This window comes from Dipteris shenzhenensis, chromosome 12 (assembly GCF_047967505.1).
Source record: "Dipteris shenzhenensis isolate YYH24624 ecotype China chromosome 12, Dip_SZ_1.0, whole genome shotgun sequence".
NCBI lineage: Eukaryota > Viridiplantae > Streptophyta > Polypodiopsida > Gleicheniales > Dipteridaceae > Dipteris > Dipteris shenzhenensis.
In genome coordinates, this window is record NC_141607.1 from 34244700 (window position 1) to 34316788 (window position 72089).

Sequence of the window (72089 nt, forward strand, 5' to 3'; positions counted from 1 at the left end):
CAATCCACCAGAGATGAAATCTGTGGATGTGGACAGTTTTTGAGAAAACACTTACAAGGAGAAAAGGATATGCATACCCAAGGATCCCAAGGGCCCCTAAGGGGAGGGATATGTGTGGGGGGGGGGGGGTGTTGGAGCGGGGGGGTGCATGCATGCATGTGTTGGTATGTGGGTGCGTGCATGCGTGCATGCACGTGTGTGTGTGTTTCTCACCGACCACATTCCTAGCAGTCCGACACACAATCCAAGTGAGGGTAGCAGTCCACCCATCACAATGGATTGGGGCGGACTACTACCCTATTTAAAGTTTCAATAATTATGAAAAAAAAGAATGATATACAATGAATCAAATTCACATCTAGCACGTATGAGGATGGAAATGAATGGGCCTCAGGAGTGCATATCCTGCTAAAGGAGAATTTCCTATAATGCCATAAAGATATCCTCCAATAACAACCCTTAATGAAATTTCTCATCAAAGTAATCCCCTCCAAAAAGGGGTGCCATCTAAAACCATTATCCAAGCTAATCTAATGTCTATGAAAGTCAAGAAGTAAGAATGAGACATTAGAAGCTAAAAATTATTCGAAGAGGCCCCTTTTAGTTTTATCCCATATAGTAGTAACAATCAAGGGATTCTATAGGGAAATGGTTAAAACCGAATTTCCATCTAAACTAAATTTCTAGAAAGCCAATGGCCGAAGATCTTCGTAAGCATAACACATTGTTTCATTAGGTGCTTGTGATATGCTATTCTCAAAACATTTCATCTTTGTCCATTTAGTAACAGGACAAGAGGGCCTAACCAATCTCACCATAGGAAAGAAAGTTAATAGGTAAGGGCCATCCAATAGATTAATACTAGTGATCATGTAGTTTTTCCACATAATACTCAAAAGTGAGACAATCTATACTCTACAACAGTAAAGTCCATTTTCCAAGTGATTTTGATCAAGCCCCTTATAAGTATCTCCATAATTCTCATAAGTGTGAAGAAATCTACCAAGTTAATGCCAAACCTTAAACTTAAAGGCCCCGTAAATCCTTGTCATAAAAATTCACAATGGTCAATTTGAAATCCTAGTAAAAGGTAATTATTCCAATACTTAACCTCAAACATATGTAGAGCCCTTGTTTCAAACATATACATTGTCTATCGAACAATCAAATCTTGGAAATTTCTCTCTATCAAAGGGAGTCTAGTGTTAGCATTCTTAAATTTTTAAATGGCCAAACCAAGGAATCATTAGACCTTGAAAATAGTGCCTTATATGGGATGATCTTTATAGTGCAGCAATTACTCCTCTCTCAAGTAGCAAATTATAAGTAAGTTCCTACATGAACAAGATTTTCTAGGAAGTGAAGTCAGGGGTTATGAAAAAGTCCAATAATTAGGTTTAGAAGAAGAACATCGGATCTCATTTCTTGCATTTTGTTTGTGGATTTTGGAAGAATGATTCAACTCAATTAGGAACATGGAAACTAGCATGTGTAGTTCCAACCTCATCATCCACATTAGCAGGAAATCCACCTATCACCCTCAAACTGGCTACCCTTGAAGTTGCATTCCTATCATGCAAGGTATCAACATTTCCATATGCAGTCCCATGTTCTAAGATTGTTGCCTTGCTATTTGCAAGTTCCTATCATGCAAGGTAGCAGCATTCCCATATGGATTCCCATGTTCTAAGATTGTTGCCTTGCTATTTGCAAGGTAGAGGGGATGAGTATATCAAACCATGTCCTCCATATCGCCGCTTCCTATCGTCCATACCACTCGTTTCCAAATTGGCATTCCCATTGTCCTCAATATCAGAATTCTCCTCACCCTAAATATCACCATCAATATAATGATCATTCCACCCTCACCCTCGATACATGGGCATGAGAGTGCTCTCAACGGAAGCAAGAACGGAAGAAGGAGAGAGAGAGAGAGAGAGGGAGACAGAGAGCCACACAAGTTTTGGTGGGTGCAGAACCACCCTAATCTTCTTTTTCATTCATTTATATATGTGTTTGAGTATTGTACATAACCGGGGTAAAGGCACAATGACCTTTATCCCCCACAACCTCCCACTTAAAGAACAATGTGCCTTTAAGGGAGAACAACTAGTGAGCATACTATCCAATGCCCATCAATACACGACAATACTCAAACCGCTGACTAGGTAGACTCTTCGTCAGCATATCTGCAGGGTTATCATCTGTATGAACCTTGACAAGCTCTATGCGCTTGTCCTCAAGTACCTCCCTAATGAAATGGTACCTGACCTCAATGTGTTTGGTCTTTGCATGAAAGACCGAATTCCGTGCTAGCTGAATAGCACTCATGGAATCACTATGCAATGTCGGTACACCTGTATGAATCCCCAAATCTCCCACTAGCCGATCAAGCCATATAGCCTCCTTGCAACCCTCTGTGGCTACAACACACACATACTCAGCCTCTGTGGTAGACAAAGCAACGCACTTCTGTGCATGAGACATCCACGACACTGCACCACCTGCAAAGGTGAACACATAACCAGAAGTGGATCTCCTACTATCCACATGCCTTGCATAGTCTGAATCTGTGTACCCAAGTACACGCATGTCTCCTTTACCAAAGCAGATGCACATCTCCTTGGTACCCTTCATGTACCTCATGATGCACTTAACTGCCTCCCAATGCCTCTTTCCTGGATTAGCCATATACTGGCTAACAACTCCCACTGCAAATGCAATAATGTCTGGTCTAGTAGCTATCATAGCATACATAAGACTCCCAACTGCTGATGCATAAGGAACCTTGGCCATCATGGCCCTTTCCTCATCTGATTTGGGACTATTTGTATGACTCAGTTTCACATATGGAGGCAATGGAGTACTCACTGCCTTCCCCCCCTCCATATTGAAACGCTGCAATACTTTTGTAACATACTCTTTTTGTGAAAGCCAAAGGAGTTTCCTACTCCGATCACGCGTGATGCGCATACCAAGAATATGACTTGCAAATCCCAAATCCTTCATATCAAAGGCCTCATGCAACTTGGCCTTTAATGCATCTAGCTCATAAGTATTCTTGCTAGCCAATAGCATATCATCCACATATAGTGCCAGGATTATCAGGCTACTATCCTTAGCCCTTTTAGTGTAGAGGCAGTGATCAATTTCACTCCTTCTAAAACCCTGGGACCGAATGAAAGCATCAAACTTCTGATACCATTCTCTAGGTGCTTGCTTAAGACCATAGAGACTCTTCTTCAGCTTGCAAACTAAATGCTCTTTGCCCTTTTCTTCAAAGCCTTCCAGCTGCACCATGTAAATTTCCTCATGCAAATCCCCATGCAAGAAAGCTGTCTTGACATCCATCTACATAAGCTCCATATCCTCTGATGCCACTAGTCCAAGCATGCATCTAAGTGTGGTTATCTTCACAACCAGAGAGAATATCTCATCAAAGTCCACACCCTTCTCTTGCTTGAACCCTTTAGCAACCAAACGGGCCTTGTACCTAGGCACATCATCACCTGTGACCTTCATTTTGTAGACCCATTTACATGGCAATGCTTTCTTTCCATGTGGCAAAGAAACCAAGTCCCAAGTCTTATTCTTCATAAGTGAACTCATCTATGATTGCATAGCATACTCCCACTTGCGTTGATCCTCATGCATCATAGCCTCTCTGTAGTAAGAAGGCTCCCCGCAATCAGTAAGCATCACATAGTCTACCCCTGAAACAAACCTATCAGGCGGTCTAGATACTCTAGATGATCTTCTCAAGGGCATTTCAGCTTGCTGTCCCATTTGCATATCAGCCACATTTGGCTCATTATTTCCACCAATAGATGATTCATCATCTACCCTTGATTGTATACCTGTGGGAGTACTTGGTGGTACCATTTCTTGCACATTTGGTGCATGGACAGCTTGCTGTCTATCAACATATGCAGGTGGATTCACATCCTAGAAAGTGATTCTCCTCATTTCCACATCCCTCATGGGTGCCTTATGCATCTCCTTCTCATTGAAGACCACATCATGGCTGCGTATGATCTTCTTTGCTTCTGGATCCCAGAGACGATAGCCCATCTCTCCACTTTCACCATAACCCAGAAAGATGCATTTCCTAGACTTAGGATCTAGCTTCTTTCGAAGCTCTTTTGGCACATGTGCATATGCCTCACACCCAAATATACGCAAATGAGAGTAAGAGGGCTTCTTGCCACTCCATGCCTCTTCAGGAATACCACCATCCAAACTCTTACTAGGTGATCTATTGATCACATGCACTGCAGTCTTCATTGCCTCAGCCCAAAAACCACCAGAAAGACTTGCATTGGAAAGCATGCATTGCAACTTTCTTGAATGGTACGGTTCATCTTTTCTGCAACTGGATTTTGCTCTAGAGTACGAGGGGATGTGAGCTCCCTCTTAATCCCACGTGTATCACAGAAATGCTGAAAGTCATGAGAGAGATACTCTCCACCATTGTCAGTCCGTAGGCATTTAAGCGTTCTACCTGACTGATTCTCAACCAAGGCCAGCCATTTCTGAAATACCTGGAACACATCACTCTTCTGAGCTATAGCATAAGCCCACACTTTCCTAGTTGCATCATCAATGAATGTCACATAGTATTCAGCCCTGCCTAATGACCGTGTAGGCATGGGACCACATACGTCTGAATGCACTAAATCAAGCATTTCAAACTCTTTCTTTCCCCTTCTTTTATGGGCTGATTTAGTCTGCTTCCCATAGAGAAAATGCTCACAAAATTCAAAATCAGAGAAACTCAAATGCGGTACATAAGCCAAACGACATAAGAGTTTCATTCCATTCTGGCTCATGTGCCCCAACCTACAATGCCACAAAGAAGTGCTTGGTTGCTTGGTTATTGCAACAACATGATCAAATACCCCTGATACATGTAAGGGATACAAAGTCCCACACTTGGCACCCCTGGCCAAAAGCATAGAGCCCTTTTGAATTTTCCAACTCTGAAAGCCAAAAGTGGTGTGAAAACCAGCATCATCTAGCTGACCCACTGAAATAAGACTCTTGGTCAGCTTAGGCACATGTCTCACATGTTTCAAAACAAATGCAGACCCATTTGCAAAAGAAAACTTTATGTCACCTGCTCCCACTATGTCACATGCATAGTCATTTCCAAGATGCACACAACCTGTCTTTCCACTGTCATAAGTGGAGAACCATTCCCTATAGGAAGTAACATGGAATGAAGCACCAGAATCCAAAATCCAATCCCGGGAATATGCATCATCTGAAGTGGTAAGCAACTCTGCAGATAAACTAGACATGAAGAGAATGTCATTGTCACCATCATGTGTGACTGCATTGATCTCCTCGATCTTCACTTTTCCTTTGTCCTCCCTTGGACTCTCTTCCTTTTGATTTGCACCCCAATTTGCATTCTTTTTCTTATCCTTTTTCTCTCTTTTCAGCTTGTAGCAATCCTTTTTCATATGGCCCTTCTTGCCACAACGGTAACACTCAATGTTCCGTGCCCTGGATTTGCTACGAGACTTCCCTCTTTCTTGGGACTTCCCATGAACTGTGATCTGCCCCTTTGTACATTTAAGGCTGCATCCTGCTTGTTGCCATCCATAGACTTCCGTCTAATCTCCTCGGCCAACAAGCTACCCACAACATCATTAAATTTCAGTACTCCACCAGGTGCAGAGTTACTGACAGCTATACGGAAGGTATCCCATGAGGATGGCAATGAACATAAGAGAAATATTGCCTTAGTCTCCGCATCAAAATTCATTTTCTGAGCCTGAAGCTGGCTGAAAATAATATTGAATTCATTCAAATGAGAAGCAATGGAGACCCCTTCCTTCATTTGCAGCTCAAACAACCTCTTCATGAGGTAAACTTTATTAGAGGCAGTTTCCTTCTCATAAGTGGCACACAGTTTCTTCCACAAATCTTCCGTAGTCTGCTCATTTACTACTGTGAAATAAACTGACTCTGCAAGATGAAGTCTAATAGTAGACTTTGCTAATGCATCCAACTCATTCCAATCATCCTCAGACATATTTGCAGGCTTAGTTTCAATCCCTGCCAAGGATTTAATCTGCTTCTTTTAAATAAGCACATCCCTTATTTGTTCTTTCCACAAAGAAAAGTTTGTCCCATCAAACTTTTTAATGCTAAAAAACTCCTTTTCAGACATGGAAGAGGATGCCATGATGCAAATAAAACAAAATCCCAAATGCTAGTGCCTGCAAGAGAGAATCACACCAAATACCAGGTGCACCCAAATGTGTATGCCACAATAGAGTGAAATATCACCAAAACTCAAAGCTCAAAGCATCAAAAGATGCATCTGACTCATGTGCATATACTATGCATCCATATGAGCAAATCTGGCCCAAAAGAAAATGCCAATAAGTGCCAAATGACTCAAGCATAAACACCATCCACTGGCATATGCATCAATAATATCTCATCCAAGAGAGCATAGCACTATCAGTGCATCACCTGCAATGTGTCAAAGCTGTCCCTCAGCTTAAAATAGCATCCATGTGCAAAGCGTCCATAAAAATAGCATCCCACAAGACAATTTGGGCCTATCAGTGCATCCAATAAGGATCGTAATGCATCCAAATGGCCTATAAATCATCCACCACTGCAATCCAATGCACACCACGAATGAGCACACACTGCTCAAACTGCAACCAGAGTGATCTGCATAAGGTATGCTCAAGAAATCATAGTCCCACGGTAATGACCACTACTAAAAATAAAACCTGAGATGCCTTAAAACATGGGCGCCATTGCATAATCGGACTCAGCAAGAAAATCTGCAAATATCTCTCTTCTGCCAGAACTCCAAAATCCCAACCGATGAGTGAGAAATGGGAGTCAACATTTATCCACTGCCATGTGGCATAAATCTAAGGTTTCAAAACCTTAGAATGAAAAATGCATAACAGAGAGATGAAATCGAATACACAGAGATCTATAACTCTGAAAATCCTCCACCGAATTGTGCAAGAACTGATAGGTAGGGGTTTTTGGGCGTCCGAAACATAATGGGACAGACGGTTTTGGAAACCGTGGCCTCAATCACTGGGTCCAACACACGGACTGAAAAACGTTTTTGGAAACAGAGCTGTTTGTAAACTCCACCGGAGTGCAAATGATGAGCAACATAGATGTTTTAGAACCTCCTGAGTCCACCGGAACTGACAAATTTGCAAATGGTTGCTCCAAACTTGAGTTCCAACACCCGGGCAAAAAACGCAGAAACTGACACAGTGAGTCAGAAATCCAATGAAATGATCCCAGATTCAAGAATGACGGTGTTTCCAAGCTCCTGAAGTGAAGTGGACACCAAAAGCAAGCAATAGTTACCTCTAGAAGTCAATATGGAGTCTCTGTCATCGAACAGAACAGGGAAAAGCTCAAAAAACGACTTTTTCTTTGAAAACACTTAACAGGCTCTCAAAACCACTTCGTAAAGCCAAAGTGACTTTTCCAAAGGTTCCTCCAAGGTCTCTGCACACTCGGATGCAAGTAAAGTCTCCCACAATGCTTCCCACAGAGCTTCTTCTTCCTCCCACAGAGCTGCTGAGCTTCAAGCATTCACGCACGCTCAGCCAGATCACTCGGGCTCTGATACTAGTTGAGAGTTCTCTCAACGGAAGCAAGAAAGAACGGAAGAAGGAGAGAGAGAGAGAGAGGGAGACAGAGAGCCATACAAGTTTTGGTGGGTGCAGAACCACCCTAATCTTCTTTTTCATTCATTTATATGTGTGTTTGAGTATTGTACATAACCGGGGTAAAGGCACAATGACCTTTAACCCCCACAGGGCATTGACAAATGGGTCCATAATTGATTCCACTGCATCCTCACCCTCTACTAACTCCCACATGGATTCTTATAAAAGGATGCATTCTCAAATTCGCATTCCTAATTCATGGAGCACCATAATGCTCCTCACCTCCACCAACTAACATGGAAAAAGTAGCATCATCTACATGTACATTATAAGTTAATTGAGGGTGTTAAAGCTTGTCCACCTACTCCTTGGAGGCTCATTTCCAATAGCCTATGTTTCACAACTCAAGGTGATGATTCTTGGGAATTGAAGAAGAACTAAATATTACATTCCATCACACCCCTTTGATGGGAATGTCCTTCCTCTGCGTCAAACCAAGAGCTTGTTGATGCTTCTTGAAAAGCTTTTTGCCAAAGGGTTTGATAAAGATGTCTACAATATTCTCTTTTGCTATCACAATGTTGCAATGTGATGTCACCAAAAGTAACACTCTTTCTCTAATGAAGTGCTCTCTGACATCAATGTGCTTTGTCTTGGAGTGATATATGGATGTATACAATAGACATAAGTGCATGATGAGACACTAAATCTCCCCAAGTTGCGCTATGGCTCAACCTGATGATGTTGACTACATTGGGGCAGAACTCGTCGCACTGATGCATAAGTATCCTCATGCTAAGGAATGATCTGCTAATCGAAAGAGGTGGTGGTGATAACTGGATCTAAGAGTGGTGCAATGTGGCACAATTGAGCCGAGTTGGAATGTCCTAAAGATTGATCTACTGATTTGTATTGCTCGTGGAAACTGTGTCCAAGGAGATGATGTGCTCCATATCAAAGGTGAAAGCATCAGGGATCGATGCTGAAATGAAATCACTTGAAGATCTAAATGCGCTGTGGCATTGGATTCTTGGCTAATGCTTGAACTGATTAATTATCATAGTATATTGTTGTTGGCTCTGATGAGCCAAAGTAATCTATTTCTGACAATAATCTTCTAAGCCATATAGCCTCACATGCACCTATTGTGAGTGCCCTATATTCTGCCTCAATTGAAGACAAAGAAATAGATGGCTATTTGTTTGACAACCCTGATATAGCACCTTAACCAAGAAAAAATGCATATCCCTGTGTTGATCTCTTGGTCTCATGATCTCCTGCATAGTCACTGTCACAATGTCCATGCCACCTTGGATGACTTCCTCTGTATTCTATTCCAAACTGTCTTGTATCTCTAATGTTTCTCAAGAATCTTTTTGACTGCATTCTAGTGAGATTGTTTTGGATTTGCTATAAACTGTGTAAGTGAACCAACTGCATAACAAATATCTGGTCTTACGATAGTCACATATAAAAGTGATCTGATGAGTTGTCGATAGTATTTGTCATTGACTATAGGCTTTTCTAGATCTTTTAAAAGTTTCAAACTCTGTTCTATGGGATTGCTTGCAATCTTACAATCTACGATATGAAACTTCTTCAAAAGACTGTCCACATATTTCTACTGGCTCATGAAGGTGCTATCAAAGTCTCTCTAGAACTCAATTCCAAGGTAGTAGTGCATAAGTCCAAGACCTTTCATGTCGAACTCTGCAGAGAAGTCTTGTTTTAGCTTGCTAATGAAGCTATCATTACTTCCTATCATAACCAGATCATCTACATATTAAAGTGCAATAGTAATGTCTTTCCCTTGAACTTTGTAGTAGAGAGTATGATCTACATTTGACTTCATGTATCCCAGATTAGCAAAATGTCAATTCTACTAGACTAACTTCTTGGTACTTGCTTTAAGCAGTAGAGACTTTTCTTGAGATGGAAAACTTAATGCTCTTTCCCTGGTTTAACATACCCTGTTGGTTGTTCCATGTAGACTTCCTCATCTAGGTAACCATTAAGAAAAGCATTTTTGATATCTAGCTGGTATACATTCCATTTGCTGAGTGTCGTTAATGATATCAAAAATCTTATGGAGTCCATGTTCGCTACTGGAGAATAAGTCTCATCATAGTCTTGACCATATTATTGTGCAAAACCTTTTGCAACTATTCTAGCTTTGTAGCTTTCAATACTTCCATCTAGATTATACTTCACTTTGTAAACCCATTTATTTATTATAGCCCTCTTTCCTGGTGGAAGGTTTCATAATTTTCAAGTATTGTTTTTGCACAAAGCTACCATTTCTTCATTCATAGCAATTTGTCATCCTGGCTTGTCAACTCCATCTTCAAAGTACACTGGCTCTTCTGTGGCCATGATGGTAGTCATAAGAGCATAATTGGTGCTTTCAATCTGAATTGCTTTGCCTTTCTGAGCAAATGGCAATCTGGCTAGTGGTCTTCTTTCTCTAGTAGACTGTTTGAGTTGTTGCTCTTCTCGAGTTGTCTCTAGCAATTCTTGCTCTTCTTCACCATCAACTTTTTCTTTAGGTGACTGAGTAATCGGTGTGTCTATCTCTCTTGTGTATTTGATGTTTTCTATTCTAATTCTTCCTCATAGAAAATTACCTCTCTGCAGATTATGACCTTTCAGTTGATGGGATCATACAACTTGTATGCTTTGCTTTCTTCACTATAGCCAACCATGATGCATTTACATGACTTCACATCCAACTTTCTGCCATGGTCATCATGTATGTGGGCATATGCAATGCAACCAAATATACGGAGATGCCCAATTCGTGGCATGTATCCAGTGAATGCTTCATAAGGTATTATGATTTTGATTTTTCTGCTTGTCTGGTTCTCAACCAATTCTTGAAGTCTAGAAAAGACTTCAAATTTCTCTTTCAAAAAGTAGACCCAATAATATCAACTATAGTCATCGGTGAAAGTCAAGTAGTACAGTGAACCATTGATGCTGTGAGTCTCTGCATAACCCCATACATCTGTATGTATCAAATCAAGAATACCTCTCGCTCTAGAGGTGCTTCTACCAAAGTTGGTTCTCTTTTGTTTACCGAAGCAACATGGAGGGAATGTCCCTTAGCGTAATCTGTGCACCTACCCTTTGGCTGAGCTGAAGTGTCACTCGCTCTAGGTCCCAATTATGCCTAGGGCCTGTAGGGGGGGAGTTTCTGTGGTCCGACTGAAAGAACTCAGTGATCATGCTCTGAGAAGAGTCTACGAAGGTACACTCCTCTAGTCTCTGAGCTCGGAGTAGGTGCTTACTATGTCTGACTGCCTTGTGAATGAACACAGCCAAGCATCTATGATCTCAAAAAGAGAGAGATCAAAATAACATCCCGTAGCTATCTCTGTAATACAATCACCCTCTAATCTCATAGTATACTAGGCATCTGATGATGAAATGGACCTCCGACTCAACCTCCTGTAGACAAAGTGCATATGCATCCCTCCCTTGATAGACCCTTTGCCCCACCACTCTCAATACAGAGTCTATGTAAAGACACCCGAAACTACCTAAGAGAGATCCTCAATGAGTGGGATAAATGAATTCGTGTATATCTTGGGTCAATAGACACCTCATTCAAGATATGTAGGCAATGATCTATATAGGTGAGCTTCACTGAGAGCTCATTCGATTCCAACCAAGCCTGGAATGTGTGTACTGCAGAAGATCCTCACGTATGACCTAGTTAACCTCATGGTATCGAAGTGGGGAAAACAGATAACTCGTAAGTAGGTGTATGATAAGACAATATCGACTGACGACTCGTCAAAAATAATATGTTCCTAATGCATCACAACCCGAGAGAAGATCAGAACCTTGGTTTTACCAAGGTGCACCTTCAAGTCATGCGACTGACAGAAAGACTACAGTGCATCTAAGTGCCTCTGAAGGCCCTCTACTGAGGACGAGAGAGGTACCACATCATCTGTGTAAAGTAATAGCTAAATCAAAGTGCCAACAAGAGAGCATCCAATCCCCCCTAGTGTCTGCATGATTGACTCCAACTTATCGATGTAGAGACCTAACAAGGTGGGTGAAAGAGAAAAACCCTAATTTGACCCTAATCGAACTGGAAATCTCATCTGTCCATCCAAATCCTATTCGAACTCTGCCTTAATACAGTCTCATAAAGTGCCATGACAACCCAAATAATTTCATGATCATAATCCAAGTCTTGCAAACGCCTAATAAGAGGCTATCAAAGACTTATCCACAAAGCAAATATAAACCCTCTACCTCTATGTCCTCGCCTCCTCAATAATATACATCTGAGTGTGAGGATGTGACCTATGGTCCCGTGATCATGTTTGAATCCTGCCTATCCATATGCTCTAAGGCCCCACATATCTACGAATCAATTGACCTCAACATCAAGCACTGATGCATAACCTTAGGCATGGCATGCCAATCATAACGATCCTGTAATTCCTCGGGTTCATGGGATCCCCTGTCTTGTGAATGGGGGAGAGCATATACTCAAGCGAGCAAAACTAAAATAGAGCGTAGTTAATATAGGCATGGGTGTGTCCAAAATGTATTGGGAGGACAATTTTTTGCAAAAGTCTCAATAGAGCGCTACCTTGCAAGCAGTGCTAACTAGACTCTAAGTAACAAGAAATCAATATAAACAATCATTGTATGCTATCAATGTTGATGCCTGGTAGCAACTGCTAGGTAGTTGTGGATTATTACTTGGCCAATGGCAAAGCTACACTACAACAGGATCAAGATTGCTCCTATACTGCTACAAGATGAGCAATCCTATTATAATGGTGCTTTCTGTTGTAGACAACGATTACAATAGCTAAAAGCACTGTAACACCACTATTTTATAGTAGAATTACTAACTACATGCATGGCACTGCTAGAGTACTAAAAGCTGCTAGGTAGCAACATAGCTATTCTATGGCTTTGGTTGATGTTGGCACCGCTCTACCATGGAACAGTATAGTAGTTAGCAGTAGTATAGCAAAGGTAGTACCCCAATGCTAGTACCTACTTTCGCGAACATCAATACACTAATAGCATCTTTTTCTTTTTTTGTGTTCTATCAAGGGACAGGGTGGAGTTTTTCAGAATTGGGTGGGTGTTATTGTTGTACCATATTATTGGGCTCGTTGCTTCAAATAATTATGATCTGCAGCTCTAGTTCTATGTGTGAATGTGTGGATAATAGGGAGAATTAATTAAAACAATAAAAAACATGAATTTTCAAAAATCGCCATCCAAATGTCCCCTATAGCACTCTTTCTATCGAGGGAGTGCCTACGTAAAGATGTAAGGTGGGAAGGATGGGGGAACAACCACTGGTTTTGTGGGTTGGGGAGACTAACTGGTTGTTGTATCCATGTATTGTGTAAATGGGTATTGTTGTTGACATACTTTACGTGAAGTTTGTTCTATATATTACGGTTATTTTTGCTTAGAGTGTTTCCTGTCTTGAAATTATCTGACCTTCAAGACGTGTTTCATTTAGTCAGAGACCATCAATCCACGAAAACTTCCCTTTTCTCTAGTTTTTAAGGAAAGCACAAGGGGAATACTTTTTTTCAATGGACGGCGTCCATTAAGTTTTATTGCTTTAAGTATGCAGCTACCATTTTTGAGTAGAAAGTGTCACCCTTTTGCAGTGCAATGGAAGGATTCAGGAACAAAGCCAAAAGCAGAGCAACGTCCCAGTATTATTCACAAAAATATTGAGCTCACCCTAAAATGTAAGACCAGTGTTGTGCAAGTATATGTAGATACCATGCGGAAGGTCACTGGATTTGTGGAAGCATATATATCAAACTCTCATATCAGCTGAAAGTGTCGAACTCATTCCAGGCTGCCATCTCTTTACAGACGAGTTCTCTTGAGACATAGAAGGATTAGCTTTGAGTATGTACATATATGCCAAGAGGCATTTCAATCCTTGCTGAAAGAAATTGAGTTTTACCTTCAAGATGCAACAGGCACCTCCAAAGGAATGCCTGGTGTAGGTTCCAATACTTGCACATCTGGCAAATCCTTTCGTAATAATTCCTGTTCATGAAAGTATGACCATCAGTATCAGACAAGGGCCTTTAATTTATGAACCATGTGCAAGCCATCAGTAAGCAAAACAAAGCGTTCACTTACAAAGTCTTCTGCTGACAGACATTGGCTGGCGTTAGTTCTATCTCTACACGTGCAGGTGTGGCTGTGATATACGTTCCTACAGAGGTTTATATGTGTGTATACATACATACAACATATGTGCATGCTAGTGCCTGTGCACATACGGGTGCAAGCATGCTTGCATGTGGGCATTTGTGCATGTATGTGTGTGTGTGTGTGTGTGGGGTGGGTGCGTGGGGAGCAGGAGCGTGGGGGGGAAGTGAGAGAGAGAGAGAGAGAGAGAGAGAGGGGGGGGGGGGGGGGGGGGGATAATGCTGAGCCTTTTTCACATCATTGGCGTTCTTAAATCCATCAACAGGGTATTAAGCCCACACTTTTATCCAATTGCACTGAACTAATCAGTCTGCCCAGATGAGGGATGGCACAGAGAAAGAAAAGACTACGAAACACCAAAGGGCCTATATGAGAGAGAGAGAGAGAGAGAGAGAGAGAAATGTCAACTGGGGAAAAGCAGAAAACATCACCAGAATGCAAAGCAAATAAAGGAAAGCAATATGAGTCTAATCTAAACTGTTGCTTGTCAACATTTCTTTCTTCATGCAACCGATCAGGATTTGTACCCACCTTGAATTCCTCTACTGAGCCAACTGAAGAGACGAGCTTTGTTAAAAGCCCCTTACTTTCTAGATCTCCATTCTTCATGGACACGACATACCTATACCCAAAAGAGAAGCATTAATAAAATGGCATGTACATTCTGGTGAACGAAATTCCCTGAAAAAGAAGCACTGAATCAGAAATTCGTTTTGGTAATGTAGGAATTTGTTGCACCACAGAATACTCTGGCATGAAACTACTTACTTTGCTTTTAACAGCTTAGCAAGCTCCACTGCATCCTCTTGCCCAGAGACCAACGTGAAAAGGGGCAAAACTTGTTTAATAACAGGGGTTACAACAACATCACTTCTCTCCCGTTCCAGCAAGGAGCAATTGTAAACACAGTGTGGTTCATAATAGATGCTGAATTGGGGGTCCTTGACCTCGACAAAATACCTGTGGGATTTGGCAAACTTTCTTTCACCGTTTGTCTATGTCATTAATTCTCTGATATCACCATATAGCAATCCTCAGATATGCCACCTTCTTTGTTTAGAATCCAACATGGGGGAAAAAACAGATGGCACAAGGTTAACAACCTCATCCGCCAACTTACCCATTTTCAGGGCGCTGCCAAGGAGGGCCGAGTATAGGACCAGCTGATGCACGTACAGTAATCTGGGAGCCATTTCTTGCAGTAAACCTGGTGCTATGGCCTGGCTCTAAGTAGATAACCTACCGATCACAAGCCAGGACAACATTAGCAACTTAACTAGTACAATGAAAATAAACAAGAATGTAATGACAATGCTGCCAAAGGAACCACCATTGCCACATACCCTCTGAAAGAGTTTACTCAACATGGGCTTCGCATTAGGGGTGGAGATGACTTGCAGATCTGGAAACATATCTGACAATGGTTCTAAGGTGTTTTTATGACAATGATCATCGAAGTTTTGGGTGATAAGCAATAAATCTAGCTCGGGTAAATCTTCTAACTGTCAAAAGACCCCCAAAAAGCAATTAATACAAGAGAATACAATAAGATTAACAAAGAAAACCACCCACAAACTAGGGCATCAAAAGCACAAAAATGAAGAGAAATCTGCCGACTAAGATGGAAACATGCATCTATATGGACACAAACCAAGACGCTACAGATGCTAACAAATTGATAACATAATTTGCTCTGTGAATAACCAGCTCTCTCACCCTCACTCACATTTTCCACAACTGACCCTAAAAGGAAAACTACGGTTAGAAAAAGAATGAGATGCAGTCGAAGATATTTCATGAAAGAACATGGCCCTAAAATTCATGAAAATGCATATTAAAATAGATCTCACTCCATCTCAAAATTGCCCTCTGGTCCAATTTGTAATCACTGACCTAAATTCCTCATGCAAATCTGTACTCAAACCAAATTGTTATATCATGTTCTCATGCAACGGAAAATATATGAACACACAGTACAGGAAAAAAAGATTACGCAAAGCCCTATTTTAAATAATTCAATCCTCTAATAACAATGTACATTAAGAATGACTGAATTCCTGCATGTCTTTATAGGAGACAACGGTTTTGGTTGGTGGGCATCCTTTAGTGCTGAGTCATGACTTTCAGTGAAACATGTCATACTAATCGATACAATTCTGAGTGCTCTCTGGTGTATATTTACGGCCTCCTAATTTCTCAGGTTTGCTATCTGGCAAGAAGTGGTTCCTCTGAGAGGAGGAACATTTTTGAATTCTGATTAAATTTTAATGCTATCCAGTGAAGGCATGTTGTATCGCCATTGTTTCACTGGTGGCCTGCAATTTCTCATTTTCAGGTTCTCTAGTCATCTTTGAAAGAAGAGCAGAAGCTCTTTGAAGAGGCTATGCAGATCCTAGAGTAGTGTATGGTATTTGTCTTTTATACTCCTTGCTTGGCACATGTTGCATAACTCCTCTTTTGAGATGTTTTCTAACTACCAAACCCATAGGTTTAAATAGACTTATCTCAACTTGGATATTATATTTTAAGCCTCTAAGAAAGTAAGATAACTTCAGGAGACCAGGGGGGGGGGGGGGGGGGGGGGGGGGGGGGCGGGAACCATGTAATTCCAGGTGCCTCTAAAGAAATCTTATCTTTTGTTTCCGCGCATGCGCGCACACAACAAAAAATGAACACATCTTGCATGAATCTCATCACCTCTCAGACCTACTCCAAAGACTAGAATATATCCATCATACAAATTTAAATTTCTTGTTGTTCTAAAGTCATATCAAATAATTGAGAATTTTTAGATGTTAGGGCTTCTGCACCCGCGTAAGATAATTTGATGTAGTTGAACAGCTGATAACCACTTGGATGAAAATTCAATGAATTTGCATCCGCTAAGGGGATGGTAAAATATACCTTTGTAAGACTAGAAAATATATCCAATTGTACAAATGTAGATTTTTTGTCGTCCTAAAGTCATATTAAATAATTGAGAATTTTTAGGTGCTGGGGCTTCCGCACCCGCGTAAGATAATTGGATGTAGTTCAACAGTTGATCACCACTTGGACGAAAATTCAAAGAATTTGCATGGCCGCTAAGGTGATAATAAACTATACCTTTGTAAGGATAGAATATATCCAATCGTACAAATTTAGATTTTTTGTTGTTCTAAAGTCATATTCAATAATCGAGAGTTCTTAGCTATTGGCGATTCTACAACCGCATAGTAGTTGAACAGTTGATCACCACTTGGACGAAAATTCAAAGAATTTGCATGGCCGCTAAGGTGATAGTAAACTATACCTTTGTAAGGATAGAATATATCCAATCGTACAAATTTAGATTTTTTGTTGTTCTAAAGTCATATTCAATAATCGAGAGTTCTTAGCTACTGGGGATTCTACACCCGCGTAATATAATTCGATGTAGTTGAACAATTGATCACCACTTGGACGAAAATTTAAAGAATTTGCATGTCTGCAACCCACAACACTTGGCAGCACTCACTGCTTTCTACACATAGGTGTTCACCTATCGGGATCAGCTTCTTAGCCCGAGTTAGGCTAGGTCAAGGCCATTGGTCTCCAACCTACACTGTATATCTAACTATACTCCAACTCCACTTCTATCTACAACATAGAAACATGGATTGAGTATCAGTACACCATTACGCCATACTTAATCACTTTTCATGCTTTTGCTATTGCTTTTGCATTCATGAGCAGATCCCATATGCCATATTTTGGTCTCCAACGGAAGATAATAGAATACATCTATTTATCTACCTATCATATACCATGCATAACCAACACAGGATTCCTTGCCACCACTAAGTTTTACTGTCTCAATCTTAGCAATAGAGATTATTTCCAAATTGCCAGTTAGGTGTCGGACCTCTCCCGATTCCCTAGTAATCTAATATTATTGGTGAAGTAAAGAGAATAAAGAGACTATAATGGTAGTAGAAGAAATAACTTTATTGAATTAGAATGTTTGAGAATGAGTGGCCCGCACTGAAGTTGATTTGAAGCTAGCACCTTGGCGTTCCATGCCTTTTGGAATACGTAAGGTGCTTCCATCAGGCACTTTTTTTCTAAACCCTAAAAAGTTACATGGTGCTGGCAAAACTTCTACATGGTTTTCAATGTCTCCTTCTACGCCTCAAACCACTCTCAATCCTCTCACCACTCTCCTTCTACGCCTCAAACTACTCCCAGTCCTCTAACCACTTTTCACCACCTTCCCTTCTCTTAGCCCTCTCTCAAGGCCCATGCCCTCTTAACCATCTCCCAATCCCTTGCCCTCTTTCAGCCCTCTCTCACTCCTTGCCCTCTTTCAGCCCTCTCTCACTCCTTGCCCTCTTTTAGCCTTCTCTCAATCTCTCAGCCCTCTCTCAGTGTCCTTTCAGAACCCCCCCGCCCCTCTTTCATTCTCAGCCCCCCATTATAAGATTCTCTCATGGTTTCTTTGCGCTTCATGGCCATTTCTGTGGATGCTGCATTCCCAAGCTCCCACCTTAAATTTTCAATAATAAAATTCTTCTAACGCTCACACCTAATACACTTTGAATGCCACGCACCTAAAGACTTGTACAACCATGATCCATACAATGAGAGCTCTCTTGTATCAAAGAGCAAGAGACACACTTGAAAGGTTACATGCATGAAGAGGTTCTTACCCCTTATGAAGATGTGACCATTGATAAGAGGGTTTACATCACAATGCTACAAGCACAAGTATCCTTCTCCATTCATGACCTGTGTTGGCCGAGACGGTGAACATGGTAGACGGATTGGAGGATGATGAGGAGAAAGCCTTTCTCAAAGCAAATCCAGAGTTAGTTCTTATCTTCACCATCGATGTGGAAGGCATTACGGAAAGTTACATGCATCAAAGTTTTCTAGCGGGTGTGGCCAGCACACTTCCGGAGGAAGTGACTAAGCCCCAGCAAGTAGCAACGGATTTGGATCTACGGGATCTCCTGCACCAGGAGAAAGAATTCAAAGAACGGATGAGCCGAGTCACGCGAGTTCAGGAAGATGCTCTACATACGGTTTATCTAGGAGAAGATGGAGCATCTAAACCAGTCAAAATCAGCACATTGTTGACGGCTGAATTCCGCAGTGAATTGATTGCCCTCTTGCAGGAATTTTCCGATGTGTTCACCTGGGATTATGCAGATATGAAGGGTCTGGATCTGAAATTTTACCAGCATCGGGTCAACCTCAAGCCAGATGTGACGCCGACAAAGATACAGAGGTATCGTATGAATCCGCACGTGGCCAAGCAAATGCGTGAAGAACTGAAGCGTCTACTACAGGTGGGATTCATCGCACCGATTGAGAATCCAAAGTGGATTTCCCCGATTGTCATTGTGCCAAAGAAAAATAAGAAATTGCGGATTTGTGTCGACTACCGCAAGCTAAATGTGGCCACTGTACCTGATCCATTTCCCTTACCGTACATGGATTCTATGCTCGACGAAGTGGCGGGGCATGAGGTGTACTCTTTCTTGGATGGATATAGCAGGTACCACCAAATCCGAATGGCTCCGGAGGACCAGCCCAAAACAGTGTTCATCACATCATGGGGGTCTATGTCTGCTCAGTCATGTGGTTCCGATTGCGGAATGCTCCCTCAACTTTTCAGCGAGCAATGCAGGAGATTTTCGAATCCTATTTGACAGATTTCATGCGGATTTTCCTGGATGACCTCAGTGTGGTCGGCACACTCGCTGAGCACCTGGAGCATTTGCGGAAGTGTTTCCAACGACGCAGGGAAGTCTCCTTCAGTCTGAATCCTATGAAATGCGCATTCGCAGTCCGCAGCGGCCGACTCCTGGGACATGTGATCTCCGCTTTTGAAAACGGCCTCTAATCACTCAAAGGGCAGTGGAACTAAACCTTTAATCACTTCAGCACTTATTTACAGCTCATAAAACATATATCACAACCATTAACCATTGCATGATCACCATTTGGCATTTACCCATTTGTTCACAAACAAAACCACTAAAAAAGGAATGGAGGCTAGAATGCCCCTGCTCAACAAACATAGACAAGTGCACCCGATTGGCCCCAAACACCGTGGCGCCCCTTTCGGTATTTCTTTATATTTCACAGTGAAATGATTACAAGTTGCAACTAGGAGACCTTCCCTGCAACTGAGCACGCAGCCCCAATTCACTGAGCCTTCGCAAGGCTTTCAACCATAGAACACCATCACATAAGTGCACTTAACCCATAGGCTTAATCCAAAGGCATTCTCTTTTTCGAGTGCAATTCCATTGGCTGTCCAGATGCAATCACACTGCACCCCAGCTGCACTCTCTTTGAGTGGTTTCCAAATGGCATTCACAAAGCTTTTCAAAGCTCCAAAATAAAATCAGCAAAGTACCCAACCAAAGAATGACTCATGTAGCACTGCCTGGGCACCTGTGAACCAAGAAAGAGGCGGCACACGAGGCCAACCAATAGCTTATGGCAAAAAGAAATTGCAGCAGCAAAATCACAACTCACCAAGCCCTGAAAACTCAAACCAAGTCCTCAATCGCCAAGAGGACATAGTAGCCAATGCCCAATTGCATTCTCAGCCAAAGAGGAGTGCAAAGGCATGAAGAAAGAGCATTTACAAGAGCCGACCAGCAAGAACTCCACTGAAAAATGTGAAAAGAAGCACTTCTATCGCAAAGAAGTGGGAGTTCTTGGGCTCAAAGAGAGGAATGCATTGAGAAGGTTTTGGAGAAGTTTCATCGCCGGAAAGTCCTCCAAAACTGAGAAAAACCAGTCAACCAGCGCGTGGGACCACTCGAAATTCAACAGAAAGCTGTAGCTTTGCAAGAGGAGAGGCCCAGGAGGCGGTAGAAGCAAAAAGGTCCAGAAAAAGCCACTTTTGCAAATTCGACCAGCAAAAGAAGTGCTCAGCTCTGCCCGTTCTACCAAACGCATGGAGGGAAAAGCATATCACTACGAAGGGGAGGCAGAACGGAAGTCGAGGAATCCAAACGGGTAAGGAGTAATAAAGAAAAACGGAATTCAGCTGAAGGAGGCTGAAAAACCAGTCCAAAATCTCAACAAAGGGAGAAGATGAGAGAGAAAACCACACATGTGAAGTTTAGAAGGCCCAGGAAGGTCCAGGAATGGCAAAGGAGCATGTAGAAGGCACTAGAGCCACCTGGAACTCTACAGGGGCCACTGAAGGTACATGGCCCTCTAGGGGGCCCATTAAAAATGCCACATCATCATTTCCCAACAACCACTCTTTTAATTCCTTGGAATGCCTTTGGGCCTAGGGATTAATACATTAAAGTACTTAGAATTTCACGCCCCCGTGACAGCTTTTACTTGACTTTTGCTTGCCGTAACCAAGGCCTATCCAAAAGAACGCTATACTCTGGTGTTGCGGCTTCCATGTTGAGCACCACGAATGATATGCCTACCACCTCCAGAACCATGGCCCGTAAGATTTCGAATAGTCGAACCCAACGTTGATCAACCATGCGGACTAAGTCTTGGCAGGTCTTCAAAGTGACGATATTGACCCCTGAACCGCCATCTACCAACACCCAAGCAAAAGTCCGTCCTTGTGCCTTTGCGGATATAACCGAAATTCTCATGTCGGTCAAAGGAACAGCCGAAACTGGTCATGAATCAACTTGACATAGCTCCACCTCTTCTGGTTCAGACTCTGTGTGCAGGGAATGCAACAATTGCCAGTGGAATCACGGAACCATGTTAAGCAATCTTCCCAATGAAATCTGGATCGGTGCTTCCAAAATGCACTCCAATCCCGGCTCCCTTTGTGGAGAATTTGTCGCCTCTTGGCTTGGTTTGCGACCAACTACAGAGTTGCTTCACCCGCCTTCGGACCATTCCTTGGTAAATGTAGCTTGAACTTGGCTTGAGTCTCCGCCTCTGATTGGACAACCAGTTCCACGAACTGCACCTTACGTGCTTCACTGGGCATCGTTGCGGACTCTGCCAGTACATCAATGGTTGCTCCTTCGTCACCAACTCACAGACTTGGCATCGGACGTGTTCCTAGGCTGACCAATCCAGCAGCTTGTCACCGCTCTTGGGAGTCGATCCTTGTAGCTTGGTACCAGCACGGGTGATTATACTAATCTCCGGGCACACCAACGGATCATCATCAACAATGTGTACCATCGAAGTGCTAGGGATTTTCCCAGACATCTTTTGCCGCTCCGCGCGTTGCCAATCCCATTCCTGAGCCTCCAGGCATTCGTTTCGCCAATGGCCTTCGCCCAAGCAAAACAGACACGTTTTCGATTGATTTTGACCATGACTCCCGCGTCCGCGGCCACTGCCGCCTACGCCTCATTGGAACATCTCTTGTTACAGCTGAAACGCTTGCTGCTGCAGCTCTTCTTGCACAAAAGATGCAACCGCATCTTGCTGCTCACCAACCGCTCTTTGACCGCGCCCATTATAGTGGCATCCGACTGTGTTGTGTGTATTAGTCAAGCAAATCGCGCACCAATTCGCACTAAGAGCACACTCAAGCACATCTATGGGATTATATTTTGGAAAATCTTGCATATATAGTATTAAATATTGCGTGTATTTTATGAGAGTGATATTTAAGCCCAAGTTAATACTTATTTATAGTAATTTAAATTCTTTAGAAACATGTCCATAAATATCTTGTTATTTATGCTATAAAAGCACTAGAAAGATATTGCCATATGATATAAATGTGTTTAATAAGTAATTATATATGTATACTATTATTACATTGAGAAAGAAAGAAATTTTATTACAGTCTTCGGAAGACCAATGTGTCTATGAGACTGAAAGAAAACCTGATACAAATCACAGTAAGGGTGGAGCTACTGAAACGAGCATCATCACCCGTGTTGAATCCTAAGTCTGATCATACATAATCAAATACATCTAGATGTAACAATGAAAAGAAAAGGACTGGAGCGGAGCGGAATCCTCTGTATGTCATGTCCCCCTAGCTAGTGCATAGCCGGTGATGGGACGCTGGTGCCCGTCAAGGGGTGCCGTGCGTCTCGGTCTCCTAGACGAGGCTCGACGCAAGACCAGAGCCACCATGACTTCCGTGGGACGTATCCCGGGTCTAAACAATGACGAGAATCCCCCCAGAGTGATCTGTGTGTATCGTCGGGTCGGGGTCTCTGTCACGTCGGCGGCTAGAGACTAGACGATCGATGTCACTCGATGGGAAGAACTCTGTGATCCTACTCTGAGAGGTGTCTGATGATGTGGCCAAGCCCCGTCGCCTGAGTAAGTACTCTCTATGTTGGACTCCCTTGTGAATGAAGGCCGCGAGGCATCTCTAATCTGGGTAGGCGAGGAATCTGAAAAGGAGCCAAGGCCGTCTCTGAAGAGGCAGTGGTAGCGACCTCGGATCTTCGTAGAGCTGAAAGTCGTGCCTGAGTGTCATAGAACTGCTAGAAGCATTTGGAGCCGGATTCTGCAAAGTGTCCTCTGAGCAGTGAAGGGCAATATGGCATCAAATACATCAGAGGCTTCAACTGATGGCTAAGTGAATCTAGTGAAAGCATCCACAAAAATGGAGAATTATAAGTCCCTCCCAAGTGATGTCCATGTGGGCCCTCATACACCACTATGCACGAGATGCAACTTCTTGGATGCACCAACGGCCCCATCTGTGGGAAATGAGAACTGATGCATTTTCAATCATAAGCAGCCCTCGCAAACATGCTTGGTAAGTGCATGCATGGGTAGGAGGTCTACCATCATATCCTTTGAAAATTTCACCAGACTTTTGTAATTCAAATGCCCCAATCTCTCATGCCACAAATGTGAATCTGAAATGATAGATTCAAAGACCAAGTTTGCTTCAATAGCTGGCTGTTTTTCATAGGCATCAAGATGGTACAGCCCAAACTTCACGATATTGCGGGCACTGGAGAAATTGGCACCTATCCAAGCTATCTTTCCTAGGTTCTCAATCAAAAGATCAAGTCAATGTGAGGCACATGATGTCCACACAATCTTTGGGAACTCATCTTCCAACATCTCACCCATAGCCACACAATTACCGCCATTATTTGTCACTACTTAAACCGCATTCTCCGCACCTATCTCCAAGATGGTTGCACGCATGTGGTTTCAAATATACAATCCTATAATCACTATACTGTGACAAAGGCATCTATGGCTCTGAAGAACATGGTCCCCTTGCAAGAAGACACAAAAATCTTGTACACTCATCTTGCGTACATCCGACCATCCATCACATAAGACTGTGCACCCATACTTTACCCAAGCCTCTTTCAAGGGCTGCATTTGTGCTTCCACACGTGCCCTCTCTCTTCTTAGCTCTCGTATCCTCAAGGCTTACCCTTCCCATTCATACCCGATGCGACTAACAGCCTTGTCCATCGCAAAGTCTTTGCCACATGAATGGGTATTGCACATTGTATAAAGAGCTTCGTGAACTCACTACTAGCCTCCTTGACTGCCTGCTTCTGCATGCGTGCTTGAATGCTAGACCTTTGTAATGAGCCTCTTTTTCCCGCACTAGCATCCACACTACCTAAGTGGCAAGGGTGTCCTCCTAGCATTAGGACCCATGCTCCATGTTGCAGATGCCCCTCTACTTTCTCTTTGAACCCAATGTGCTAGCCATAGCATCATGCAATGGCTCCGTGGCCTCGGATCTCTTCTTCGTCTTGATTTTTTGCAGCCATGCGCTTACGCTTCCCTTCTTCAAGGCCCAAGAGGCACAAACTTTCAAACATATATTCTGAGTTAATTGTTCTTTTTCTACTGAATTCAGCACGTGACGGGGGAATTCTCTACAAAAACATCATCTCTGCTGTCAAAGATTATATGCTTATATTAAAACCGATGGTATCCCTTACTACAACTATTGTAACCTACAAATATGCATTTGACAGCCTTGTCATATAATTTGCCTCTCATCTATGAAGGTACATGAACATAAGCAAGGCTACCAAAAGCCCTAAGATAGTCAACCTTAGGCATTGTATCATATCAAGTCTCAAATGGAGCGATGGTCTTCAAAACCTCTGTAAGGAAAAATTCATGAGACAGATGTTTTCCCTTTACCATGCATCTTGCCATCTCCATCAAGATTGAAAAACTCTCCGACCAAATTCTTATACTGCGCTGATCTCAAACATTCATTTCCAGCAAACAATCTCTCTCATTCTCTCTCTCTGCAAACGCACTAGGGCATAGGACAACAGTCGGGCTAGACCCCCCCCCCCCCCCCCGAAGGTCTTTATTGCTTCAGAAAAATTCAGAGTATATAAGTTCAGCGTGCAAGCTGTGTTACCAAATCCAAAACGTGAAGAGATTACAAGAGCTCTCGGGCTCATTCTTTTGGCAACATGCCAAGTGTCAAATTTTAATCTACTTTCCTAATTACATGCCACCTAAGGGAAACACTTAGAGTCTTCGAAACACTTGGTCATGCGAGGGATCTCCTAAGCGCTCGCTTAGCTCCATATTGCTTGGGTCTTCAATCCCTCTTAGTACCTGCAACCATTAACTAAAGCGCACTACCATGGCACCCATTAATGGTTAGCGCTTGCATGCAAATAATAATCTGTGAACTAATCCTATTCAATGTAGGCGTCCCCACCAAGCAAACATGTGCACATAACATAGAATAAATTCTTTGGTGGACCTAGGTCAAACCCTCTTGGTCGTAATTAAGGGGGTTGACCATCAGTCGAAGCGCCTTAATCATGGCCAAGTCTCTCCAACTGAGGTTGGCACATCTTGGTTATATACCTAGATGAATCCAGGAACATTCCCAAACTCATCCTCTAAAAACACAACATAGTGCAGTTTCAATCTCACGAGAGTCACTCATAAGATTGAGAACCATGAACTCCATCATGCATAGCAGGGACTAGCTACTATGACATCCCCACTGACCTCATCAGCGCCCAACAGTGGGTGTAGACCATAGTATAAACGTATGCTCTCACACATACAAATCCACACCCCCACACATACTTGAGCATCCATTTATACAAAGTCTTCGTACTGAGTTTCTGTCAGCACTCCGGAGGTGAAGGGAAAACTCAGCCATGACGAAGGCTAGCACTAAAGGAGAAGGCTAATCAAAAAGTAGTCCAAATCTCTTCATTAAAGCTACAACTGCTTGTGAAGTCTAAACGATTTCATTTTAGTCTCTCCCAAACGAGCATCTAAATCTAAATCTAGCTGGTAGGTCAACGCACCATTTAAGATAGAAAGAATTATCGCAATACCAACAGGCCGCAACTTGGACGAAAACTTCACAAGGTGAAATTTGCATGTCCGCTAATACGGCAGAAGCATATACCTAGATGAATCCAGGAACATTCCCAAACTCATCCTCTAAAAACACAACATAGTGCAGTTTCAATCTCACAAGAGTCACTCATAAGATTGAGAACCATAAACTCCATCATGCATAGCAAGGACTAGCTACTATGACATCCCCACTGACATCATCAACGCCCAACAGTGGATGTAGACCATAGTATAAAAGTATGCTCTCACACATACAAATCCACACACCCACACATCCACAGTGAACACATCTTGGTTAGCTGAAGTTAACCCTCTTGGGGTAAGCCAAGTCTTGTTGATCGAAGTCAACACTCTCTGACCGAAGTCAGTGCTTTGGTTCTTTGGTTAACCATCTTGGCCGAAACCAAGTCTTCCTATCCGGGGTTAGGCTTACTTAATCGAGGTTAAGTATCTTTGACCGAAGTCAATACTTTGACCAAATAAATATAACTTTTTGAACATAATTAAATAAATGAAGAACTCGTTAATTGATCAATAAATGGTCAATTGGAACTTTGACTTTGGAGTATTTACAGCTTGGAGACATAGTTCCTACTCCTTTTAGGAACACTATTCATCTGTGGTTTGTATGGCATGGTACACTGATGCTTTATCCCCTTTTCTGCCACGTATGCTGTGAATGCATCTGACATATATTATTTGTACCAGAGGGTCTGCACCTTGCAACCTAATTCATTTTCAGCCATTGCAACAGAACGCTGAAAACACTTGGATACTTCAGACTAGCAACATTTGGCTGCCATGATTTGCATGCCCAAACATGGCATGCCATAACTCTGTCTCATGCATGGCAAGTGTAGATGCTGTAGCACACTTGCATCATGTCTCCTCTTCTCAAAAGAGTCCAAATGACAGAAGTGACTATCATGTCCCTCACTCTGATTTGTTATCCTCAAAGTTTATAACATGACCCCATTTTGCAAAAGAAATGGATAACAGATTTTGCTTTTTAGCTGGCACAAATAACATATCTTGAGATGTACAAGTCTGTACCAGCAGCAGTAGTAAGAGTTATTTCACACACACATTTGTGAACCTCCTAACATAACTAGGTTTATGAAAATTCAAGGAATTCAAAGCTATGGTTACAGATCGACTAGAAGAAATTTTCATTGTTGTCAATGGATACCTTAACAAAGACGTTTACATGCATCAACCACAGGGATATGTTGCAAAAGGCAAAGAGAAAAGGGTTTGTTCTATAAAGAAAAGCTTGCATGAGCATGCACCTGGAAGTTCGTAATAGAAGATTCACGAGTATTTTGCTATTTCAGATATACAAAGTCCCACGCAAAGCTATTTCAGATATACAATCTACTACAAAGCTCAAGAGAAATGTATTACGTTTACACGATTCTATGTAGATAATCTTACAGTGACAGGAAGTAATGAAGCTGTCATCATGAAATTCAAAAGGGACTTATTTACAGATTTGATATGAAAGACTAGGGACTTATCCATTATGGCCTTGATATTGGATTCTTGAGGGATGCGACAACCTTCATGAGTTAGCACAAGTATATCAACAACCACTACAGAGATTTCATATTCAAGATTGCAAGATTGTCACTACATCAAAAGACAAAATATCAGATGACAAAACACACACACACAGACTTTTTTTTTTGGGACACACACGCACACATTGGAAAATGCTAGCTATCCTACATAGTACAAGCTGTTTCATTTCGATCCCAACTTCATGCCTAGGGTACCCATAATTGACATTCAAAACATGTCCTTACGTATCCACACTCCATCTTCATTATGCAATGTCATTGGGTCATTGGTTATTTCTTTACATGTCTAGTACATGGTTTGCAATGTAGAAGACATGCAATGCAAAAACATAAGCAAATAAAAATTCTTGTATAGAAGCGGCAAATCTCATATCAAAACTATTGGAAACTTTTATGTTCATCAAATGCCAAACTTATTCCTACGCTTAGAGCTCACTGTCTAAGAGAGATTGGAAAGGGGTAAAAACTATAACAGAAAACTATTTTCACAAATGCCGACATCTATCTCGAAGATTAGGCATCATAGGAAAAAGCACAACATGCTCCTTACATCACAAAGTGATCATGTCGATTCAAGATTTTCTTTAAGAAAACATAACTAAATGATAGACATCTGGTAAATGAACAATCAAAATGACATAAATACCTGAAATTCCTTCAACTGCTTCTTGCTAGCATCATAAAGCCATGGGATGCCAAAGTCAAGATTCCCAACCAAAACTGGATCGATTAGCACTTGTATCCCTATCACCTCCCAAAGCCAAGTATTCCCCTGTAAATCATTGAACAAACACTTCATGAACCCTTCCTGCAAGATCCAATTGTCAAAGAAACCACTGATAGGTCAAAAAATGTAGTAAGCTCTTGTGCACTGTACATAATGAGGGGTAGGCACATAGATATGCACTTTTATGTTTTGGTATGGGTTCTGGGATACCAGAGACTACTTCTAGAACTATGATGAATGGTTGTATATATTTCAAGATAAATAAAAATATGTTTTTTTGCAGGGGCACATGGAAAATGATGAGAAGCGGTGTGGGTACACCAGTATCCAGAGCATTTGTGATATCCAATGTGTGACGGAGTTTTTTGTGTGTGACTTGATATATGTTCTTTTATTACCTTGTGTCTTGGGTTTCCTTTGTTATGAGTGGTTTCCATTTGTTGGGGCTCATATTAGTTTCACGTGTTTCAACGATGGGTTCATTATATGTGATAGCTTGTGGGTAAGTGCTGGCTTGAAGGGAATGTGCATTAAATGTGAATGTGGGGCATTTTCTGCCTCGGTGTATGTTTTCTAGGAAAGGGAAAAAGAGTGGTTTAATGCATGTGGTGAGGTGGCCAGCAAATGTGGGAGTTCTGCATGGATGTTGCAAAAAAATGGATACGTGGTCAAACAATCAGAGACAGAGAGGAGTTGCCATGGTACGTGGGAGAAGAGAGTTCGAGTTTCCAAATGGAACTGATATTCGTGGCTGTTTTTTGATGGACGGGCATGCAAACGAAGGGGGGCTGAGTTCTGAATTGAGAGAGGAGAAGAGGTGCAAAGGGAGAACGAAGAAGGGTGGTAGCAAAGAAACGCAGTTCAGTGTGACGTTTTTTTATTCTTCTACGATGGAGTCCTAAGGGAGCTGGACTCATCATGAGAGTAGTGAAAGGCTGGTTGCTGATTGTAATTTGTTCTAAGGGAGCTGGACGACTTCTTTGCAATACGTTCTTGTTGTGATCATTTGCTGATTTGATCGTGGGACATTTCCTAAGAAGAAGGCTTGATTGACGGGCTAGTTCACAATGGTTTCACGATCGTAGGAAAATGTTGTTGCTGTTGAATTGTAAGGTGCTCCTACATCATTCTCTGGTTGACTCTGGGAACACATCATTCTCTGGTTGACTCTGATTTTCTGACAGTAAGAGATAAGAAAGCTTTGCTGCTGGTGTCTTTTGTCCGTTGGTGTGGTATGAGGAAGATCAGTATGCCAATTGATTGATCGAATTGCGTTGAGACAAGAGATTGTCAGTTTGCTGGCTGGTTTTCTAGATTCGAGAGTTCATTTGAGTTTCTCCTTGGCTGCTCTTATGAAGTGACTGTATGGCGATAAGGCAGAGGCAGTTTAATATCTGCGCTGATTTGTCTATGGATCTACCTATGACCACGTGATTGGTGGGTTGCTGATTTGACAAGGAAGCTGGGTCGCTGACTATTAAAAGAGTTTTGCTGGTTCCATGTGCAACTTGGCCTGAGACAAAAAGACTTCTATGAAGCAATACGTGGTTGGTTCCTAATGCAGATATAGAGAAACTTTTCCCAGTGAGCTGTGGGTTCATTTCTTATAATTTGTTGTTCCTTGCTATGTCAGAAGGTGCTTGTGGGTGTTATATTATCCTGAGATTGCTATTTTGTTTTGGGCTTGGTGGATCGTTGTTACACTCAAGTTAAGGTGACATGACCTCGAAAGGGTCAGTCAACATTTTCCTTTAAAGGATCAATGTTTGTATTATGTTTGTTTGGGCTTCACGTAAATGATCAAAAAGGAATCAAGGTCAAGGTCCTTGGTGAAGGTGACATGGCACTAGACTAGGTGGATCTAAGGCTAAAGGGTCTAAATGCATTAAATGCGCCAAAGGGCAAATGATTTCATTGATATCCCAAGAGAGGGGTAAATGATGCATTTAGGAGGTACCCTAGAATGAAGACATGTGGCATACTAGATCCATCTAGGGAATTGGGGCTTGGTGGATTTGGCAAGCAAAAGCTTTCATCTAAGAGTTGATTCTGTGAGTTTGCTACCACTGAGGTTAGCTGGGAGGATAATCTATGTGCCTATGCCCGTGATTGGTGTGAAAATTAGGCGTGAAGAGTTTTGGTCATATCACTTTGGTATCAGAGCCCTGGTCGCAAGATTGTATCGGGCTGTGGGAGTTTGGAGCGACACTTCGCTCAGAGTGCAAAGAAGAAATGCACACAAAGTTATACGGGATCGGAGTCAAAGACAAAAGCTGTACGTGGGCTTTGTGACGGGAATCTAACGAGCTGTTGACGATTTGAAGCAAGAGTTCACGACTGCAAGCAGAGGGTTATTGTGTCGTTACGGGACTTACATGTGCTACTTGAAGGGCGCCTGGAGTTCAATACCAAGGTCCATTTGTTTGGTGGAAAGGAGCTGCGTTGGATATTAGAGTGGCGCACGCGCAAGTTTACAGGTGGTTACCTTCAGGGCTCCTTGGCATCGCGGGGACTAGCTGTCGTTATATTTTGGTATTTTTCGTCGTTGATTTGAAGGCGTGGAAGACGAGATTATAGGAGCCTGTGAGCACAGGTTAGATTTGCAATTACTTATATCGTGATTCCGTTGGTAGTCGGGGCTAGTGCTTACGTATGGCTATTTGATGGTAAGCGATGCGCTGACGATTCTTGCCCTTGTACGGTGGTGAGAGAGTCCGTGAGCGGTTCATATATTTCTCTCTGGTAATTCAATAGCTCTGCAAAGTTCGTGCGTTACGATGGACAAATGGTTATGTTAGTCGTGACAATTCTGCTCAAGGCTCGACTAATGGATCTGGTAGCCTGCTGAGATACGTGCATTTTGCTGTGAACGAATATTGAGAAGCTTGGTTACATTTAGTCATATCAAAAGATTAAAGATTGTGTTCACGAAGACCTACCTGGTCAGCAGTAGCCAAATCGATGTCACATATTGAAACAAGAGAAGAAAATTGGGTTCCAAGACAATCGCATTCAAGAAGTCGATTTTGAGTTACAGATCGAATGGTGGTTAGCAAGAAGAAATTACCAGGGAGCATCTTACTCTGCTTTTCTTGAATTTTGGTATTTCTAGTGCTATTTCAGATTTTATTTGTCTTTAGTTCGGAGTTCTTGCTCGTTGTATTGGGTTCCAGATTTGGGAGGCATATTGGATTGATGCAAATATTCGGTTATATGCCTGTTATGCATGGGATATTTGCAGTTTAGGTGCAGGAGTTTCCCTGGTATAGGGAAAAGTGGTTTTGGTTGCAGTTGATATATGCCTGGTTAGCTGTAAATTTGGGAGTTGGGCTTCCGATTCTGGATACAATTTAGGTGTGTTTTAAATATTTTTATTTTTATTTTTTTTAAACACCCATCGACCTAAATGAAAGTAGAAGAAGAAGCTTCTAGGGTGGATCCCATAGAGTCGAGAGTCCGACCGACCCCGCAGGTGTCACGCCCAGCAAGCCATACACTATCTGGTAGAATTGCCTTATTGCAGGATGCCTTGCAACAGATTTTAGCGCAACAGTTACAAGCAAATGCAGGGCAATCCGAGCTCAGGAAAATGGTTCATAGTATGTCTGTAAGACCATCTCGTGAAGAGAAAGGTAAATCTCCAATGGAACCTGAAACCAGTGTTCATACGGTCAAGCCTAGGAGGGCTAAGGTGCCTAATATTGCCAATTATTGGCCAGAAAAGTATTCTCGTCGGATGTCTGACCGTAGTTCCGATATCATAGAGACCTGGTTACACAAATGGAAAGAGGCTTTCGCCATTTATGAGATCAAGAATGATATGAAGAAAATCCGCTAGGCCACCCATATGTTTAATGAGGCAGTGGATAGGTGGTGGATAAAACAGCAGAAAGATGCAGTGGCATCCACTACTTGGGAAGGGTTTAAAAAAGAATTTAAAAAACACTTCTTACCTCCTGAGGAAGCATCCCGAGCTTGGATCGGTATCGAAACCTTCGTCAGAGAAATTTATCAGTGGCAGAATATACTGATAAGTTCAGAGAAAGTGTAATGAAAGAAGTTTATGAACCTCTACCTCAGTCAATCTAGGTAAAAGATTTTATCTTTGGATTGAATGATCGGATCAAAATGAAAGTTCGGGCTAAGTATGCGAACACGCTAGATGAAGCAATTGCCATAGCCCTGAATTATGAGGATGCCAAAGGAAACAAACCAAGTGGGTTTGTGCAGGTTGGAACTCGCTATGAGTACCCAAGAAAAACTGAGTTTAAGAAGAAGTGGATTAGCAAAGGGAGTGCCTCACAGCCTAGTGGTCAAGCGAAGCAGGCGAAGGCAATTGAGACGCCTAAATCAAGTACCACCATTGGAATGAAAAAAAAAGTAACACTAATGGCAGCTCGGGCTTGGTCAAAGTCTTCTTTGAGCCCAGAGCAAAGAGAAAAAGCGAGGAGAGAAGGCTTGTGTTTTGTATGCCTTCAGCCTCATTAGTGGAAAGATTGTCCACGAAATAAGGATCGTCGGATGGCTGAGATGGTGATCTCAGAATGCGACGTGGAAATGAAGGGAAGTCCCAGAGTAGAACAGATGCAGATTCAGCTAGCGGAATCTTCTTAAAGGTCAGTACCTGTTTTGTTATGTGTGTCTGTTGCTAAGCTAGTAACTAGAGCACCTGATAATGTCCTGTCAAAGCCCGCAGCAACGGGGTATACAGCCTTTAACGATATGGAGTTAATTAAGATGAAAGGGCAAGTAGCCAATCATGAGGTCATTGTGTTGTTTGACTCAGCGTCAACGCACAATGTAATTAACTCAAGCTTGTAAAAAGGTTGAAATTAAAGACGAGCCCATCTGACTATGCATATACAGTCAGAATGGCAGACGGAAGTTCAATTGAAGTATGGGACCAAAGGGTTACCCAGTTGGAACTTCGAATTCAGGGCTATGCTGAGAAACTTGATTTTGAAATGACAAAGCTTGCTCATGCAGACATAGCCCTGGGTAAGGCTTGGCATTCTAGGAAGAATCCAACCATAGATTGGAAGAAGCACATTTATCAATTCAAGATGAATGATGTGCTGTATGTCTTACGAGGTGAAAAAGATATACCTCAAGGACCGTTGGTTTCCGTAATGGAAGTTCGAAAAGCTCAAGAAGAGTTTTTGTTTCTTTGAACAGCATCGGTAGAGCCGATTGATGGTCCTTTGGCTAGCACTGATGTTACCCGAAATGGAGAGATGGCCAAGTTGGCTGATCAAATAGCAGAGGAGTTCTCTGATTGTTTTAGGGATGAGTTACCTTATGGGTTACCTCCAGAGCGGAATGTTCAGCATAAGATTGAACTAATCCTGGGGACAAAACTTGTAAATAGACCTCCCTGTAGGTTAAGTTTTATCGAAGAAGCAGAGGTACAAAGACAACTGGAAGAATACCTCAAGCTGGGGCAGATTCAACCCAGTTTCTCACCTTTTGCTTCACCAGTGATATTTAAAAAAAAGAAAGATGATACTTTTCACCTCTGTATAGATTACAGAGCATTTAATAATATCACTATTAAGCACATGTATCCGATGGCTCAAATCGATAATTTGCTAGATGCGTTACATGGGGCCATAATTTTCATTAAGATAGATCTTAAATGTGGCTACCATCAGATCCGTATTAGAGCCGAGGATGTGCATAAAACCGCTTTTAGAAGCAGGTTTGGACATTATGAGTTCATGGTAATGCCGTTTGGACTTACCAATGCTCCAGCTATATTCGTCATGTATATGAACGATTTACTACGTCCGTATATCGGGAAGTTTGTAGTACATTTTATTGACGATATTCTTGTGTTCAGCAAAAGTATTGCTGAGCATCATTAACACTTAAGAATAGTGTTCAATACTTTGAGAAAAGCCAGTCTTTATGTAAATAAAAAGAAAACTATACTGTGTATGGTAAGACTTGAATATTTAGGATTCATTATTACTCCTGAGGAGGTAGAAATGGATCCAAAGAAAGTGGCTGCAATACTGACTTGGCCAATCCCTCAAAGTTTGACCGATTTGCAATCATTCTTAGGATTTGTCCAATTTTATCGAAGGCATATCAAAGGATATTTCGAAATAGTATCGCCATTGACCGATCTGACCTCAGATAAAGTACCTTTTATATGGAGACAGAATCAACAGGAAGAATCAACAGGAGAGTTTTAACACCATAAAACAAGCTGTGGTCTCAAGACCGGTGTTAAAAACAGTTGATCCCTAGAAACCGTTTTCCCTTAAAACCGATGCAAGTGGCATTGCGGTAGGAGCAGTTCTCCTCCAAGAAGGAAGGCCAGTAGCCTTTGAAAGCAAGAAGCTTTCTCCCTCTCAACGAAATTGGCCAACTCATAAATTAGAGTTGTGTGCTGTTGTCCATGCTCTAAAAACATGGAGACATTATTTGTATGGGTCACAGTTTTATGTTGATGTTGATCATGATACTCTGAAAACATTTTTGTGAACCACCTGACTTGAATGGCCGCCAAGCTAGGTGGGCAGAACTCATGCAGGAGTTTAACTTGACGATTCGGTACCAAAGAGAATAGGCAAGGTAGCCTATAAATTAGAATTACCACAGGGTTGTAAGGTACACCCAATGTTTCATGTTTCTCGTTTAAAGAAATTTTTGCATACAGGTGACTCACTAATCGAGGGTGTTGTTTTGTTTCAGGAGATAGAGGATGATGCAAGACGCAAACCAACAAGAATCTTGGACCGAGGAACAATGCAAGTACGCAATTGGAAGATACCCACGGTGTTGGTTGCATGGCATGGTTTATCTCTATCAGAAGCTACCTGGGAATCCGTATACCAGTTACGGAGAGTGTTCCCAGACTTTATCATCGAGGACGCTGATGCTTGAAGAGGGAAGGAATGTTACGCTCAAGTTGAGGTGACATGACCTCGAAAGGGTCAATTGACATTTTCCTTTAAAGGATCAATGTTTGTATTATATTTGTTTGGGCTTCATGTAAATGATCAAAAAGGAATCAAGGTCAAGGTCCTTGGTGAGGGTGACATGGCACTAGACTAGGTGGATCTAAGGCTAAAGGGTCTAAATGCATTAGATGTGCCAAGGGGCAAATGATTTCATTGATATCCCAAGAGAGGGGTAAATGATGCATTTAGGAGGTACCCTAGAATGAAGACATGTGGCATACTAGATCCATCTAGGGAATTGGGGCTTGGTAGATCTCGCAAGCAGCAGCTTTCACGTAAGAGTTGATTCTGTGAGTTTGCTACCACCGAGGTTGGCTGGGAGGATAATTTGTGTGCCTATGCCCGTGATTGGTGTGAAAATTAGGCGTGAAGAGTTTTGGTCATATCAATCGTGGGCCTTCTTTTTTGTTTCTGGGAATGATTGCAATGAGCTTGTGTATGACACGATTCCTGTATTTTGGATCCATGCTCTCAATGGTGTGCTAGGCCACTATCTCTTGGAGCCAGTCCACTCTGCAGTTCTGATTCCATGCTTGCCCCGGCCTCAATGTCTTCGAGTCTAAAGGTTATCTGTTGTTTTTTTAGCCGTGTTCCTCTTTTGTTTTATCACCGCCAAACTCACAAAAGTTTGGATTCCTGTATTTTGGATCCATGCTCTCAATGGTGTGCTAGGCCACTATCTCTTGGAGCCAGTCCACTCTGCAGTTCTGATTCCATGCTTGCCCCGGCCTCAATGTCTTGGAGTCTGAAGGTTATCTGTTGTTTTTTTAGCCGTCTTCCTCTTTTGTTTTATCACCGCCAAACTCACAGAAGTTTGCCAACATGATGGCACACTCTTTTCTCTCGACTTTCATCCTTATCCTTGAGACAAGGGTCATGTAAGCCAGCATAATCTAGAATTTTAAACTTCTACGCTAGAGGGTGAGGCTATTAGCCTAAGAACTAAGGTTAAAGAGAACCATTTGGAATTGAAGTCTAAGGAATAAAGAGCATTCAAGCTACGTTTAGCCGCAACCTAAGGCTATATACTTGTACAAGAGCTTAGTCACTGATCTTGTGAAGGGCTCTTTTGTGGTATGGGATGCAGATGTCTATTGAGCTAGAGTCACACCATGGACATTACCATGACCTCTATATGTTGGAATTGGGTGGTAAGTTTCAAATGTGATTTGTCTCAGACTCATCTCAAAAACATATAAGAATATATTCTCATGAATCCCTCATAGAATGCTCCACAATGAAACAAGAAAGATGATGCAAAAATATCTCCAAAAACTACTATTTTTTCATTTTATTGCAAAAGAGAAGATAAATATGTCACAAAAGAGGCAGTATCAAGCAAGAACTCGTTAATTCACTTCTTGATGCTCTAGAGATCTAGTGACATGTAACAAAACTGGTAATGCCACCCAATGACTCTTCTGTTATCTCTAGATACTCTTGTCACAGGCATCCACAAGCCCGTGGCCATGCTAGCCGATGCCAACGCATTCAACTACCACACAAGCATCTGTACAGCAATGGAAGCAGCCTTGCGCAGTCAGCAATCAGCACACAGTCAACAGACAGTCAACGCCATGTCATCGCATGTCAAAAAACAAAGAGTTGACTTTTTGGTCGGCTTGGTCGCTGGTCGTGTTGACCAGCCAACCAAAGTCAACGGTCAGCATTGACCAAGTCGGCCAGGCTGACCTAACAGCTATAAAAGGACAGCCTTTGGCCCTCATTGGGCATCACAACCTCAGAATAGCAGCAACAAGGCCTCCCTACAGAAGACCAGCGGGGTTAGCCTCAGCCTCTTCAAGGATCTAGTGAGGATTCACCTCCTTCACATAGTCTAGCCTTTCCAGTTTTGCAGTGAGGGTTTCAACCCCTTCATACAGTTGCATTCAGCCCTTTGATTCATTGCTCAGTTGTATCTATTTCCTCTTCGGAGGTGCACTGCATTCTCTCCCTCCACCCGTAAGAACAAAAACTTATGTAGCTACCCAAGAAATGCAATCAAGCTTCTCCTATTGTCACAGAAACGTACTTATCCCATGAAATAAAGAGAACTATTTTGTTACGACTCTGGTCAAAGAGAGTTGACTTTAGTCAACCAGAGAAAGTTTCTATTTTATTGTGCTATTTGTTTATATGCATAGTAGGGATGCCCATAGAGAGCTAATATTAGTCCAGGGACATAGAATGCGTGCATTAGCTAACCATTAATGGGTGAAATGTGTTGCTTATTGTTGTGTTTTGTGACAGGGCCTCATGCTAAAATCCCTCCCTTTTAAGGATAAAAGAATATGTGCAAAATGGCGACCGGCTCTGAAGGAGGGCCCATCGGAGTTAAGCAATTGGATGGCCCAAGAAAGCTCAGCTTTCTAGGAAAAGCTGGCCTATTCTAGCTAAAAGCAGGTGCCAGCTTTTGGACAGCACCCGTTTTCTGGCTGCCTGCCAAGTTTATGAATGCCAAATCTATCATGCTCTCTTGTAGAATCGAGTCCTATCAATCGTCTGGCTCCCTTGCGAGCCAGCTGTAGCAGTTTTCTATTGAAATAAAAACCCCTTCAAGTAGGGCCAGCCTTTATTTCTGGCTCCTAGCGTGTTTTTGCTCCTCTCTCTCACTCCTCTCATAATTCAATTGATTTCCTAGCCAGATCGTTGAGTTTTCCTTCATGCATATAAGTTCCAGGCTTCATTGTTTGCCTTGGACCAAATACTCAAAGCATTTGTGTTGCTGAATTTGATATAGATCTGAGAGTTTTGCAAGGCGGCTGAGTTTAACACACAAACAACAGCCTTTAGACTCCACTGCTTTCCCCCCCCTTAATGGACGGTGGACACCCTTGATAGGCAAGTCAAAGACTTGGGACTTGTCCAGCCATGAAACAAATAGTAGGTAGAGCCACACATTGTATTCCAGACAAACAGACTATGTCTGCTTGAATTTGTGGAAAAGAGACTGAAGGTATAACATTTACGAACTATTGGAATAACCAAACTAAGTGAATGCTGTGGATGATACACAACAAACCCCCCCCCCCCCTTCTTTTTACTAAAAAGGATAAAAGACTACCAAGACTGTTTTCATCTTTGAAAAGGGGTAATTAAAAAGATGTAGCTGCTTTGAGCTTTGAAAGGCTGCAGCAAAGAGGGTATGTTGTATTGGAACTGAAACATAAACAAACACAAACTGTATCATGTGGGTAAAGCTTTGGCATGAAGCATTTAAAACTTGTAGACTCATAGGCTGAGTTTAGATGGGTGGAAAAGCCTGAAATTTTGGGCCAAAGTGAGTGTCAAGGTATGAATTTTAATAAGAATATTAAAGAAGTCGGAGAGAATGGAGCTTGTATTTCCTTCTTCCACAGGTTCTTAAAAAGATTCCAGACTCACTTTCCCGTACGTCAGTTCCATCTCATCTATTTCCTTGAATAGAATCTTCACATCCCTTCTTCTAGACCTTGGAAGCAAGTATCTTACATTGCTGCTACAGAAATTCAACAAGAGTAATTGATTTCTTACAAAACTTTGTTGATCTTTATCAGAAATCAATAAACCTATTTTAATTCTTTGAATACGACTCGTTGGACATAACTGGGCCAAACCTTTTACAAGATGAAAAAACAGACATCTAAGAGTAGCCAAAACTGCCAACTTCTCTGCTTTGCCAGGACACATGAACAAGAGGGGTAGTACGTTATCACCAGTACCCACAAATATACAGGAAAAAACTCAAAATTTATGCTGGGCTGAGCATACACCCACCTATATTGGTTCATCCTGCAAACACTAACATGTATCCCTACTGGTTCTTGACAGTTGTTACAGCACCTTGAGGCACAAAAACAAGACGTTTGCTTTCCAGTAGCAATAGTGTTAGCATCACCAAACTGCTCTCTGTAAGCATCCACGAAGGCTGATGTCCCAAGCATATTGCTGCAATGGTCACCTTGTTAGAAAACAGAAGGAAAGAATCACTCTAACCTCCAGCCAAGACCTCTCCCACTCTAGCAACACTCAACTCAGATAACTGATCACAGATACAATACTCACTCAGAGAAAACTTAGGCAGAGAGAGAATATATTCATCCACTGGATGGTGGGCAGAAAACTGGCTCCAGGAGAGCAATACAAAACTCAGCCAAGTGCTGAGACAAACTGCAGAAATTCTCTCTGTCAGAAAATGCCAAGTCTGAGTGCACAGCACAGCCCAAATCAGAGGCTTTCTGTCCTGCACTGGATGGCTGAAATGAAGGGAAGTGAGGGCCTTTTATAGGCACTGCCCAGGCCTGTTGGTCTGACCGACCAGCAGGGTCGGTTCCCTAACTGGGGACCGACCAGGTCGGTCAGTAAAACCGACCAGGGTCGGCCCTGGTCGGTGGCCCTGGTTGGACCGACTGGTCCTGCAACAGGGCCCTATAAAAGGGCGCCCTGTGCAGCCAGTCCTTTGCCTCTAGGTAGGCATGGAGCCCCCCCAGAATGCTGCTGTTTGCTGAGTCTCTCTTTTCCCATCCCATCTTACCCTCACTGCCCCTTGTCCCCACAAAACGGGGGCTCACAGGTGGGAACAGTGAGTCTCTAAACCCCCCCTCATATTCACAACTGTGGGCCAATCCCCATGCGTTTGATGAGGTGCTCCATCTGTTCTCGAGGGAGTGCCTTCGTGAAAAGGTCGGACAAATTGTCGGCGGTCAGGCAGTAGATAAGCTCGATCACGTCGTCGATGATGAGCTCTCGAACAAAATGATAATGAACTTCGATGTGTTTGGTCTGCGCATGGTACACTGGATTCTTTGCAATAGCTATGCAACTCTGATTGTCGCACATCAGCACTGTCGCATCCTCCTGACACACATCCATATCCTCCAGAATCCACCGCAACCACAATGTCTCACAAGCGGCTGTACACGCGGCTCTGTACTCTGCCTCTGTAGATGAAAGGGATACTGTGGGTTGCTTCTTACTTAGCCAAGAGATGGCTCCAAATGCAAGTAAGAAACAATATCCTGTCGTCGACCTTCTGGTGTCCACGTCACCTGCCCAATCACTGTCACAGAACCCGCCTAGTTCAATGCCTTTGGTGTAGCTGATCCCAAAGGTGCAAGTACCCTTCAAATACCTCAGCACACGTAAACCTGCATTCCAATGATTCTTCCTGGGAGAAGCAGAAAACTGACATAATAATCCAACTGCATAGCAAATATCCCGGCGCGTATTGGTAAGGTAAAGCAAACTTCCTACCAATCGTCGATACAAAAGAGTATCAACCAGCTGAGATGTGTCGTGAACACTTAGCTTCAGCCCGACCTCCATGGGAGTTAAAGCTGTTCTGCAATCCTCCATCTGAAATCTCTTCAGAATCTCTCTGCAGTATTTCTCCTGAGAAATGAAAATCCTGTCTTTAGCCTGCTTTACTTCAATCCCAAGGAAGTAATGTAATAATCCAAGGTCAGTCATCTCAAACTCAGACATGAGTAGCTCCTTGACCTGTGAAATCTTCTTGACATGATCACCTGTCAAGATAAGATCATCAACATAGAGAATGAGTACCAATCGCAATCCCTTCTCAATGAACAAGTAAAGGTTTGCCTCAAAAGGACTCCGACTGAGCCCAATCTTCTGAAAGAATATATCAATCCTTTGGTACCAAGCTCTGGGGGCCTGTTTCAGCCCGTATAACGCCTTCTTCAACCTGCAGACCTTTAATGGGGACACTAGATCCTGAAAGCCCGGTGGCTGCTCCACATATACCTCCTCCTCCAGGGTTCCATTAAGGAATGCGGACTTCACATCCATTTGAAAAATAGGCCACTGGAAATGGGCAGCAAGGGCAATCACTGTCCGGATAGTAACCATGCGGGCTGTGGGAGCAAAAGTTTCATCAAAATCCATGCCTTCAGTCTGAGCAAAACCTTTCACAACCAACCTGGCTTTATACTTATCCAAGCTGCCGTCAGATTTGTATTTGAGTTTGTATACCCACTTAGTGCCGATGACTTTCCGTCGAAGGGGCCTGGCCACTAAGTCCCATGTATGGTTCTTCATAATAGCATCCATCTCTGCCTGCATGGCAACCTGCCATTCGGGATTGTCTTTCGCCTCCGCGAAGGTTCTTGGCTCAACAATCTGAGCCACCAAAGCAACATTCACGGATGGGGTCTTTTGAAGACATTGAGACCGACGCAATCCGGAACTGCTACTCTCAGGTAAAGAGGTGACACGAGACTCTTCCAATGTCCGGAGGTACCATTGGGGCAACTTTTTCTGCTTCTCTGTGGGAGGAGGAACAGGAACCTCTGCGGGAACATCCTGCTCTTCCTGTGTATCGGGTGGAATATTAGCTTTTGATTGGGTAACCTCTTGAATGGTCAATCTGGGACGGGGTGGGATCGGGGGTTGAACAATCTCCTCCTCCTCAATCTGAGGCTCCTCCTGGGGTTCAGGTTCTTTTTCCGCGAAGACAACATCACGACTGATGAGTATTTGCTTCTTTACTGGATCGAAGAGGCGGTAGGCCTTGGATTCTTCACTATACCCAACAAAGATACATGGTCTGCTTCGGGAATCAAGCTTGGTCCTATCTTCCTTGGGCACATGCACCCACGCGTTAGAACCAAAAATGCGGAGATGAGAAATAGAGGGCTTCTTACCATAAAATGCCTCATATGGAGTCTTGTCCTTGACGGCCTTTGTCTTGGTCCGGTTGAGAATGTGTACCGCTGTATTGATAGCTTCACTCCAATAGGCTTTAGAAAGATTTCTCCCTCGGAGCATAGCAAGCCCTGTCTCAGTGGTGGTTCTATGCTTTCTCTCGGCTACCCCGTTTTGCTGAGAAGTATGTGCCGTGGTGAGTTGTCGCTTGATCCCATGCTTGCGACAAAATGTATTAAACTCACTTGAGGTGAATTCTCCCCCCCTGTCTGTGCGAAATGTCTTGACATCTTCCCCTGTCTCCTTTTCAACTCTAGCTTTCCAGTCTTTGAATTTCTCAAAAGCCTGAGACTTTTTAGCCAAACAATATACCCAAGTCATTCTACTGAAATCATCCACAAAGAGAAGGGAATACCTGGATCCTGCCCATGATGCAATAGACATTGGACCACAAATGTCGGCGTGAACCAACTCAAGTGGTTTGCTGGCCCGAAACGAAGCTTCTTGTGGGAACTTATCCCTGTGCTGCTTGCCTTCAAGACAAGCCCTACAGACATCATCCTTGCCTGTAATTGGTGGAAGTCCATCCACCATCTTTGACTTTGACATTTCAGCCAAGATTCCATAGCTGACATGACCGAAGCGCTCATGCCAAAGTTTGGACTTTCCGTGATCATCATGAACCAACATTGCACTGAGACGGTACAGTCCATTCTCTTCAACACCCTGTGCTACCACTTGCCCACTCCCTTTGGATGTCACGGTGACCTTGCCATCTTGGAAAAGAACTGCCATGTTGTTTTTGTCCATCTGACTTACAGATAGTAAATTCTTGCAAAGGTCGGGTACATAAAGTACTCCAGAGATATCCTTCTCCTCACCCGCCGTGGTAATGAAAGGAATGCTACCTATGCCCTTCACAGGACATGTCCGGCTATCCCCAACAAAAACTTTGGAATCCGGGTGTGTACTGTCCATGGTTTTGAACCACGTCCTTCTGTTGGACATGTGCTTAGAAGCACCACTGTCAACATACCAACCTTCTTTTCCTTCACTAACTGCATAAGCTGAACAATGTTCACTGAGTAAGAATAACTGACCAGTTGTCACATTGGCAGAATCACTCTTAGGCTCTTCTTTGTTTTTGGCTTCTCTTTTCCGCTTTTGATCCGCCTTCTTCTTCCGGCATTCTTTGGCAGAGTGGCCAAGCTTTTCACAGTAAAAGCACTTCATTTTCTTCTTACGTTCAGCGTCCTCTGATTTCTTGGAATCCTTTGACTTGCCTTTGCCAGTCTTGTCTTTGGCAACCAATGCCTTTTCGTCGTCGTGCGTAAAGAGTTTCTCTCGGGCCTCCTCCTGAAGTAGGAGTGGACAAAGCTCCTCAAAGTTGATTGGCTTTGTCCGTTGACCCGCAGTGACCGTAGTCACAAAACTTTTGAAACTCCGTGGCAACTTGTGGAGTGTGAGTAATGCTAATTGACTCGAGTCCACCTTCTGACCAACCGCTGCGAGCTGGTCCCGCACAACTTTCACCTTCGTCAGATGATCATGAACACTGTCACCCTCATTCATATCAAGGTTATAAAGCTGATGCTGCAATGTGATGATACGAGCTGTATTATCGGTTTCATACAACTCCTTCAGTATGGTCCACGCCTCTGAAGACGTTTCTGCCAACTGGATATGAGGAATAACAGAATCTGCTGTCGTGCCTATAAGCATTGCTAAGGCCTGAGCATCCCTCTCCTCCCATGCACAGAGTTCATCTGCATCTGCTTCAGCTAGAACTTCACCTCTCTTGTCCACAATATCCTCCGGCTTTTATTCAGTACCATTGACAATCTTCCACAACTTCCGTGCCAACAGATGGCTTCGGATCTTGACTTTCCAGATTGGAAAGTTTGTTCCATCAAGCTTTCCAGCTTCACCAAAATTAGGGATAAATGAAGAAGGAAGATGACTGGAGAAGGAGGAAGGACGAGCAATGGATGTAGAGGCTTCTGATCGCTGATCCATCTCGGTGAATAGCTACAGAACTTGAAAAACTGAAACAGAAATAAATGAACTGACCTTCTGTACTGAACTGAGCTGAAAACAGAGTTGCCTTACAGCCAAGGAACTCCTTCCTTCAGAGAGTGATATAGATGAGGAAGAGTCGGGAGCCTATGGCTCTGATACCATGTTAGAAAACAGAAGGAAAGAATCACTCTAACCTCCAGCCAAGACCTCTCCCACTCTAGCAACACTCAACTCAGATAACTGATCACAGATACAATACTCACTCAGAGAAAACTTAGGCAGAGAGAGAATATATTCATCCACCGGATGGTGGGCAGAAAACTGGCTCCAGGAGAGCAATACAAAACTCAGCCAAGTGCTGAGACAAACTGCAGAAATTCTCTCTGTCAGAAAATGCCAAGTCTGAGTGCACAGCACAGCCCAAATCAGAGGCTTTCTGTCCTGCACTGGATGGCTGAAATGAAGGGAAGTGAGGGCCTTTTATAGGCACTGCCCAGGCCTGTTGGTCTGACCGACCAGCAGGGTCGGTTCCCTGACTGGGGACCAACCAGGTCAGTCAGTAAAACCGACCAGGGTCGGCCCTGGTCGGTGGCCCTGGTTGGACCGACTGGTCCTGCAACAGGGCCCTATAAAAGGGCGCCCTGTACAGCCAGTCCTTTGCCTCTAGGTAGGCATGGAGCCCCCCCAGAATGCTGCTGTTTGCTGAGTCTCTCTTTTCCCATCCCATCTTACCCTCACTGCCCCTTGTCCCCACAAAACGGGGGCTCACAGGTGGGAACAGTGAGTCTCTAACACACCTGCTCCTCAAGAGCCATCACAATGCCCTGTCTCAATAGCTTGTGTCAGCCTTCGGCTCTCTGATGGAGATGCCCACCACCATCCAAACTTAAAATACTCCACTCTGAGAATTGAGTTTAAAAATCATGTGCCACTACTTCTAAGTCCAAGGTCATAATTTCACAATACGATGTCTCCCCTGTAAGCTGTCCTCCTGTATGTATATTACAGCAATATGATTTGTTGTCGGGTTAAGCTCTTTACTCTCACCTAACACAATCTTGACATACAAACTAGCTCTTCTCATCAATGCAATGGCCACACATGGTATGGAAAGCCAGACCCACCATCTGAAAAGATTCTTCAAAAGCCTCTAATAAACTCACCTCTGATGTTGTATTCTTTCTTGTGAACTCCATGGCCACCAAAACTCTACCTGGTATCCACCATGTAATCGCACATTGACAAGCTAAAGATCTCCGTAGCTCTACCCATTAAAACTCCATAGCCACCAAAATTCTGCCTCATTTCCACCACGTAATCGCACATTGATAAGCATAGCATCTACCCACTATGACTGACCATGGTACAATCGACTATCCTAATCACTACCATGATAGTCCTTAGGCATCTAGAACCTGAACATTGGCCAGGCCTGTCTACTTGAAGTAAATCAGACACTGTATATATTGCCTTTAACATCTCCAAGAAGCAAAACAGGGATACTAGTATTCCAACCTACACAAATGACCTCTCTATGATCCACCACTTCCTGAAGCGTAAATTTTCCATCTTTATCCCTTGTGAGCCTCTTCCTTCTCTGTAATTCTGTAAATCAACAAACCTAGAAGTTCTGATATAGCCCAAGTCACCACAAAGGTTGGCAGCATTAAACATAAATTAGAGCCCAATCATGGTTCTTCGTCATAGCAAAAGCAAGACTAGGAGGCCACTCACTACATCTTTACTTGGCCTAATTTGCCAACGTTTTGATATTTTCTGAGCAGTTGTATGGGGCATAATTTTTTGATCGATCACCTACGAGCACTTGGCCTTCCACATGTGCTAAATAGTAATACCTCTACCACTTGTTGGAATATAAGGGTCAATGCCCCACTTGTGAGCCTCCCATATGAGGAGTGCAATGGGGCTTGACACCTACAACCAGTTGGGTGTAGAACGTGCCACGTGGGCACATGATAATGGTGTCACATGTGCACCGATAGGGGAATGGAATGGAGCTTCCATGTGGGCAGTAAGCACCTGCTGCTACATGGGCTAGGTTAACCCAGCCTCCATAACACTAGCTACATTATGTCCAAACGTTGACATAACATTCTCCCCCCGGTATTCCGAGAAGTACTGAGACATAAACTCTGGGAATCAGTGCCCAAGAGAAGCAATATTTTCCCAAGCCCTATTAACTTCCGAGTGATCTCTTCACTTAACCTCAGCTCTTGAACAAACCTGCTCCTAAGCTGTAGGTTTGTAATATACCTAGATGAGTCCACGAACATGCCCAAACTCCTCCTCTAAAAACACAACATAGTGCAGTTTTAATCTCATAAGATTGAAAATCATAAACTCCATCACACATAGCAAGGGCGTCATCAGCGCCCAACAGAGGGTGTGAACCATAGTATAAACATATGCTCTCACACATACACATCCCCACACCCACACATATTTGAGCATCCATTTATACAAAGTCTTCGTACTAAGTTTCTGTCAGCTCTCCGGAGGTGAAGGGAAGACTCAACTATGACAAAGGCTAGCACTAAAGGAGAAGGCTAGTCAAAAGGTAGCCCAAAATTTCTTCATTCAAGCTACAACTGCTACTAAGCACAACTTGTAAGCCACTTCATCGATCAATTTAAGCATCAAGAACGGACCACAAAAGCATTATAGACCTGACCAGCTTGCAATAAATGAGAATCTTGAGGGATCTTCAAGTAAACCCACTAGCCCTCTGAGAGAACTAGAGATGACCGCTTCTCATTAGCATAAACCATGCTCTACCTTCACGACTTTTTTAGCTTTTCCTTGCAAATTGTTGTTGTTGTTGTTGTGACCGAGGAGAAAGAGAGAGAGAGAGAGAGAGTAAAAAAAGAAAGAAAGAAAGTTTATTAAAAGTCTTTGAAAGACCGAATGGTCTATGACACTGAAAGAACCAATAATCTAAAAGGGTAGCACCTCTGAGCAAGGTTCAAGAAAACTATAACCGAGCATGCAGAAGATGGAAGCTGTGATGTGGCAGCATTGTGAATATCATCTGAAGTTGGCGGAGGAGGCAAGCATAGCAAGGAGCCCACTATGTATGAGGCGGTGGTGGCATAAAGCTGTGATAAAGCCCTAGCAATTCGATATTATAGTCCATTGTGGTCTCCTAGCTATGGCCCTAAGTCGAACAAGTGCCACTGTCACCCTTGCCGTCTATGACTCTGATCTGATGAGGATGGAGGGAAGGTCCCCTAGTCTGATATGTGCCTCAACTCCCTGGCGAGTCTCCCGTGTCTCTCGCTCTGGTCCTCGAATCTGTCATCTTCCTGAGGCCTGCTGTGTCATAACAAGGAAAATGGCCATTTTATTAATTATAGACGATAGAAACATTATCACAATGATGGGCCAATTTGATGACAACAACTATTTGTATTTATAATGGACACCAACCGAATTGTTATGGTGGTGTAGATAGGGCATGTCGAGCTGGAACCAGACGGCACCGAATTTGGACATGTAACACTTATTTAATTAATAAAGATGTGCCACGTGTCTAGGTTCTAGGGGCAATAGGAAAGGGAAGGGTGCATTAAATGGTAGATGCATGGATCATAGGCTAAGGATAGGTCTCAATGGGAATATGGAACTTGAGTGTCTCAAGGGATATTTATGAAGGGGTATTCCCCTTCATTGTGAATCTCACGTAGCATTTTTCCTATCACCTTGCATTCATCGACCATCTCTCTCCCACCTCGCATATTCCCACAGGAGCGCTCTTCCTCCATTGAAAGGCCCAATCGGTGTCAAATTTCTGCATGCATTGAACCCATTTGCATTCTTGTAAGGCTAGTTCTTCACATTTACTCTTTCGCTGAGAAAACTCATGATCATGCTCTGAGTGGACTATGATGGTACACCCTGATCTTGCCGCTATGTCCTAAGCAAATTCTCCTTGTGACAAACCGCCCCATGAATGAAAATCACCAGACATCTTTGATCTGGTTCGAATAAGAAATTAGATAGGAGTCCGAAGCCATCCCTGAAGAGAAAGTGATAGTAATCTTGGATCTCACGATACGCAGGGCACCTGAAAGAGAGATGCTCATGTCACTCAATCTGCTCCCGATCACATGAAGTACACATGCGACCCTCTTTAGATATGCCCTCGGCCCATCCACTCTCAATGAGAAGTTGGTAAGATGAGATGCGAAAGTAGCCAATCGATATCCTCAAGGGGTGGGGAAGACAGATCCATCGTATATCTTGGTGGGTCAATGAATCCACCACTGAAATCGGCAAGCAGTGGCCCTTATAGAAGCTAAGCTTCATAGGAAGCTCGCATGTCGTGAATGTGTGTAGTTTTAAGAGATCCTCCTAGATAACCTAGTTCACTCGCAATATGTGAGTGGGATGGAGAAGCCCTCAATGCTATACTGAAAGCGGGGTAATCTCTCTATGTGGAGACCCAGACTCTCAAACCATCTACATGTACATGCATACCAACACCTCTAGTACACCCTCAAGAGAGAGAGTGTGTGTGTCTATTAACGTCCACGGGAGACCAAGATAGCCATGGGACAACAAGAAAACCATCTAGTACATCAGCCTAGGGAGGGCACAAGGGCAGCTCCCACGGAGTGCAAAGGCAGCTCCATTTTATTTAAAGTACCTACTTGATTACCTAGATAAAGCACACATATATGGTTGGCCATATATTAGTTTAAGACTGAGAGTCTTTTGGCTTTGATTTGAACTCTTTAATAAGTGCTACTCCTTCACGGTATACTACCCATTTCCCATCTTTCCTAGCAGCCTTGACCTTTGCTAATTCCGTTGCCTTGTTCTTTAGTTAAGCTTGTGGAAGCTCCTCAGCTATCCATACTTTCGTACCCTTCAGCTTATAAGATTGTTGTAGAAGCTTGATCCACAAATCTTTTGATTTTAATGTAAGGATGGCATGACCTTTAGCTTGTCCAATAGAAGCTGGTCTGGAGTCGTCATCTTCCTCCTCATCACCATCCGTCCATTCAATGTTGGGCAAGCTGCTTTGACCTTGCCAATGTTTCACTTAATGTGTCCTCCTCTTTGTATCAATCTTCTGGGAGTCCCCCTATTCTAATCTTCAACGCGTTGTCCCGTCTAGCTTCATGTTCTTTAATCTCTACTTGAATAGCATTCTTACTTGCTTTTGTGTCCACTTCCACACTCACTTCCTTCTTAATTGTTTCAACTTCGGTATGCACTAAATCCTTGACTGTGGAGACCAACTGGGGGGTAGGGGGAGAAGCCTTACAAGCCTTTACAGCTTCATCTATAATTGATTGTTGTCCAGGCCCTTCAAGGACCCGAAGTCTAGCTGTCACGTGTTTAAGTAATATCTTCAACTCCCTCACTTCTTGCTGTAAGAAATAAATCTGTTCATGTTGCCACACACACACACACACAGTGAGAGAGAGAGAGAGAGAGATCACCCTTAAATTGATGTATATCTGCTTATGTCTTTTATTTTCGAACTATGATGCAGGTACTCTAAACAACTTAGAGTTGCTTTTTTGGCACTCCTTTGGAGCTGCCATGTACCCTCCCTTAGCGGATGTACTAGCTCGTTTTCCCAAAGACCTGTTGATCTCCCATGGACACTAATAGACTCTCTCTCTCTCTCTCTCTCTCTCGGTTAACATCCACACTTCCAAACATGACAATTAGTACAGGCACCTTTAGTGAGAGTGATGTAAGTTTCGTACCCGTTATATTGGTATCAGAACATCAAACCTTTTCTTCCCAATAACTATGAACCTTGGGAGTTAGGAGCTGCTTTGCAAGCTGGGTTGATGTTGGCCTTGCCAAGTCAAGAATGGAATGAGGCTCTCTATTCCTCTCTCCTGAAGTGAATGTGTCAAATCTCAAAGATCCAAGATGGAGAGGAGGAAAAGTGAAGGTTACAAGATAATGAAGAGCCACACGACCCTCTCTCAATAAACAAGAAAACTCTCTGGACTGCAAAACACCATAGCTCAAGCCGAAGCACTCGAAGTACTAAGCTGTCTGAGCCAAAGATAGAGCTCTACAAAAACAACCAGGTTAGATAAAGCAGTACCTCACTACAGGATGACTTGTTCCCTTAATAGAAGCAAGGGCTTTACACACTCTACAAAGGATAGAGCACCATGTTGAAGGATCGGGGGAAGGGGCAGGAGGGGGGGGGGGGGGGGGAGAGAGAGAGAGAGAGAGAGAGAGAGAGAGAGAGAGAGTTTATTAAAGTCTTCGGAAGACCGATGGGTCCATGAGACTGCGAAAAACTTGCTACAAATCCAGCTAGAGGGGTGGAGATACTAACCGAGCATCCACACCCATACAGAAACAGAAAACTGTATCATACATAGTCATATCAAACAATATACAACAAAACCATCCTCCACTACCATCACAAGACAGAATGAAGTTCCCTCCCCTCGTCAAGAGTGAGGGAGTGATAGCATAAAATTAGATATGGCACTCAGCTGTCCCTAGTGGGTGTAGCCCAACACTATCTCTTGGTCATAACTCTACGTCTCACAAGGATGACCGTCACACCTATCGGTCTAGCTCCCACTCTGAACATGAAGGGAATGTCCCCAAGTGTAATCTATGCATCATCCCTCTGTCTGAGCTGTCGTGTCACTGGCTCTAGGTCACGATCATGTCTGAGACCTATAGAGCACACATCCGTGTGATCCGACTGAAAGAACTCAGTGATCCGGCTCTGTGTGTGTGTGTGTGTGTGTGTGTGTGTGTGTGAGAGAGAGAGAGAGAGAGAGAGAAAACAAGAGATGTTGGATGTGGGGAGCAATGGAATGCAAGGAGGAGACAACAAGTTGAAGAAACTGAAGTGTAATTACAAATGGATAATGAGAAAGCACAAAAGTTGGCCTATTTAGGGCCAAGCACCACTTAGGACAAGTGTTCTAAGTGCACTAGGACTAGATGTCGCAATAGGAGTAAGTATCCTAATAGTCCTACAGGGCTATACGAACCCCTAGTATGGCTGAAGTATCCTAGATACTGGTATACCTAGAAGCTAAGAAGAACACACACACACACACACACATGGGAGCACATAGACACATACACACACACAGACCACACAAACATGTACACATGCACACGTGCACACACAGACATATAGGCATGCACAAACCACACAAATATTTACACACAGGCACATGGACACACGTGGGTGCACATAGGCACTGGGCACATGTTCGCGCGCACAAACACACATGCATGTAGGCGTGTGCACTTGCACACGTGCATACACACAAATACATAAGCACACACATACATGATACAAATGCACATGCATAAATCACACACACACAAGGGTTTTACACACATACATACAAGCATGTGCACAAACACACACAATCACATGAGGAAGAGTAGATGCCTTCAGTTATGATAGTTACAAACTTAATTGCAAGCAAACGTCACAAATGAAAACTTTTCTCCTTAAAAAAAGGCTAACAACATTTTCATCAACCACCCATTCTATTGTTTTTGGTCAATGGTAAGGCTAAAAAGGTTATGTTTTGCCAAGGAGAACCTTAATGGCGTGTTTAAAGTGGAGACTTGGTTCCCCTAAGAATGAGCTTAGGGTAAAGGGGCTAGTAAAGAGGCGGATGCCTTGCAAATGTCAACATCCCCCTGTTTTTTTCATGGAAAGACCCAATAAAGAGGCATGAAAAAGGGCAAATATGCTTAGGTGTCAAGCTCTTATGAAAAGTTAAGTTAGTCTACATGTGGCATAGTACTAGCCCACCACTGCCTTTAGTATTGGGTATTTAGGTTTTCCACAAGTTAAATTTTTGCCTCAATTTTTTTGGAAAATTTATATTCTCTCTTTATGGGCATTCATGCGATGGCCTTACGTTTTGAAAAAAATAAAAAAATCCATAGGCGCAACCCCTTACACTATGAAAACGATAGGGGTGCACAAGACTGTGCCTTTACCCTAGTAGTGTGTGCTGCGAGAGTTTAGTCATCTATGTATAAATAAAGTGTTCAGCGCCCCCCCAAAAAAAAACTTGTCAATTTCAATAAAGATTTTCCTATAATGAGGTGCAAGTGAAGAAGTAAGCAAGGGAAGAGAGACCTCCAGGTACGTGAGCTGCAAAGGGGTGCTCGATCCGCTTGAACGTTCCTTTTTGTCAGTTTCCGTCACAGAGCTGGCAGTCTGGGCAGATGGCGACATAACTGTTGATCTTCTTGAGCATAACCTTAAAGAGCTGCAGCCAAATAGAAAACAGCCATAGTACAGAGAATTAAGGTGGCAATGCATAAAACTGAATCCCAACATGTACAACGGAGAGCAAAAGCACCGTAAACGCTGTAAAATGAATCTAAAAGTAATGTTAAATTTCTACGAAACGTTCATATAAACGTTTAAACATAAAGATAAACATTGTCCTTCATCATCAAGCCCAGAGTTGTGACACGTGGACCCTTATCCTCACCTAACCAGCAATCTCATCGTCTCATTTTGGCAAAAGACCCCGCCGCCAATCTCCTCTCTTCTCTATGAAAGCACCTGTCTTTCTTATCTATGAAAGCACTATCGTTGCAACAGAAACGAAAGCACTGCCCGTAGAGGTTGGCACAAAGGCGTACAACGGCATATTTACAGTTGAGCGCGATGCGCTTGAATGTGCACAGGGGTGCATGCATACAAATGTGCGTTAATCGTACGTGACTACACACGCAAAGACACCGCACATCTATCTCAAAATTTAGTTACCATGTGAGCTGAAGTGCAATCAAAACAAGAGAGGTAGGAGGAAAACAAGATGAAATAGGTGATGAGTACCTGGGAGGAGGAGGAGGCGAGCGATTGGAAGAACAAGAGCAGGGAAAGGATAAGGCAGGATTGGGATGAAGATGGAGATGGCTATGGCAGTTGAGGTATGGAGGTGCAAATGGAAGGCAGAGGCCTGCCATTGCAACACCTCCAAGCTTTCTTTTCCAGGCACCAATGCTCACATATAGACGAGTGTCCTCACAAGCCACGTGTCTCTCATCTCACCATTCATCTTTCTTGTTGTTCCACTTTGGAGTGTTTTGCACAGTGTTTATGCGCCCCCCCCCCTCCTCGGCTCGGTGCACAATTGAACCAATAGTAGGTGAGTTTTTTTACCCTCGCACGAAGCTCACGTATGTATCGGCCAGCCTCCTCACAAGCCTCCAACAGCTTTTCCACCAAGCCGCGAAATCTTCTTGTGTGCCTTGCCCCCCTCCTGAGTTCAAGATCCTCGAGCACCTCAGCGTATGGGGATGCTCTTGGCAATTATCAACAACCAAAAAAAAAAAGTGGAGAATCCACCAAGGCCCTACTTTGTTTTACAATTTAATGTACTACTTCTGAGAAGTTTTCATGTATACAAACAATGACGGTGAAATTGTGTTTAAATTGGAAGTGGTGAATTTTTGGAGGCCAATATGATAGGGTCAAGAGTTACTATGTCTTGGTAAAAGCCGTGTGAAAGGCGGGCTTCCATTCACCAGTGTAGACTCAATCAATTGCTCTCCAAACCGTGCGAGGTGGTTGCCCATCACATGGCCCTCTGACCATGTTGCCTCACAATGGATTCCAGGAGAAAGGGACAAAATAGAAGCGTTGGATCCTCCGCAAGCCCCAAATACACTGTACAATTGCTTCTCTCCACCGACCAAGTCGCAACGGCGCATCAACAGTTGTTTGTTCCTCCTAGCTGTTGGAAGACCAGTTTGTAAGAGAGTCCAAATAGGCCTCCAAAAACTCACCAATTCCAATTTAAGCACAATTTCACCCTCGGATCAATTGGAAACAAATCATAACTTTTTGTACAAATTTCACATACACAAAAACTTAGCATACTCTTATTTCCAGTAGTGATTCAATACAATGCATTTTTTTAAAGCACAACATTGTAAAAAATAGCATTAGTAAACACTAAGGGGAGGGGATGGTAGTGGGGGGCCTTTATTAAGGAGGGTTACTTAGGTTAATATGTGGAGTCACAAGGACTTCTAGATAAGTTTAGAGGGGGTCCCTACATGAGCGACACATGTCCCCCCTCGTGCAAGTTCATTAGCACTCAAGTTATAGGAGCTTTAGATGTTCTTAATCATGAGTTGAAGCCCCCACGTCACAACAGATTAGGATGGCGAGGGAGAAGCATGGGATGGAGACGGAGAAGTGTATATATGCTCTTGTTGCGGGTTGGCACGAGAGAAGCGCTAGCATGAAGCTTTGGCACATGCTCGGATGGAGGAGATGAAGGGGATGATGAAAAAGAGAGCTAACAAGAAGGAGATACAAGAAGCGGATTCGTGTTTCAATGGACAAACTATAGGATGTTTGTGCATGGTTGCAGAGTAGGGAAAGGGTAAGAAGTTATTATGTGCACACAGTTTTGAATGCGTGAGTGTTTGTCATGATGCATGTGCGTTGTTGCAGCTTGCAAGTGCGTGGGAGAGGTAGAGGGAGGCCTGCGGGTTCGGGTGTGAAGACAGGCACTGCTACAGCGAAGTTGATGGAGCTTAGTGTCACGATTGGGATTGGACATAGCGACATCAATGTTGGTCTTCTCGGATGTATGGAGAAGTTCTTAGAAGAATTATGTGTTGTGGGTCTATGTGGCATTGAGAGAGGCGATGCTTTGTTTCACGTACAACTTCAAATGGTTGCCGTATTGTATGCTACAAAAAGAGGTGCATCGTGATGTGCAAGGCTCTGAGACAAAAGCCATGGCATGATCGGGTATTGCATGAAGGACGCGGGGTTGTCTCATTTCCAAACTGTATTAACAAATATGTGATTGCGAAGGATCTGGAATTGGGTGTGGAAATATATGTGTGTTATGGCACGGACAAAATGAAAAACAAGGTTTATTTGAAAAGTAGTAACATCTTTGATCAATGCTTCATGTATTGGAAATTTAAATTGAGTTGCAAGATCAAGATGAACTTGATTACATGCTTGTTGAAAATTCTTGTTAAAAATGCCTCAAAAAATGCACTACTTCTAATTTAAACACAATTTCACCCTCGAATCAATTGGAAACAGATCATAATTTTTTGTACAAATTTCACATACACAAAAACTTAGCATACTTTTATTTCCAGTACTGATTCGATATAAAGCATTTTTTCAAAGCACAACATTGTAAAAAATAGCATTATTAAGCACTTAAGGGAGGGGATGGGTAGTGGGGGGCCTTAATTAAGGAGGATTAATTAGGTTAATTAGTGGTGTTAGGGAGACTTACATATAAGTTTAGAGGGGCGCCCTACATGAGCGACATGTGTCCCCCCTCATGCAAGTTAATTAGCATGCGAGTTATAGGAGCTTTAGATGTTTTGGATCATGAGTTGAAGCCCCCACGTCATAGTGGAGCAGGATGGTGAGAAAGAAGCATGGAATGGGGAGGGAGAAGTGCATATATGCTCTTGTTGTGGGATGGCGAGGGAGAAGCAACAACATGAAGCTCCAGTGGTGACTGGCACGTGCTCGGTTGGAGAGCTGCAATGAGGGATATTAAGGGGGTGAAGGGCTAACAGGAAGAGGATTCATGGTTCGATGGACACACTGCAAGATGTTTCATGCACGGTTGCAGAGAAGGGAAAGGGGTAAGAAGTTGTTGCATGCACACTATTTTGGATGGATGAGTGTTTGTCATAATTTGTGTGTGTTGTTGCAACTTGCAGGTGCATGGGAGAGGTAGAGGGAGGCTTGTGGCTTCAGGCATGAAAAAGCACTACTGCAACAAAGTTGATGTAGCTCAGTGTCACGATTGAGATTGGAGGTAGTGATATTGATGTTGGTCAATATTGGATCTTGGCAAGAAGCTTATTAATACATGTTGTTACAGTAACTATTGTACTACCTTTTAAAGATTATGAGAATTGTGAACTATTAATACATGGGTCTTGGCCCTGTCTTGGCAAGAAGCTTATAATCCTCAACGTGAAATTATTCTACAAAATAGAGCTTTGTACATGCAAGATGACAACAAACAAACAAGACAAGAAAATGACATCCAACACATGAATAATAATGACACCTGTTGAACCTTACAAATCTCATTATCCTTGGTCTTTTTCTCTTCTTAATTTTGCCATCATCGTAGTTATATTCTGCTACAAATGTTGCAAGGCAAATGTTGTCCACACCTTTTCTTTTGTTGTATTTGTTTATGATAGTTTCACATGTTATGTATATGGATTTAGTGGGGAGATGTTGTAGTTGTTGTCTTTGTTTAAGAATGAGGGCTCTATTTTCTTGTTTATTTGTGTTCATAAAATAGAAGTTCCTTGTTGTTCTATGTAATGGTAAAGACAAAATAATAAAAGATGCTAACTGTGCACTCATTTCTCATGCATGTAAAAACGTATTTCCCATTCTTTGTAGTCTATCGTGTGTACTATTGTTATCTTGTATACATGTTTTAATTGTTTATTATTGTATTGTCCATTTTTGTAATGTATGAAGTGCGATATGTTGTGGCTGAGTATGGGTCCATAATGTATCCATATTTGATTGCCACAAGGAACTCATCTTTGGATTAAAAGCATTTGTGAAAATGTATTTTGGTTCTCTTCTCAAGAATAGGGTTGTTTTTTGTCTCGTTTTGGTATTTGTGATCGTAGTGCTAGTATGTATGTTGATATGTCTTCTCCAATATTGTTGATCCATTTTGCAAATGCCATACTTGTTTTGACTTCTATGTAGTCTATATGTGTAGCAATGGTTGTGTATATTTCTTTATAAATGTGCAGTTCTTGTCTTGTAGGGGTGTTAGAATGAGTGAATGACCACCAGACGATTAAAGAAGCAAAGTGACTTAGCAACAACAAGGAAGTCTTTAAGAGAAATAAAGTGCTTGCACTGCTACTAGCAGGAGCTTAGTGCCTTCCAAAGAAATAAAAATACTACAAAGGCTGAAACTAGAGAGATCGTATAAGTGCTAGGTGAGCCGAGAAATGACCATGCAATCCGTGATAGCTTGCACAAGAGTCCAAAGGTATGTTCAATCAACACAGCATCGAAGCCAACAGATGTGAAAAAGTTTCCATTAAGGAAAAGATGCAGAGAAAATCGCCCGAGGTAGAGGACCCAAGGAAGAGCACCAACGTAAGCAAGATAACCAACACATAATCTGGTGGAGACTCTAAGCTGGGTAAGGGAGTAGCTCTCGATCATCGTCTGAAGAGCCAACATGCACAACGTGAAGGCGGGAGGCTACAAGAGCAGTGACTGAGGCTATGTGAGCAACAACTGATTGTTCAAAAAGGGACGTGCAAAGGTATTCGAAGTGGATCACGTAGTTCGTAGACGGAAGGTGAGCGTACAGGAAAACCAAAAAGATGTGTGTGTCAGTAATTGTCATCATTATCATTACTATCATTATCATTAAAGTACTGCTAAATCCCAAGGACTGCAAGGGTCCCCAAGGGTATGTGTGTGTGTGTGTGCATGTGTGCATGTGTTTTTGTGAGTGAGAGGATACACAAGGGCCGAGATGCAAGATCAAGCATGGTGCACAGTGTTAGGGAAGGGGGACTGCTTAGACAAGGAAATTCGCATAACGTCCAAGATTTAAGGTTCTTTGAAGTGTGGATCTGTTAGGCATGCAGGGACAACATCCTATTCTTTATTTGATGACAAACCAAAGCGATATTACCAAAGCAAGATTTTGGTAAATTTAGTTTTGAAGCGGCAAGGTCTTGAGCCATTCTTGGAGAGGAAATGCATTTTGCGAGAAACTATAAATGGTTTGCTCAATGGCCTCAAGTGCCTTGCCATGGATTATAAGGAGCTTTCAAACACCCTTTTAATTGTGAGGAGTTTTGATTAGAAGATTAAGCTGTCCCCAAGTGATGAATTTCTTGCTTATATGCTGCTAGAAATGAAGGAAACATAGCTTTACTTAGCACACTACTATGACTTTGGCAGTAAAACACCATGTTGTCCCCAGTTGTTGCACCTCATTCCGTGAGCCTCTATGTAGAACCCATATAGCTCTTAGCAAGTTCCATTTAGAGGACTTGAGCATAGTAACATAGACTTCCATCATGGTAATAACCTCAAACAAGGGAGTCAGTGTGGTAGCTTTTGCCATAGTCATAGCCACACACAATTGTACACTACTTTACTCAAACTACCAATCCAAGTGTAGCATTTGTGCTTCTCAAAAAATTCAAGCATCTTTGCTCAATTGAGTGAAGTGTGAACTAAAGGTAATACCATTTAGGAATTTGAGATGAATGGAGCAGCTTTCTCCTGGATGTATCGAAGCAAGAAAGGCAAAAGGAAAATCTGGTGAAAAATATGGGGAGGCATTAATGAGGAGGTAGAAGAATAGTTGGGCTGAAGGAGGTTGTGCCAAATGGTTGAGCTACAAGGGGGTTAGGCAAAAACATTTTCTAGGATATCTCAAGTGAGGAGGGGGCTCCCAAGAGGCTGCAATATCATAGCCTCCTAGGGGCCCCCTCACGCTAGAATATCATAGCTTCCTGGGAGCACCCTGTACCCATTTTTTCTACCTTTAGTGGGCATTGCTAGGGATCCTAATGGGCAAGCCTTGGCCTTATGAAGGTTAGAAAAAAATGGTAGAGAAGGCTCCTAGGAGGCCACCATATCCTAGCCTTCTTAGAGCCTCCTCCGCCCATGTTTTTTGCCCTTCATTAGGCTAAAGAATTGTACAACTCTCCCCTTCATAGGGCACAAAACTTCCATGAATAAAATTAGAAGGGATGCCAAGAGGTTGTGATAGGGTGGACATGGTATCAGTGGCTATTGTACAAGGGCTTTGAATAGAAGAATGGGGCATTAAGTGATCAATGGTCTAGCCTGTGAAGGGCAAAAAAAGTAGGCAGAAGTGGCTACCAGGAGGCTACACTATGTGGCCTTACGGGAGCCCCCTCTACCCATTTTTTTGTCCTTCATTGGGGCATTACAAGGGCTCTCAATGTGGGAAATCCTTTAGAGCCCTATGAAGGGAAAAAAGATGGGCAGAGGGTGCTCTCAAGATGCCATCATATTGTGGCCTCCTAGGATCCCCTTTGCCTTTTTTTCCCCGCTTTAGTGGGCCAAAGGATTACCCATTTCTTGCCCTCCTTAGGGCCAAACATTCCAAGTAGGAATGCAAAAGGGATGCTAAGAGGTTATGGACATGGGATGCCAAGAGTTGTAGATTCCATAAGAATGAGCATGTAATGTTCTATCTACTTTGACAATGTCATATGATTGGGAAGGAATAAGCTTTAATACATGATACATGTAGCTAGGGAATAGGGATTGTAGTCAAGATTAGATGACTATTCTTGTCCATCATTACACCATTCTTTCCTCTATCCTAGCAGATGGATGTTCCCACAAACGTAGGGAACACACCTATACATGTAGAGTGAGGGGAGAGACGACTCAGTTGTGTTAGTGACATTAGTTTGGATCTTGTAAGTAGGGTAACATCATTTCTAGGTATAGGATGCTAAATTCAAACGAGTGCCCTAAAATCTTGGCTGCACACTTATCACCTATGCTAAGGTTGGCAGTTTGAGAGTGATGTTGCTACACTTAAGAGTGCATTTTAGTATGAGGGGTAGCTCCCAAAGAAGGGTGCATTTAATGCTTCCATTTGCACTGGGAGTGGAGAGGAGTTTGAGGTTACCTCAACAATGAGGCAGTCTTGGTCTCCAATGTGTAGGGCGGTTGATCAGCTATTCGAAAAGCAGTTGGGATAGAAGTTTGGTTTGCATTCCCTTTCTGATAAGATGTTATATGTGTGGGAGGGCAACCATCAATGATTGGGGAGTCCTATAGAGAGATCAGAGCAAGACATATTAGGGTTATGTGTGCTTTAATTGACCCACAAAAGACTAGTAAAATTGCCGTTCTTGCAAGACTCCAATGCATGGATTCGTAAGACTCTTTTCAGGGTCTCCAAACATATGAGGGTCATGTGCACATTAATTGACCCATGGAAGACTAGTGAAACTACCCTTCTTGCAAGTCTCCAGTGCATGAATTCGTAAGACTCTTTTTTACTTTCCTTTTTCTATTAATATATACTTTCAGTTTGTTGATTCATTTTTGTTTGAGATTTTATGTTTATAGACTCTAAGACTATGTCTCTTTATGTGAAATTTTTACATTATACTTGCTTTGTCAATGTGTTGTAGGTTGAATTTAACATAGACATAAAGAAAGAGCTTGAGACAATTATAGCAACAATTCCATCGGAGAAGAGAGCGGCTATTGAGAAGAAAGAGGTTGATGCAATTCAAAGAAGAATATCACATCCAATGGGAGGGTAGGTAGAATCTTTCTTTGACAATTACACATAATGGATAGTGTGATAAGATTGAGTGTACTTCCAATTGAGTTAATGTCATGTGGGCCCTTAATTTCCTTGACCCATAGCTGGGGGATGTTTGGAAATCAAAGTTATTTTCATTGAATTTTGAGGGTACTAAAAAATTCATCACACTTGAGAAGATTAAGTGTGTTGCACTAGCTCCCCTTAAAGTAGAGAATAAAATTCAATATCTCTCCTTATTGGAGGTGAGTTCTATCATGAAAAATATGTATTATATGACTCCTTTGGATTTTCCTACAGAGGTGAGCTTCATGAACACTTACTCTATATTTTGTTTCATTATTCTACACTTAGAATGTTGCATGTCTTAAATTCGTTCTCATGCATATGTTTGTTGCAAATAAGGATGGATAGCCCATGAGATGTTCTTGGAAAAGATAGAGTTCATCATGCCGTTGTAGTGCTTGACGAGCTCAAGAATGTGGCCAATATTTGAATTTCTTTAATAAAAATCAATTGTTGCAACTACAGTTTTACACAAATCTCCTCACAAGCTTCACTCAAAGTCTAGGCTCATTTGAATGTAGTCGCTTAATGTTTTGACTTACTCAATACCAATTGGAGAAAGCCAAAGATGTCTATAGACTCTTACACAATAGACCACTTGTTTGATCTATTCCCAACTTGATGCTCTTCAATTCAAGGCTCTAAAGCTTTTCAAAGCAAGGGGGAAGAGTAAGTGGGATCCTTTTCTAGAGAGATAAAGTAGGGCGAGAGAAGGAACTCTTATTGTTGTGTAGATTTAGAGAACTAATGCTTGAAAAAGAATCTAATGCAGTATCTTACATGCTCAACATAAGTTCACAACTTGAAAATAGTAAGAGTAGTAGAGACTAATAATATCCAACTTTTGTTCACACTTGTAGTAGTGTTACAATAGGATTTGAGCCTCTGCTCAAGATCTCTCTTCCATGTACACACTCTTGAATGAATTTGAGAAGAAAACAAAAACATGGAAGAATTGAAATGTGGTGGCTACCTTTCAAGAAGTCCTCTATAATAATTCTTCACTAATGCGATCTGTCCAAAGTCCATTATGGCCACCTTTTCCTATCTCTGAGGAATTCTACATTTACAAGGCTATTCTCTCTTTACTACTATATACTCACATTTTTTGAAACTATGGGCTTGTGAGAACTCTTGCATCACATGTCCCCAGTGTAAGGGAAGAAGCACATTGTATGAACTAAGTTATGAAATTTTCACATCCATTACAGGAAAATGTTCACAACCATTACAGGCAAATGTTCACAACCAACTTTCCACAACAAATTCCAAGCAATAGCATTCAACAACCCAAGGGAGATGAAGAGAAATATTATGGAGAAGGATTGTGCGATAACAAACCTATTGTTAATTGAGATAAGGACGTCTCACTGCACTATGCTTGCAAGGAACGTTATAATTGTGCCAGTTGTACGGATGAAGAAGATGCTCCACCATATGTCCTCCAATGCACAATGTGGGAGTCCTTTAGCATTCCTTTTATCTTGCACATAGGCGACATATGGGTATCCTTCCCTCTTCTTTCTAGTGAGGGCCGGGGGCTTGGCATTTTGCAAGTAAGTTTTTGTGAGTTTTTATTACATTTTTTCTATGGCTCATGGCATGCCATTAAAGATCATATGGTGTAGAACTCTTACAACCACCTTGATCTCTAGCTATACACTCTAGCTATACAAGAATTGATTTGAATCAACCATAATGTTTTTTGTAATGGGAAAATTTAAGCAGAACTATGCATTAAGAATTGGGAGAAATTAAAAATAATGTTATATGCACAACTTGTATTCTTACGTGTAGAGGACTCAATACAAACTAACACATCTCCCACAAACCTAGAAATTGCTAATGTTCAAATATTTAACCTATGGATGACCATCGTTACTCTGCTCCATTGGTACAAATTCCTTGGAACAAAGCAAAACTTAAATATGTTGCTAGAGAGGTATAAATTCCTTAGAACAAAACAAAACTTTTGATACATGCAGAATTTGACCTCTTTGACATTAGAAATGAGCTCAGAAGGACCAAAAAACTTGAAAACCTCAGAAGGCCCAAAAGCCTTCAAAACAACTGCAAACATGGGTACCTTTAGATGAAACCCCAAAATGCTGTCTAGGAAATTTTTTTAAGCTCCCTATCTTTGTAGCTCACCGGCGAGCTATTATTTCAAGCTATTTATGCTTGGCTCAATGAAGGCACGAATGCAATGATGCTTGGCTAATGCTTGCTTGCCTTGGTAGCTTAACTATGAGCTATTGATTCAAGGTATTTATGATGAGATCTTGTCCTCTAATAGAACTAGCTCCGTGGTTTCCATTGATTTTTTCATATGTTTAAGAAATATATTAGCTGGCTTTATTATTATTTATACTTGCATGGTGATATGCAAGAATTACAACTAGCCACTAGCTAGAAAATTCACACATAAAAATACTTGAAAAACTCACAAACTTGCAAAATGTCAAAACCCTGAGGGCTGTGTGAGGAAAAAAGTTGGCAAGTGTTAGAGATAAAGATGGGTGAAAGTTGAAGAAGATTTTCAATGGAGAGGGGTGAGGGGATGTTTGATTAGAGAGGATGCAGCAGTAGGCTAAAGGTGCACCACTCCATTTCCTTTCATGTGTTTTTAGTAATGGAAGAATTCCCTTTCCATGATGGGTTGAGGTTGTCCTAGAACTATATGTGGGTATTTGGACAAAAATAGTTTTTTCTCTCCAAGCACCCCTTTCAAATAATGACAGCCTAATTGAATGATCACAAGAACCAAAATTTTGCCTTCATTCAAGGGAGGTAAGAGCTTCAATGGGACGATAAACATCCAAAAAATTTAAAAATGTATAAACATTTATATTATTTGGTTTAATATGACTCTATAAAAACAATTGGTTTAACATGACTATATAGAAAATTGGTTTTATGTAGTCATAACTTGAATTTTTTATGCATTAATCAAATTGGGCTTTCTCCTATGATCACAATTATTGGCTCCTATAAACCTTGGGTGCTCCTTTAAAATGCAAGGCATTTTTTGAATGGGATGGTAGCATAAAAAAAGCTTAATTATTGAAGTAGTAGATACATGCTAGGCAATGCCTAGATGGCCGAAATCTCCCTCTTGACTCAAGCTTGAAGCCATCCAAGTGGCACGTGCAAAAACAACTTACAAGAGTCCTCCACACCCAAATGTCATGAGTTTTGGGAACATGCCCCGTAAGGCAGGGCAAGTGTGTTTCTTTGGGGAGAGAGAGAGAGAGAGAGAGAGAGAGAGAGCACCCCCGTCCCCTCTTCCTATGCCCTACCTTGCTCGACTTGGGTTTCCAAGGCCTGATTCATACCACTTGCCTAGCCAAGGAGGAGAGAGAAATATGAGGATGGTCGGGCGGGTGGTGTGGGTCACACTAGCCAGCATTAGCAAGATATATTCTATGTGATAAAGGACTACTAGGTAGAGTCAACCATCACATCATAAGATATGAGGTTGAAGTCTAACATGGAAGAGCACTACGCATTCAATTGGACAATCTCTCCATGTGAAGTTCTTATTGAATTGTTTAGCAATGGTTTCTATTTGATCGATTTCACACCATCTTGTGGTTGATGCCTCATCTGTAGTAAGTGTAAGGAATGTATTGGAAAGGCGCCATGTGTCAACCATTGCCATTAGATCTTTTAAGTTTCTATGGTGCCATGAAGGAGATCCAGGAATAGAACTTGGTATTTGAAACTTAAGAATACGTCTAATTATCTCTTGTTCAGATATTCTTGGATCTTGTTGTCTTTGTTGGTCAATATCTCTTTGTAATACTATGGTTTGAGTAGAATTTGCTATTATAATAGATTGAGGTATTTGGTACATCAATACCAAGTATGGTTTGTAAAGAGTGAACACGGAGAACAATGTTGATATTCTCATTTTTAAATATACATTGAAGAACATCTTGCCATCATGAGCACCATATCCAAAAGGATAGAGGAATGGGAATAATGCATACTCAAGTGTTAATTCGTCACATTGTGACAGACCTTCCATAGATGTTATGAGCTGATGCTCAATAATTCTTGTTGAATCACGAAGTACAATTGTGCCAACTTCCTGCGATGTATTTTTTTTTATTGATGAGTTGTAGGTAGCATGTTAATTTGTTCTAGTAATGACAAGTAGTTGTCCTCATGTGCAATTTTCATAAGATCGAATGGTGAGTCAGCAGAGTGTCTTTCAAGAATATCAAAAATAACTTATGAAGAAAGAACACTTACTCCTAGTTTTGGATGCGGTCGTTCATACATTGTCAAGTATTTTTTAAACATGGGATGTGTTCTAGAGTTAAACGCTAGAACGTGTTTCGTTGTTGATAGTAAGTTTGTTGAGTTAGTACAAAATCTTTGTTGGCGATTCCAACATATTAGTGGATTGTCCAACATCGATCTTCTTTGTAGTATACCTATTGCTAAAGATGTATACCTCTATAAACATTTAGGGATATATCGATTATAGAAAGCATTTGCATTTGAAATATGCCCGCACCTAATACATTCTATAAATAGTCTGGATCATAACCAAGTACAACTTTCTGAATGGACTATCTATGCATGCTTTACAAGCCATTTTTTATCTATGTCCTAGGCCATTTTCTACATGCAAACTTATGAACGTATTGGATAAGTCATATGGGACTTGATTCTAGTAGTGATATTACTAATTTTAACTTTGTAAAAGAACCTGTGTTAAATTCTATTCTACCACAAAATACACAATATTGCATCTTCGAAATATATTGAGTAGTAATTTGGTTCCATTCTTTTAGAAATTTATCGATGAATAGCCATGAAGAGAAACTCAGTTGTAATCGTCTTTTCTTGTTTTTTATGCTAATGTAGGAAGCATGTTCTCTTCTTTCAATAAGTGACCTTTTCATATTTTTAAAGTAAATTATATGTTAAAGTAGAAGCACCTACTTTATTTTCCCATTGTAGATCAAAGCATTAAAAATGACTTGAAATTCAACAATTCAAATAATCTGCAAACAAAATATCAAGGTTGTTAACACTTTATATTTTTACCAATTTGATACCAATTGGAATATAGCATATAGGAATTTGAATGTAGCATATAGCATTTTGAATTTGGAACATGGTAAATAGCTCTTTCTTTTTGCACATAGGAGTTTCTGTTTAACATATTTTTTTTTGCATGTTTTTGGTAGCTATTTGAATTTGGGATATAGCATTTTCATTTATCACTTTTTATATATATGGTAGCGATTTGAATTTGAGATATAGCACTTTGAATTTTGTACAAAGCATTTTTCATTAAGAATTAGCACTTAATCATTGAGCAACTACCATTTTTGCATTTAGCATATAGCGCTTTGTATCCAACACATAAACAAATAAACTTAACCACACATTTGTGTGGGGGAAGAGTCGGCACATTTCCTCTCCAAAAATTATAAGACCAAGGAATGTGCCCTTTCCATAGCATTTTCATTTATCACTTTTTATTTTTATGGTAGCAATTTGAATTTAAGATATAGCACTATGAATTTCGTACATAGCATTTTGCATTAAGAATTAGCACTTATCATTGAGCAACTAGCATTTTTGCATTTAGCATATAGCGCTTTGTATCCAACACATAAACAAATAAACTTAACCACACATTCATGTGGAGGGAGAATCGGCACATTTTCTCTCCAAAAATTATAAGACCAAGGAATGTGCCCTTCCTTGGGTTCATATCATTTTGCATTTTGCACATAGTATTTTGCATATAGCATGTTGCAATTTGAGTTTGGGATATAGAACATAGCATTTTACATTTTGCACATGGTACTTTGTTTTTAGAAATGTATGATTTTGTGTTTTGTACATAGTATTTTGCATATAGCACATAGAATTTACTAACTAGTATTTTTGCATTTAGCACATAGCACTTTGTATCCAACACATAAACAAATAAACTTAACCACACATTCGTGTGGGGGGAGAGTTGGCACATTTCCTCTCCAAAAATTATAAGACCAAGGAACATACCCTTCCTTGGGTTCATATCATTTTGCATTTTGCACTTAGTATTTTGCATATAGCATGAACAATTTCAGTTTGGGATACAAAACATAGCACTTTATATTTTGCACATGGTACTTTGCATTTAGGAATGCATGATTTTGTATTTTGCACACAGTATTTTGTATATAGCATGTAGCAATTCGATTTTGGGATATAGAACTTTGCATTTAGTATATAGTAATTTTCATTTAGGTAGTTAAAATGGCTAACATGCCATATCAACATCTTGGGTGGTTCTTGTTCTAGGTATATGTGCAGCAAGCTATATGGTGTGTTGACTTTGTATGGTTTCAAGCTTGCAGAAGAGGAGCTAAGAATGAGGGGGGGCTTTCTCACACCTAGGTTAGACGGGCACCAGAAGAGTGGGCTTGTGAGGAATGAAGGCTTCTGTCTTCTTGAAAGCTTATATGATGAGATTGTTGGGGTAAAGGGCAGTGTGCCCACCCACTTGTACAGTGCCCATGTATACTCATATATATATGATAGAGGAATAAGCTGGAGTAGCTTTTGCTCTACCACTTTTGGTGTCTCCTCTTATCCCTTTGTGTGTGCTCTTCTCTCCCACAACTGGTATCAGAGCCCAGTCATTGGAGGCCTGCAAGCATGGGTGCTGTTGGAGCTAAGGTGCTAGCTGGGGAGTAGTCAGTGGGCAGCCTTCGATGGAGAGCTGTCTATGGGTGAAGCCATTGTAATGAGCATCGTTTGGCCCATGAGGTTGCAGATGGAGCCGTGGACACTAGAGGTGCCCTTGAGAGGATGGCACGAAACAGGCTATTTCAAAAGGAAGAGATGTGAGCAAAGGAACAAGAGCATCCCAGCACTAGCAGCAACTCCATCCCATGAGCAAAGGAAGAGCAGCCCAGTGATAGTAACAACATCCATTTTGGAGAAGATGAGCTGTTGGGGAGCTTGTGGATTGCATGTTTGATGCAGTTGTATGCTTGGGAGATAGCCGGTGTTGCATTTGAGGTCTTGGAGCTGAGCATTGGCTGATTTTGGTCTCTTTGCGGGACATTTTGCAGAAGTACGCCTTGTGGACATTAGCTGTGGATAGGCTGATTTGAGGCTGTTGCTTGGGCACTTTGCGGGACTGGTCATATGCCATTTTGTAGTCTTGCACAAGGAGCTTTCGATCTGTACATCACTTTGGCAGTGGCATTGACACATGCTTTGACAGTGGTACATGCCTGGTTGAGATGCATTGACAGTTCGTTGGATGCATGGTTATTTGCCTATGTTGGATACATACGGTGGTACGGTGATGTATTGAGATCCTGTCAGATTAGCATTGTTTGGAGCACATTTCAGGGTTGTTTTGCCAGTGCTTTTGGGCTATTTTATTGCTGAACTATTCTCGGGGCTAATTTGGTTGGGCATTGTACTTGCCATTTTGCTGGTGTTGCAATTGACATACGGGGTGATCTGCTGGATGTATTTTGACCATTTTTGGGGCTGTTTTTTACCGGAGCAGATGAGTGCTGTAAAGGGTAGCAAACATTCAAGTTGTTGTTGTTTTTATGACAAAACAGTCATTTTCAGGACTGAATATCTCTTTCCTGGTGCAGAATTGCACTTTGTGCCGAACTGGAAAGTTGTAGTTCATAGAACATACTACAACTTTGCTTTTGGAAGCAAGTTGATCCGGTATAAGCTGCTACAGGAGTTACAGCCTCTACAAAACCACAAAAAGTTGTAGTCTACTGTCTATTTGTGACCTATGTGAAGGAAGCTGTTTTTCAGGTGAGAATATCTGAGAATCCACAAGGATTTATCTCTTGAGATCAACTGATAAGTTGCAGATCTTTCTACTAGCTACAACTTTGCTGTTTATAGCTTTGGCATCCAGTCTTTCAATGAAAAGATATTGCTGTTCAAAAACAAGGACAGCGTGTTATTTTGCCCAAAGTGGCTGTGAGGTATTGTTGTACGAATTTCTCTTGCACAACAGTGAATTGGGAACTCACAGTAAATTACAGAAAGTGATTGGGATCTCACTTCAGTCCAAGGGCATTCTTGGCATTTTGACAAGTCTCTTTGGCACATTTGACAAGTGGTGAATGCTTGATTTTGTTGCTAAAGGATTGCACACTTGAGGTGATGCATTGGTGATGCAGTAAATGCCATTTCGATGCATTATGGATTTGCATTGGTGGATGCCGCACTGATGTTTATGGATAGTTGAGCTAGGCTCCTATTGCCATTGGTTGAGCAAGCATTGCTCATTTGGTTCAGTGCATTTATTACTTGGATTGCCAGGTATTGGCAGGTTACTGGGGCTGCATATATTCTTGTTTATGCCTCTTTATGGCTGAGTGCTTTTGAGCATTGGATCAGCCAATTTATTTGGAGACCTAATTGGTCTGGACAACACTATATTTTTTGGTCATTTGGAATGCCTATTGCACTATATTGCTCTTTGGTTGTGACCTATTGTGCCACAGATATGGCATCTACAGCTGGTAGTGCCCTCTTTGATATTGAGAGGTTGGATGGATCAAACTTTCAGTATTGGAAAGAGCAGATTTATGATGTGTTAGTGCAGAAGAGGCAGCATAAGCCCATTCAATGCAAAGGTGTCAAGCCTAATAGCATTAAACAGAGTGATTGGGATGACATGGATGAGCAAGCATGCTCTATCATTCAGTCATCACTCTCGAAGTCAGTCTACTTGCAGGTACAGGATGGTGTACAGGGTGTAGACTACCATGCATATGAGTTCTATACTCGTATATGCCGGATGTATGACCATGATAGTGTTATGTTATAGCATGATGGGCTGAAATGTCCTGATGGGCTAAAATATAGCCTTGATATGCACTTCAAAGGTCGATCAATTGGTAGAAACAGATCATGTTCAAGGGGGAATTCCAAGAGCAAGTCTAGCTCTTGGACTTATGTTAGATGTTTCTATTGTGGAAAGTATGGCCACATGAAAAAGTATTGTTGGAAATGGCTGAGAAAATACAAGAAGAAGAGCAAGGTTAAGAATGACAGGAAGAAGGAGAAGAAGCATGTTGAGCTTCAAGGCGTGGATGCCAGGGCTTCCGCTGACAGTAGCAGTGATGAAGGCATTCTTTTGTCTATGTCTGACAGCTCCTTCTTGGCCACTGATGTACCCATTCTTGGTGATTGGATGTTAGATCCATGTGCTTCATGTCATATGACCCCTCATAGGTCATGGTTCAGTGCATATCAGGAATGCATTGTGGAGAGTGGTTTGATGGGCAACGATCATTCTATGGATGTCTATGGTTATGGGGATATCCACCTTGTTATGCCTAGTGGCTCTATTCTTGTTCTACATAGGGTTAGACACATACTAGGACTTGCTACGAGCAAGATCAGTACTGGACAGTTGGTTGAGGCAAGTTATCATGGCTCTTTGGGTGATCATGCATGGAAGATTGCTAGAGGCAATCTGGTTATGGCTAGGGGATCACGGGTTGGATTCTCTTATGCATTGCATGTATCAGGTGTCCAGGATAAGATGCTTATGATTAGTAAGCAGCCATCAGTTAGTTTATGGTATGCCAGACTTAGACATATGTCTACCGCAGGTATCAAAGCCCTTACAACATTGAGATACATTCCTGTTATGGATGTCTCTCAAATTTTATGTCATGATTGTGATGATGATCAGCAGTCAGGATCCTCTTTTGTGAGGAAGACAGTCAGTGAGACGTATGTTGAGCCATTGTAGTTGGTTCATAGTGCAGTTTGTGGGCCTATGCCTACCGTTTCACTGGGTGGCGCCTCTTACTTTGTGACATTTATTGATGCTGCTACAAAGTACATATGGGTATATCCAATTCGGTAGAAGCATTCATGATGTATATGATACATTTCAGCGCTTCTTGGGTAATGCTAAAAATCAGTCAGGAAAGAAGCTATTGAGCTTGATGACTGATGGTGATACAGAGTTTACCTCTCCTAGATTTTAGCATCTATGTGATACACTTGGTATCAATGGGGTGTTGACCACCCCTCATCTTTCTACTCACGATGCCTTGGCAGAAGGCATAAATCGGATTCTATTGGACAGGATTGGTAGCATGCTACGATATGCAGGTCTTACCGAATGCTATTGGGCTGAGGTATGTAAGACAGCTGCATACTTGCTTAACAGGTCACCCAGGAGATCTCTGAATGGTAGAGTGCCATTTGACTTCTTGACAGGCAGGGCACCATGTTATGAGCATTTACGTGTGTTTGGCTGCGAGGCTTATGCTCATGGTTCCCGATCGAGGAGGTGTATCTTCCTTGGAAACAGTGAGTCCAGTAGGGACTACAGGTTATGGGATTCTTCAACTAGAGAGTTGATATGTAGCCATAATGTCTATTTCAGAGAGGATGCTATGTTTAGACAGCCCAGGACTGTGGATATCAGGACAGTGGTATTCTAGGAGGGTGTAAGTGCACTGATACCTCCAAATTCTTTGCAGGGGCAGCCCATATCCCTTGGAGTGGGAGGTTTTTCCCACGGTGAGCAGGTTATAAAGTTGGGACAGCCACGATTACTTCCTGACTTTGGTCAGAGACGATCAAATGTCTCTAGTATTCCACAGGTTTATACTCCTATGGAGATTGTTGATGCATCTTCTATGGACAGTTACAATTTACTCCCAAGATGCGGAGTGCCTCTTGCAGATGAGGATGAGGCTATGCATGGTGAGGAGGATACCTTGGCTAATGATGCCCCGTATGATCCATTGGCTAGTTATGCCAAGACAGATGTGGTTTCTGCAGTTATTGACTCGAGTCATATTGCGCATGGGTAGGAATCATTGATATGTTTGCTTCGTAAGTGCCTCCATGGCCAGAAGCAATCCCCTGGAGCTTGGCTTCATAGGTTTGATACCATTATGAGAGCTCAGGATGTGATGTGCAGTGAGACAGGTTATGGTCTCAGTATTCAGGAGGTTGCTATCCTTCTGATGTTACTTGCCATATGGTTCCTTATGGACAGGGATGCTTTGCAGTGGGAGCTGCATGGTCTTGATGATGTTTGTCAGATACTTGGTTGTTTTAGTATGAAGAGGGGGAAGTTACTGAGTACTCCATTGCCTATATTGGCTCCACACTTGAAACACAGCAGGTTTGACGATCACAGATTAGTTGAGTCGCAAGTTATGGTTGATATGGTAGCCATAGTACTTCATGCATCCATGACTGTGTTGAGACTTGGTTCTCACATGTTTGCCATTAGGGCTACACTTCCGGTTCTTGCTTCCATTGCAGTGGGAGTTGGTAGCATGATTATGGTAGATTTTGGCAGTAGGGAAGCGGTTGTGGACATCAGGTCCTTATGCTTCCACGAGTAGCATGCAGGTGATGCAGGTTGGGTAGACCAGCAGAGGTCTATTGTAGATCATGTGCTTATGGTCACAGGTGGTACAGACATTTTCTTTGCATAGTGACTGCTGTTTGGGTGCTATGGACTTAGCACAGGAGCACGTGGTCGTGAGAGTTCACTCTCCCAGTGAGATCTGGCATGAGATCTTGGTTGACAGGCATCTACAGCT

General features: G+C 42.2%; 1 protein-coding gene across 1 annotated transcript; it reads right to left on the minus strand.

Moving 5' to 3' along the window:
* Positions 1 to 13266: 13266 nt before the first annotated feature.
* On the minus strand, positions 13267 to 53137 carry LOC147896128 (Metallo-hydrolase/oxidoreductase superfamily protein). Its single transcript, XM_087382596.1, has 8 exons — positions 52941 to 53137; positions 52230 to 52362; positions 28392 to 28517; positions 15236 to 15394; positions 15013 to 15131; positions 14661 to 14852; positions 14424 to 14514; positions 13267 to 13724 (listed from the first exon to the last, which is right to left on the minus strand). Exons 1-8 carry the CDS (start codon positions 53069 to 53071, stop codon positions 13641 to 13643), a joined length of 1035 nt encoding a protein of 344 aa, XP_087238722.1. The 5' UTR covers positions 53072 to 53137; the 3' UTR covers positions 13267 to 13640.
* Between the last annotated feature and the right edge of the window lie 18952 nt (positions 53138 to 72089).

Coding starts and splice junctions, on each gene's coding strand:
- LOC147896128 (XM_087382596.1), bottom strand. CDS start 53,071: ATGGCAGGCCTCTGCCTTCCATTTGCACCTCCATACCTCAACTGCCAT. Junction 14,515..14,660: donor GCTAAGCTGTTAAAAGCAAA/GTAAGTAGTTTC, acceptor TTTTGGGTATAG/GTATGTCGTGTCCATGAAGA. Junction 13,725..14,423: donor GCTCAGTAGAGGAATTCAAG/GTGGGTACAAAT, acceptor TTTCATGAACAG/GAATTATTACGAAAGGATTT.